We start from the raw sequence: 72,089 nt of genomic DNA, 5'->3' as shown, positions 1-72,089 counted from the left end.
TTAAGCTCTACATTTTCCAAAAAGCATCAGTATACATGTACATCAAGATGTTTCTAATTCAATAGATAAGAACATATTTGGTCTTCCTGAAACGTATCTAATAATCCCCTAAAATATCTATATGGCCAATTCACACCTGTTAATACGCTATCTATTTACACATTTTTTTTATTACTAAAATTTTTATACAGATATTGAAAAACAAAGTAAAACATTTTTCAAAGTTCTATAATAAGTCATATTATCAGTTAGCTAGCGGAAAGTGTCATGGGACACCAGAAATCAGAATAAGAAATGACATATGAATCCAGGTCCAGATATGCAATAATGTCAGTGGATCGTTAATCTCTTTACAGTCAAAGCGAGTTGCTCTACACAATGCTCTATACAAGTGTGTTAGGGATGCTGATTTTTAACCGATTTCATGAATCCGAGAGAAGTTACGAAGCAATGGTAGAAATTTTCAATAAACTGCTGACCTAGACTTATCAGCAAATAATATTGATCCAAACAATAATAATATGTGACATTTCACATACCTCTCCATGGCAACTTGATCATTCAAAATCAATCAGTCTTTTACATATTTGATCCAGGTCATATTAATGGAACTTCCTCTGCAATCACTAGTACTAGGTGCAACTCCAAATTGATGTAAGCATTCAGCTTTCATGTCCTCCTGACTAGTTATAGTTGTTTCTGTCATAGGAAGACCATTTATCGGCAGACCTAGGATTAGAGCCATATCTTCCAACGTAACAGCACACTCGCCTACTGAAAAATGGAATATGTGTGTATCTGGGTGCCATCTCTCCACTAAAACTGTTACTAAAGCCAACTAACTTTAGATCACTCCAAGTTAGAATACCTGATAAAATCCAGTTGCCCAAACAAGATGCTCGACAATCAGATTATATGATTTCGGTGAATTTCTTTAGACACACCTCAAATTTCTTACACCCTACAAAATATAAACAAATAATAACTCAAATTATCTTACTTAATTAATCATATATAAATTAAAATACGTAATAATTAATGTTAAATTTATTGAAACTTACACAAAATTATCAAGTAAATCAATTTTTACTTAATTATCATTATAACTAAGTATCTTTATCAACAACATCCACATGAACATATTCAATTTGTTTATAACAACAAATAAGCCTTTATCCTATACAGAACCATAAACAAAAAGGCCATAATTAATTATGGTTTAACACATAATCTAATTAATTATTATCTTTAATAACATAATTATTTTTTGCAATAATTAGTTCAAATTCTTATCTATTCTACTACAACTATAGTTTATACATTAAAACCAAAAATTCTAATTCATATGTGCATATAATTTAAAATAATTACTCAATTTATCGACAAACTAAGCTCTATTAATTTATTTGTTAACATTCTTTAATTAATTCATCACGAAACTAACATTAAAAAAGTACTACCAACAACCTCAAATTCAGGTAATATAACCAACAAACTAAATTTCAATTACACATTCTACTAACAAATACAATTAATAAATTTATAAAATAATTATAATTATAGCATAACAAATATAATACTAATTATTATTCTCAACCATCATATTATTATTAGATTTAATTACTCTATTAATTCTTATAGTTTCGCAAAATTTTCAATTAGGTCCCTATATTTTTTTCCTTTTAATTGGGTCTCTGCACCAATTTTTTTTTAATTGAGTCCCTACACTTTTTTTTCTCTTTTATTTGAGTTCCTGTACCAATTTTTTTAATTGGATCCATATACAATTAAGTCAATTACTACCAAGAGGGACTTAATTAAAAAAAATTAGTGCAGGAACCCAATTAAAAAAAAAATATAGAGACCTAATTAAAAATTTTGTAAAACTATAGAAATTAACAGAATAATTAAATCTTATTATTATTATTATTATTATTATTATTATTATTATTATTATTAACGTAAACTAGCTACGTTATTGTTATAAACATATATATGCATGTAAAACTAACAACGATCTAAATAATGTTAATATTATCATTTATTTACTATAACTAATATTAACTCACAAATATTATTATTATTATTATTATTATTATTATTATTATTATTATTTAAAAAAATACTTACATAATTAACTTGGCTAAAATAGTTAACAATGTAAAGTTTAGGGTAATCAACTTCTTTTATTTTTTTTTTTTGGCATTATGATTAATTTTTTGGATGGGTAGGAGATGAATGATGAGAGTAAATAGAAGTGTTGCAGAAAAGGAATCGAAGAAAGTAATGTTGATAGGTGGGGGTGGCCACAAATCTGACGCTCAGATTTGCGGTCCACTCCTCACCGTTAGATTAGTTTCATTTTTTTCTTGGTCGTTAGATTTTAAGAGTCTCAAATCTGAGGCTCAAATTTTATAATCTCTATGGCTGCATTTATTTATAGAGATAGGACATTGGGACATGGATACAGAGACACAAAATCATGTTTGACAAAAAAGACATAGATAGAGATAATGTGTTCAGAGACACTGAATTAGTGTATTTTGTGTCCACCCTGACAGGAAGGACACGGAGACATTAACAAGGGACACAACTTATTTTTTATTTTTTCTTTTATTATTCTTATTAATTTTTCATAATTATATTTTTTATCTCAAATTTTTTGAATGGAAAAAAATAAGAATAAATTAGATTTTTATAATTTGTTCTAATTTATCACCAAACAGAATACAAGAACACAAAATTTTGTGTCTCTGTCCATCAATGTCTTATCTTGTTCTGTTCTCAGTGTTTTGTCCTGTCCTGTTCTCAGAAACAAACGCAGCCTATCATAACTGTTGGATCTCTTCAATTTAAATCTGACCGTTTGATTTTTCTCCCAAAACTCAAATCTGAGCCTCCGATTTGTCTTCCACGCCGTCACGAACCGTCCACACCCGTGGATAACACACACCGGCAATAACGGTGAAAAACACCATTAAAGTCCCAATATTAAAATTAAAAAGCGTCCTAATTGTGAATCCCATTCGGGAGAATGTGTAAAATATTATATTTAGACATATTTCGCACCGAAACTAATTTGCTTTGTCACTCTTCCATTTTGTTGGGCTATTCCTTGTGATCAAAGATAACAGTTGAGTTATTCAAATTCAGACTCAAAAAAAGTTACTTATAAACCATCAATGTTTCAGGGATTTGGATTCTCTAAAGTTTGAATTTCACTTTAGAGAGTAAAGTGTGATCTCTCACCATTTATTTTATAGGTGGACTAAGAATAAATATGAGAAAGAAATCATTCAAGGGTAGAAGATCACACTTTACCCTCTAAAGTACAAATTTAAAATTTAGAAGATCCAAATTCATGTTTCAGACCCCAAAAAGATAATAAATAAAAATGGAAAACCCCTTCGATTTAACTAGCAAAAAATAAGACCATCGATTTTTTAGCTTTTTTCAACCATGGGTAACTCTGTAAAAGGTAGCGTGCATATCCATAAAAGAGAGATAAAAAAATCTGGACAACACATAACACTGACAATGAAAAAGTATCAGGAACTACTGTTAAACTTGATGAATGAAAGTATCAAACAACAATTATGAGGATAATATTCAATATCCTTCAGCATTACTTGCACATTTTGGACTTTTCAAAGTACATATTTATCATATACATTGCTGCATTATTTAGAACCTATAGCTGTAAGGAATAAAGAATGAACATTATTATCACACTAACTAGATCACTCACCTACTTTTGCTTGTTTGGAATAACAAACAGAGTTTAGGCTGTTGAAAAACAGTTATTTTGGTACAAATAGAATGAAAATCTTATTTTCAGATTGATGCCTCAGAGAGTAAGCTGCCACTAGATTTTTGAGATCTCCTAGGTTGCCTCTGAAAATAAGGGTGTACATCGCGAACTCCATCCAAGTACAATGGCGTTTGCATTTCTACAAGGCGCGAAACCTACCAAGCATTCCAAGAAAGAGCCAATGTTAATGATGTTCTTTCAAAAGGTTAAAAAACATAATCAGCAGTGTTCTTGCTTCCATTGAAACTAAAAGCTGGGAGGTCATACTTACAGCTCTATGAAAGGCAAACATCTCTTCTTGACCGGATAATATGGATGTGATACCAACAGGAGTACCTCCTGAGCCCACATTGCCTTCTGCTAAGACATCACGGCGAAGTTTAGCATTTTCGGTCTCTGTTTCAAACTGGAAACTGAAACCAAGACGAGATTGTGGAGGTTCAGTTAGCAATGCAACCTTGATCACTAGAATACCACCACCAACAGAGTTGATAAGCCTTATATAAGCACTAGTTTATACACTACTGAGAAAATTCTAATAATAGGATATACATAAATCAGTAGCTATTTATCAAATTTATGTGCCTTCTATCCCAAATTTGATAGAAACCTGAGAACTAAAAAATTCAGATTTCAGATACAGGGTATTTAGGGCCTCCAACTTTTTAACTAAATCAATAAAACATCACTTTTGGAATCTATCAGTACAAATATTGCATTTGCTAACAATAGAGATTGGTGAAATTATGACTAAAATTCCTTATTGCCTCGCCTCACATATTATGTATGCCACATTTTAGCAATTGTAACGCGGTTTGTAAATCAGTCAACATAGACTTGCAGCACACTTTCGGGATTTTGAAAACAATTTTACAGGGTCATTCTAGGAAATAAATACATATGATAAATGTTTCACAATTTCTTTATATACAAGGTCCTCCCCCCCCCCCAAGGACATTGCAATTCATGAAAATACCTAGATTTGGGAATTCAATGAAAAATGTTTATAATCTGAGCCATCTGTTCCCAGCTACATGGCATCAGAAGAAAATTTAAGACTACAAGCATAAGAATCAATTACCAGGTTAGAGCTCCTCTAAAGGATTCATACTTTTTAATCTGAAAGTTCTTTCTGCACAACATAAATAACAGAAATCAACAAGGTTACCTCTCCAAGTCAAAAAGTGTGCCATCCTCAGTTCCTTGAAATAATTCATCAATTGAGGAGGATGCCAAGCAACAAAGGCAACAATGATGATTGTACAACTCGTCAATTAGGGTTATAAATCTCCTTGCCTGAAAAGTAAAATATATACAACATAATAATCAAAACAAGACAGGACTATGCAGAAATAATTGTACAAATTCAATGCAATGGCTGTTATTTAGGAATATTCTATGAAACAATGCAGATACAGAGTGAGAGAATATGAGTTTCATAACCTAAAATTTCCCTTCATAGTAAAATAAGGCAATTATCAATACAGTTGAGGTCAACTCAACCTTTCAGTAACAATACCTTGTCACGGATGCGCATACTCATCACTGGAATATCAGATATGAAAACAGTGTGATAGTTTTCAGCAACAGCAATATAGTCAGCTGCACCCAACTGAAAGCTGAGAGAGAGAGAGAGAGAGAGAGAGAGAGAGAGAGAGAGAGAGAGAGAGAAAGCAAGTTGTCGTATATGCACAAACACTAGAAAAAAACTTGAAAGCAAGTTACATCGTAAGAATGGGGATTAAGGAACAACAACAAAGCATGATATTGTACTATTCCTACCCTTTTTCAATTTTCTAGAGTTTTTTAGTGTTTTCAAGGATTTTTCTAGGGTTTTCTATGATTTTCTAGGATTTTCTAGGGTTTTCAAGGGCTTTCAAGGGATTTTTAGTATTTTCTAGAGTTTTTTAAGGATTTTCTTGGGTTTTTTTTGTTTTCTAGGATATTCTAGTATTTTCTAGGATTTTTTAGGATTTTTTAAAGTTTTCTTAGATTTTCTAGGATTTTCTAGGATTTTTCTAGGACTTTCTAGGGTATTCTAGTGTTTTCTAGGGTTTTTTAGTGTTTTCTAGGATTTTCTAGGATTTTTTGGTGTTTTCTAGGGTTTTTTAGTGTTTTCTAGGGTTTTTTAAGGATTTCTAGGATTTTCTAGGTATTTTCTAGTATTTTTCTAGAATTTTCTAGGGTTTTCTACTATTTTCTATGATTTTTTGGCGTGTTCTAAAATTTTTTTAGTGTTTTCTAGGTTTTTCTAATGTTTTTATAGGGTTTTCTATATTTTATAGGGTTTTCTAAGGTTTTTTAGGGTTTTCTAAAGTTTTCGAGAATTTTTTAAGATTTTCTTGGGTTTTTTTGGTTTTCTAAGGTTTTCTAGGATTCTCTCAGATTTTTTAGGGTTTTTAAGGTTTTCTTGGATTTTCTAGGATTTTCTAGGATTTTTCTAGGACTTTCTAGGGTTTTCTAGTATTTTCTAGGATTTTTTGGTATTTACTAGGTTTTTCTAGGATTCTTTAGTGTTTTCTAGGGTTTTTTAAGATTTTTTAGGATTTTCTCGGGTTTTCTAAGATTTTTTGGTGTTTTCTAGGATTTTCTAGGATTTTTCTAGGGTTTTTTTTAGTGTTTTCTAGGGTTTTTCTAGGGTTTTCTAGGGTTTTCTACGTTTTTATTAGGTAAAATTTATCTTCATTTTATTTATTTAAGAAAATTACCCAAAAAAAATAAATCAAGACAATTTTTTCTTTGGTAAAAAAAGAGACAAATAGTGGTGATGATTATTAAGGAAAAAAAATAAATCACCGATTTGAAGGACCACTTGGAGAATCTACCATATCAGATGTTACCTGTGGTTTTTGATTGGAGTGTTGAAAATAAGACATGTAAAGAATCTTTGAGCAGAGGTACCAACGCTTGCAAGGGAAAAAGTATTTGAGTGGAGGAAGAGAACGGATATGGTTACCGGTGTCAATGCAACCAAGGTTTTAAAGAAAATCCATACCTTCATGCTTGCACAGGTAATTAACTAATTCTATTAAACATTCATCTATTTTTATATAGTTTGTTAACTTTTCTTTGACAACTTCAATTTGTTTTCTCTGTTACTGCAGACATTAATGAATGTGATAGGCAGATTCATACATGTCTAAGTAAGGATAACTGTCTCAATTCAATTCAATTGAATCCTATTCATGCTTTTGTCCTAACGGGCAATCAGAAAAATAAAAAACTAAAACAACGGCCCAGCCCACCTCCCTAAATCCAGTTGGGGATCTGTAACATTGGCTTCTTATTCCATTAGCAGGCTCCCCCTTCCACTACCAAGGCAAACAAGATTATAGAGCTCTGTCAAGCTTATTCCCTGCAACCATCATCTTGCCACATGTCAATACATCCTTGCATCTGTATACATAAACGTGTAGGTGGACACATCCTATGTTAATCCATGATAAACTCTGCTAACTCCTTTATCGTTACTCTAAACTCGTTCTATCTGTCGCTCTCTATCCCACGTTATATTTTCTTCTTTAACCCACCTTCTATCATTCAAGCAACGTATTTTTGGGGAAAATCCTAAAAACAGAATAGTTGATTTGCAGCCATTACACGCGGTAGAGTTTTCTTGGCAAAGCAAGACTGAAGTAGCTTTGATAAATAGTGAAAAATGATGTATTCCCCTTAGAAATGAAAAAACGAAGAACAAGAAAAAAGTTCATGTTTGCCAATAATAAATGAAATAAGAGAAATTTGAATTGAATCCTTATTACATAGAACTACCCATGGATGCAATGAATGTTTATAATTCCGAATATATATATATATATATATATATATATATATATATATATATATATATATACTCATATAAGGAGCATTTCACTTAAACTCTCTCTCTCGCTCACAACTCTCTCTTTCTCACACCTTTTGTCTACTTTTTCTTTGTTCTCACTTTCTCTCACGGAATGGACATGTTATTCTTTACTGTTATATTAGTTCTTGTACAAGCAGTAGTAGCTAGTAATCAAATATCTCTTAGTAGATGCCAAAGTAAGTGTTATAGTATTCAAATTCCATATCCATTTGGCATAGGAAATTCATCTACCGGTGCTACCTATTTTTTAGAAGAATCCTTTGGACTTACTTGCAACAGCGCTATTTCCAATTTAATATGGGACAATAAGCCAGTCATAGCCATAAACGTCTCCCAAGGTCAAGTAGATATATTGATTTTTGCCATCTAAGTTTGTTATGATAGTCGCCTTGATAATCCCGTTAGTCTTACCCCTCCCTCGGAATCACAAATAGTCTTTCTTTCATCATTTCAAACAAAGACAACAAGTACATAGTTGTTGGCTGCAGTACTTTCGGCTATCTTACTATCTACAGCAACACCAGCGGTTCTATAGTGGGGTGTGTAACACAATGTCATAATAACATGAGTATGGATGAGGGACATTGTTCCGGCGACGGGTGCTGTAAGGTGGATATTCCTACCAGAATAACAACGGCCACAATTCAAGTAGCAACCTATCTCTACTGTAGCTATTCCTTTGTCGTCAAGAATGGTTACTACTCGTTTTCGAAGGACCACTTGGAGAATCTACTATATCAGATGTTACCTGTGGTTTTTGATTGGAGTGTTGGAAACAAGACGTGTAAAGAATCTTTGAGCAGAGTTACCAACACTTGCAAGGGAAATAGTACTTGTGTGGAGGCAGGGAGCGGATATGGTTACCGGTGTCAATGCAACCAAGGTTTTGAAGAAAATCCATACATTCATGCTTGCACACGTAATTAACTAATTCTATTAAACATTCATCTATTTTTATATAGTTTGTTATCTTTTCTTTAACAACTTCAATTTGTTTTCTATGTTACTAAAGACATTAATGAATGAGATTGACAGATTTATACATGTCTAAGTAAGGATAACTGTTTCAATTCAATTGGATCCTATTCATGCTTTTGTCCTAACGGGCAATCAGGAAAACAAAAAACTAAAACAATGGCCCAGCTCACCTACCTAAATCCAGTTGGTAATATGTAACATTGGCTTCTTATTCCATTAGCAGGCTCTCCCTTCCACTACCAAGGCAAACAAGATTATAGAGCTCTGTCAAGCTTGTTCCCTGCAACCATCATCTTGCCACATGTCAATACATCCTTGCATCTGTATACATAAACGTGTAGGTGGGCACATCCTATGTTAATCCATGATAAACTCTGCTAACTCCTTTATCCTTACTCTAAACTCGTTCTATCTGTCGCTCTCTATCCCACGTTCTATTTTCTTCTTTAACCCACCTTCTATCATTCAAGCAACATATTTTTGGGAAAAATCCTAAAAACAGAATATTTGATTTGCAGCTATTACACGCGGTGGAGTTTTCTTGGCAATGCAAGACTGAAGTAGCTTGACAAATAGTGAAAAATGATGTATTCCCCTTAGAAATGGAAAAACGAAGAACAAGAAAAAAGTTCATGTTTGCCAATAATAAATGAAATAAGAGAAATTTGAATTGAATCCTTATTACATAGAACCACCCATGGATGCAATGAATGTTTACAATTCCGAATATATATATATCCTCCTATCAGGAGCATTTCACTCAAACTCTCTCAAACTGCATCTCACTCAAACTCTCTCTCGCTCACAACTCTCTCTTGCTCACACCTTTTGTATACTTTTTCTCTGTTCTCACTTTCTCTCACGGAATGGACATGTTATTTTTTACTGTTATATTAGTTCTAGTACAAGCAGTAGTAGCTAGTAATCAAATATCTCTTAGTGGATGCCAAAGTGAGTGTTATGATATTCAAATTCCATATCCATTTGGCATAGGAAATTCATCTACTAGTGCTACCTATTTCTTTGAAGAATCCTTTGAACTTACTTGCAACAGTACTATTTCCAGTTTAATATGGGATAATAAGCCAGTCATAGCCATAAGCGTCTCCTAAGGTCAAGTAGATATATTGATTTCTGCCATCTAAGTTTGTTATGATAGTCGCCTTGGTAATCCCGTTAGTCCTACCCCTCCCTTCGGAATCACAAATAGTCTTTCTTTCATCATTTCAAACAAAGACAACAAGTACATAGTTGTTGGCTGCAGTATTTTCGGCTATCTTACTATCTACAGCAACACCAGCGGTTCTATAGTGGGGTGCGTAACACAATGTCATAATAACATGAGTATGGATGAGGGACATTGTTCCGGCAACGGGTGCTGTAATGTGGATATTCCTACCGGAATAACAACGGCCACAATTCAAGTAGCAACCTATCTCTACTGTAGCTATTCTTTTGTCGTCAAGAATGGTTACTACTCGTTTTCGAAGGACCACTTGGAGAATCTACCATATCAGATGTTACATGTGGTTTTTGATTAGAGTGTTGGAAACAAGACGTGTAAAGAATCTTTGAGCAGAGGTACCAACGCTTGCAAGGGAAATAGTACTTGTGTGGAGACAGAGAGTGGATATGGTTACCGGTGTCAATGCAACCAAGGTTTTGAAAGAAATCCATACCTTCATGCTTGCACAGGTAATTAACTAATTCTATTAAACATTCATCTATTTTTATATAGTTTGTTAACTTTTCTTTGACAACTTTAATTTGTTTTCTTTGTTACTGCAAACATTAATGAATGTGATAGGCAGATTCATACATGTCTAAGTAAGGATAACTGTCTCAATTCAATTGGATCCTATTCATGCTTTTGTCCTAACGGGCAATCAGAAAAACTAAAAACTAAAACAACGGCCCAGCCCACCTCCCTAAATCCAGTTGGGGATCTGTAACATTGGCTTCTTATTCCATTAGCAGGCTCCTCCTTTCACTACCAAGGCAAACAAGATTATAGAGCTCTGCCAAGCTTGTTCCCTGCAACCATCATCTTGCCACATGTCAATACATCCTTGCATCTGTATACATAAATGTGTAGGTGGACACATCCTATGTTAATCCATGATAAACTCTGCTAACTCCTTTATCCTTACTCTAAACTCGTTCTATATGTCGCTCTCTATCCCACGTTCTATTTTCTTCTTTAACCCACCTTCTATCATTCAAGCAACGTATTTTTGGGAAAAATCCTAAAAACATAATATTTGATTTGCAGCCATTACACGGGGTAGAGTTTTCATGGCAATGCAAGACTGAAGTAGCTTTGACAACTAGTGAAAAATGATGTATTTCCCTTAGAAATGGAAAAACGAAGAACAAGAAAAAAGTTCATGTTTGCCAATAATAAATGAAATAAGAGAAATTTGAATTGAATCCTTATTACATAGAACCACGCATGGATGCAATGAACTTTTACAATTTCGAATATATATAAACTCCTATCAGGAGCATTTCGCTCAAACTCTCTCAAACTGCATTTCACTCAAACTCTCTCTCGCTCACAACTCTCTCTTGCTCACACCTTTTGTCTACTTTTTCTCTGTTCTCACTTTCTCTCACGGAATGGACATGTTATTTTTTATTGTTATATTAGTTCTTGTACAAGCAGTAGTAACTAGTAATCAAATATCTCTTAGTAGATTCCAAAGTGAGTGTTATGGTATTCAAATTCCATATCCATTTGGCATAGGAAATTCATTTACCGGTGCTACCTATTTCTTAGAAGAATCCTTTGAACTTACTTGCAACAGTACTATTTCCAATTTAATATGGGACAATAAGTCAGTCATAGCCATAAACGTCTCCCAAGGTCAAATAGATATATTGATTTCTGCCATCCAAGTTTGTTATGATAGTCGCCTCGGTAATCTCGTTGGTCTTACCCCTCCCTTCGGAATCACAAATAGTCTTTTTTTCATCATTTCAAACAAAGACAACAAGTACATAGTTGTTGGCTACAGTACTTTCAGCTATCTTACAATCTTCAGCAACACCAGCGGTTCTATAGTGGTGTGCGTAACACAATGTCATAATATCATGAGTATGGATGAGGGACATTGTTCCGGCAATGGGTGCTGTATGGTGGATATTCCTACCGGAATGACAACGGTCACAATTCAAGTAGCAACCTATCTCTACTGTAGCTATTCCTTTGTCGTCAAGAATGGTTACTACTCGTTTTCGAAGGACCACTTGGAGAATCTACCATATCAGATATTACCTGTGGTTTTTGATTGGAGTGTTGGAAACAAGACGTGTAAAGAATCTTTGAGCAGAGGTACCAACGCTTGCAAGGGAAATAGTACTTGTGTGGAGGCAGAGAGCGGATATGGTTACCGGTGTCAATGCAACCAAGGTTTTGAAGGAAATCCATACCTTCATGCTTGCTCAGGTAATTAACTAATTCTATTAAACATTCATCTATTTTTATATAGTTTGTTATCTTTTCTTTGACAACTTCAATTTATTTTTTCTGTTACTGCAGACATTAATGAATGTGATAGGCATATTCATATATGTCTAAGTAAGGATAACTGTCTCAATTCAATTGGATCATATTCATGCTTTTGTCCTAACGGACAATCAGGAAATGGATCCGTTATAGGAGGTTGCCATGAGAAAATTCACAGAAATATGCTTCCAAAAATTGTCATTGGTAAGCATTTCACCGGTTACATTTATTGTGCAAGCTAGAGATATTAATATAATACAAAAAAATTGTGTATACATCCAATTTTAGTTACAAGTTAGAAAGATTACGGGATCGATCAGTTGGTATCTAATTGGTAGATATTTAGTATACATGTAATATCATTGTAAGATAAGATAAAATATGATATGATAATATTAGACAACATAGTTAACTATTACATTTTGAAAAGGAAAATTATTGAAGAATTGTAATTGTATACAAAACATTACATGCAGGTGCAGTATTCATAGCTGTTTTCGTGGGAACTTGTTTGTTATACCTCAGATACCAAAAGGGAAAACTCACCAACTAAAAGAGAAGTTTTTTAAGCAAAACGGTGGTCTTATTTTGCTACATCAACTCTCTACAAGAGAAGAGTCCTCTCGTACAACTAAAATTTTTACTGCCGAACAGTTGAAGAAGGCCACCAACAACTACGATGACAACTTAGTTGTTGGCAGGAGAGGTTTTGGCACAGTATACAAAGGACTTCTAGAGAATGACAAAGATGTTGCCATCAAGAAGTCCAAAACAGTTAATCCTAAACAAGTTGAGCAATTCATCAATGAGGTTATTATTTTGTCTCAAATTAACCGTAGAAATATTGTGAAGCTTTTGGGTTGCTGTTTAGAAACAGAAGTCCCTCTTCTTGTCTATGAATTTGTAAGCAATGGCATAGTCTTCGATTTTATCCGTAATGAAAACAAGATAAATAATTTCACTTTAGAGAGTAAAGTGTGATCTCTCACCATTTATTTTATAGGTGGACTAAGAATAAATATGAGAAAGAAATCATTCAAGGGTAGAAGATCACACTTTACCCTCTAAAGTATAAATTTAAAATTTAGAAGATCCAAATTCATGTTTCAGACCCCAAAAAGATAATAAATAGAAATGGAAAACCCCTTCGATTTAACTAGCAAAAAATAAGACCATCGATTTTTTAGCTTTTTTCAACCATGGGTAACTCTGTTAAAGGTAGCGTGCATATCCATAAAAGAGAGAAAAAAAAAACTGCACAACACATAACACTGACAATGAAAAAGTATCAGGAACTACTGTTAAACTTGATGAATGAAAGTATCAAACAACAATTATGAGGATGATATTCAATATCCTTCAGCATTACTTGCACATTTTGGACTTTTCAAAGTACATATTTATCATATACATTGCTGCATTATTTAGAACCTATAGCTGTAAGGAATAAAGAATGAACATTATTATCACACTAACTAGATCACTCACCTACTTTTGCTTGTTTGGAATAACAAGCAGAGTTTAGGCCGTTGGAAAACAGTTATTTTGGTACAAATAGAATGAAAATCTTATTTTCAGATTGATGCCTCAGAGAGTAAGCTGCCACTAGATTTTTGAGATCTCCTAGGTTGCCTCTGAAAATAAGGGTGCACATCGCGAACTCCATCCAAGTACAATGGCGTTTGCATTTCTACAAGGCGCGAAACCTACCAAGCATTCCAAGAAAGAGCCAATGTTAATGATGTTCTTTCAAAAGGTTAAAAAACATAATCAGCAGTGTTCTTGCTTCCATTGAAACTAAAAGCTGGGAGGTCATACTTACAGCTCTATGAAAAGCAAATATCTCTTCTTGACCGGATAATATGGATGTGATACCAACAGGAGTACCTCCTGAGCCCACATTGCCTTCTGCTAAGACATCACGGCGAAGTTTAGCATTTTTGGTCTCTGTTTCAAGCTGGAAACTGAAACCAAGACGAGATTGTGGAGGTTCAGTTAGCAATGCAACCTTGATCACTAGAATACCACCACCAACAGAGTTGATAAGCCTTATATAAGCACTAGTTTATACACTACTGAGAAAATTCTAATAATAGGATATACATAAATCAGTAGCTATTTATCAAATTTATGTGCCTTCTATCCCAAGTTTGATAGAAACCTGAGAACTAAAAAATTCAGATTTCAGATACAGGGTATTTAGGGCCTCCAACTTTTTAACTAAATCAATAAAACATCACTTTTGGAACCTATCAGTACAAATACTGCATTTGCTAACAATAGAGATTGGTGAAATTATGACTAAAATTCCTTATTGCCTCGCCTCACATATTATGTATGCCACATTTTAGCAATTGTAACGCGGTTTGTAAATCAGTCAACATAGACTTGCAGCACACTTTCGGGATTTTGAAAACAATTTTACAGGATCATTCTAGGAAATAAATACATATGATAAATGTTTCACAATTTCTTTATATACAAGGTCCTCCCCCCCCCCCCAAGGACATAGCAATTCATGAAAATACCTAGATTTGGGAATTCAATGAAAAATGTTTATAATCTGAGCCATCTGTTCCCAGCTACATGGCATCAGAAGAAAATTTAAGACTACAAGCATAAGAATCAATTACCAGGTTAGAGCTCCTCTAAAGGATTCATACTTTTTAATCTGAAAGTTCTTTCTGCACAACATAAATAACAGAAATCAACAAGGTTACCTCTCCAAGTCAAAAAGTGTGCCATCCTCAGTTCCTTGAAATAATTCATCAATTGAGGAGGATGCCAAGCAACAAAGGCAGCAATGATGATTGTACAACTCGTCAATTAGGGTTATAAATCTCCTTGCCTGAAAAGTAAAATATATACAACATAATAATCAAAACAAGACAGGACTATGCAGAAACAATTGTACAAATTCAATGCAATGGCTGTTATTTAGGAATATTCTATGAAACAATGCAGATACAGAGTGAGAGAATATGAGTTTCATAACCTAAAATTTCCCTTCATAGTAAAATAAGGCAATTATCAATACAGTTGAGGTCAACTCAACCTTTCAGTAACAATACCTTGTCACGGATGCGCATACTCATCACTGGAATATCAGATATGAAAACAGTGTGATAGCTTTCAGCAACTGCAATATAGTCAGCTGCACCCAACTGAAAGCCGAGAGAGAGAGAGAGAGAGAGAGTAAGCAAGTTGTCGTATATGCACAAACACTAGAATAAAACTTGAAAGCAAGTTACATCGTAAGAATGGGGATTAAGGAACAACAACAAAGCATGATATTGTACTATTCTTACCCTTTTTCAATTTTCTAGAGTTTTTTAGTGTTTTCAAGGATTTTTCTAGGGTTTTCTATGATTTTCTAGGGTTTTCTAGGGTTTTCAAGGGCTTTCAAGGGATTTTTAGTATTTTCTAGAGTTTTTTAAGGATTTTCTTGTGTTTTTTTTGTTTCCTAGAATATTCTAGTATTTTCTAGGATTTTTTAAGATTTTTTAAAGTTTTCTTAGATTTTCTAGGATTTTCTAGGATTTTTCTAGGACTTTCTAGGGTTTTCTAGTGTTTTCTAGGGTTTTTTGGTATTTTCTAGGGTTTTCTATGATTTTTTGGTATTTTCTAGGGTTTTCTAGGATTTTTTAGTGTTTTCTAGGGTTTTTTAAGGGTTTCTAGGATTTTCTAGGTATTTTCTAGTATTTTTCTAGAATTTTCTAGGATTTTCTAGTATTTTCTATGGTTTTTTGGTGTGTTCTAAAATTTTTTTAGTGTTTTCTAGGTTTTTCTAATATTTTTATAGGGTTTTCTATGTTTTATAGGATTTTCTAAGGTTTTTTAGGGTTTCCAAGAGTTTTCTAGAGTTTTCGAGAATTTTTTAAGATTTTCTTGGGTTTTTTTTGTTTTCTAAGGTTTTCTAGGATTCTCTAAGATTTTTTAGAGTTTTTAAGGTTTTTTTTGGATTTTCTACGATTTTCTAGGTTTTTTCTAGGACTTTCTAGGGTTTTCTAGTATTTTCTAGGATTTTTTGGTGTTTACTAGGTTTTTCTAGGATTTTTTAGTGTTTTCTAGGGTTTTTTAAGGTTTTCTAGGGTTTTCTAAGATTTTTTTGTGTTTTCTAGGATTTTTTAGGATTTTTCTAGGGTTTTTTTAGTGTTTTCTAGGGTTTTTCTAGGATTTTCTAGGGTTTTCTATGTTTTTATCAGGTAAAATTTATTTTCATTTTATTTATTTAAGAAAATTACCCAAAAAAAATAAATCAAGACAATTTTTTCTTTGGTGAAAAAAGAGACAAATAGTGGTGATGATTATTAAGGAAAAAAAATAAATCACCGATTTGAAGGACCACTTGGAGAATCTACCATATCAGATGTTACCTGTGGTTTTTGATTGGAGTGTTGAAAACAAGACGTGTAAAGAATCTTTGAGCAGAGGTACCAACGCTTGCAAGGGAAAAAGTACTTGAGTGGAGGAAGAGAGCGAATATGGTTACCGGTGTCAATGCAACCAAGGTTTTAAAGAAAATCCATACCTTCATGCTTGCACAGGTAATTAACTAATTCTATTAAACATTCATCTATTTTTATATAGTTTGTTAACTTTTCTTTGACAACTTCAATTTGTTTTCTCTGTTACTGCAGACATTAATGAATGTGATAGGCAGATTCATACATGTCTAAGTAAGGATAACTGTCTCAATTCAATTGAATCATATTCATGCTTTTGTCCTAACGGGCAATCAGGAAAACAAAAAACTAAAACAACGGCCCAGCCCACCTCCCTAAATCCAGTTGGGGATCTGTAACATTGGCTTCTTATTCCATTAGCAGGCTCCCCCTTCCACTACCAAGGCAAACAAGATTATAGAGCTCTGTCAAGCTTGTTTCCTGCAACCATCATCTTGCCACATGTCAATACATCCTTGCATCTGTATACATAAACGTGTAGGTGGACACATCCTATGTTAATCCATGATAAACTCTGCTAATTCCTTTATCCTTACTCTAAACTCGTTCTATCTGTCGCTCTCTATCCCACGTTATATTTTCTTCTTTAACCCACCTTCTATCATTCAAGCAACGTATTTTTGGGGAAAATCCTAAAAACAGAATAGTTGATTTGCAGCCATTACACGCGGTAGAGTTTTCTTGGCAAAGCAAGACTGAAGTAGCTTTGATAAATAGTGAAAATGATGTATTCCCCTTAGAAATGAAAAAACGAAGAACAAGAAAAAAGTTCATGTTTGCCAATAATAAATGAAATAAGAGAAATTTGAATTGAATCCTTATTACATAGAACTACCCATGGATGCAATGAATGTTTATAATTCCGAATATATATATATATATATACTCATATCAGGAGCATTTCACTTAAGCTCTCTTAAACTGCATTTCACTCAAACTTTCTCTCGCTCACAACTCTCTCTTTCTCACACCTTTTGTCTACTTTTTCTCTGTTCTCACTTTCTCTCACGGAATGGACATGTTATTCTTTACTGTTATATTAGTTCTTGTACAAGCAGTAGTAGCTAGTAATCAAATATCTCTTAGTAGATGCCAAAGTAAGTGTTATGGTATTCAAATTCCATATCCATTTGGCATAGGAAATTCATCTACCGGTGCTACCTATTTCTTAGAAGAATCCTTTGGACTTACTTGCAACAGCGCTATTTCCAATTTAATATGGGACAATAAGCCAGTCATAGCCATAAACGTCTCCCAAGGTCAAGTAGATATATTGATTTTTGCCATCTAAGTTTGTTATGATAGTCGCCTTGATAATCCCGTTAGTCTTACCCCTCCCTTCGGAATCACAAATAGTCTTTCTTTCATCATTTCAAACAAAGACAACAAGTACATAGTTGTTGGCTGCAGTACTTTCGGCTATCTTACTATCTACAGCAACACCAGCGGTTCTATAGTGGAGTGTGTAACACAATGTCATAATAACATGAGTATGGATGAGGGACATTGTTTCGGCAACGGGTGCTGTAAGGTGGATATTCCTACCGGAAAAACAACGGCCACAATTCAAGTAGCAACCTATCTCTACTGTAGCTATTCTTTTGTCGTCAAGAATGGTTACTACTCGTTTTTGAAGGACCACTTGGAGAATCTACCATATCAGATGTTACCTGTGGTTTTTGATTGGAGTGTTGGAAACAAGACGTATAAAGAATCTGAGCAGAGGTACCAACGCTTGCAAGGGAAATAGTACTTGTGTGGAGGAAGAGAGCGGATATGGTTACTGGTGTCAACGCAACCAAGGTTTTGAAGGAAATCCATACCTTCATGCTTGCACAGGTAATTAACTAATTCTATTAAACATTCATCTATTTTTATATAGTTTGTTATCTTTTGTTTGACAACTTCAATTTGTTTTCTCTGTTACTGCAGACATTAATGAATGTGATAGGCAGATTCATACATGTCTAAGTAAGGATAACTGTCTCAATTCAATTGGATCCTATTCATGCTTTTGTCCTAACGGGCAATCAGGAAAACAAAAAACTAAAACAACCGCCCAACTCACCTACCTAAATCCAGTTAGTAATCTGTAACATTGGCTTCTTATTCCATTAGTAGGCTCCCCCTTCCACTACCAAGGCAAACAAGATTATAGAGCTCTGTCAAGCTTGTTCCCTACAACCATCATCTTGCCACATGTCAATACATCCTTGCATCTGTATACATAAACGTGTAGGTGGACACATCCTATGTTAATCCATGATAAACTCTGCTAACTCCTTTATCCTTACTCTAAACTCGTTCTATCTGTCGCTCTCTATCCCACGTTCTATTTTCTTCTTTAACCCACCTTCTATCATTCAAGCAATGTATTTTTGGAAAAAATCCTAAAAACAGAATATTTGATTTGCAGCCATTACACGCGATAGAGTTTTCTTGGTAATGCAAGACTGAAGTAGCTTGACAAATAGTAAAAAATGACGTATTCCCCTTAGAAATGGAAAAACGAAGAACAAGAAAAAAGTTCATGTTTTCCAATAATAAATAAAATAAGAGAAATTTGAATTGAATCCTTATTACATAGAACCACCCATGGATGTAATGAATGTTTGCAATTCTGAATATATATATATACTCCTATCAGGAGCATTTCACTCAAACTCTCTCAAACTTTATCTCACTCAAACTCTCTCTCGCTCACAATTCTCTCTTGCTCACACCTTTTATCTACTTTTTCTCTGTTCTCACTTTCTTTTATGGAATGGACATGTTATTTTTTACTGTTATATTAGTTCTAGTACAAGCAGTAGTAGCTAGTAATCAAATATTTCTTAGTGGATGCCAAAGTGAGTGTTATGGTATTCAAATTCCATATCCATTTGGCATAGAAAATTCATCTACCGGTGTTACCTATTTCTTTGAAGAATCCTTTGAACTTACTTGCAACAGTACTATTTCCAGTTTAATATGGGACAATAAGCCGGTCATAGCCATAAACGTCTCCCAAGGTCAAGTAGATATATTGATTTCCGCCATCTAAGTTTGTTATGATAGTCGCCTTGGTAATCCCGTTAGTCCTACCCCTCCCTTCGGAATCACAAATAGTCTTTCTTTCATCATATCAAACAAAGACAACAAGTACATAGTTGTTGGCTGCAGTATTTTTGGCTATCTTACTATCTACAGCAACACCAGCGATTTTATAGTGGGGTGCGTAACACAATGTCATAATAACATGAGTATGGATGAGGGACATTGTTCCGGCAACGGGTGCTGTAAGGTGGATATTCCTACCGGAATAACAACGACCACAATTCAAGTAGCAACCTATCTCTACTGTAGCTATTCCTTTGTCATCAAGAATGGTTACTACTCGTTTTCGAAGGACCACTTGGAGAATCTACCATATTAGATGTTACCTGTGGTTTTTTATTGGAGTGTTGGAAACAAGACGTGTAAAGAATCTTTGAGCAGAGGTACCAACGCTTGCAAGGGAAATAGTACTTGTGTGGAGACAGAGAGTGGATATGGTTACCGGTGTCAATGCAACCAAGGTTTTGAAGGAAATCCATACCTTCATGCTTGCACAGGTAATTAACTAATTCTATTAAACATTCATCTATTTTTATATAGTTTGTTAACTTTTCTTTGACAACTTCAATTTGTTTTCTCTGTTACTGCAGACATTAATGAATGTGATAGGCAGATTCATACATGTCTAAGTAAGGATAACTGGCTCAATTCAATTGGATTCTATTCATGCTTTTGTCCTAACGGGCAATCAGGAAAACAAAAAACTAAAACAACGGCCCAGCCCACCTCCCTAAATCCAGCTGGGAATCTGTAACATTGGCTTCTTATTCCATTAGTAGGCTCCTCCTTCCACTACCAAGGCAAACAAGATTATAGAGTTCTATCAAGCTTGTTCCCTGCAATCATCATCTTGCCACATGTCAATACATTCTTGCATCTGTATACATAAATGTGTAGGTGGACACATCCTATGTTAATCCATGATAAACTCTGCTAACTCCTTTATCCTTACTCTAAACTCGTTCTATCTGTCGCTCTCTATCCCACGTTCTATTTTCTTTTTTAACCCACCTTCTATCATTCAAGCAACGTATTTTTGGAAAAAATCCTAAAAACAGAATATTTGATTTGCAGCCATTACACGGGGTAGAGTTTTCATGGCAATGCAAGACTGAAATAGTTTTGACAACTAGTGAAAAATGATATATTCCCCTTAGAAATGGAAAAACGAAGAACAAGAAAAAAGTTCATGTTTGCCAATAATAAATGAAATAAGAGAAATTTGAATTGAATCCTTATTACATAGAACCACCCATGGATGCAATGAATGTTTACAATTCCGAATATATATATACTCCTTCAGGAGCATTTCGCTCAAACTCTCTCAAACTGCATTTCGCTCAAACTCTCTCAAACTACATTTCACTCAAACTCTCTCTCGCTCACAACTCTCTCTTGCTCACACCTTTTGTCTACTTTTTCTCTGTTCTCACTTTCTCTCACGGAATGGACATGTTATTTTTTTCTGTTATATTAGTTCTTGTACAAGCAGTAGTAGCTAGTAATCAAATATCTCTTAGTAGATTCCAAAGTGAGTGTTATGGTATTCAAATTCCATATCCATTTGGCATAGAAAATTCATCTACCGGTGCTACCTATTTCTTAGAAGAATCCTTTGAACTTACTTGCAACAGTACTATTTCCAATTTAATATGGGACAATAAGTCAGTCATAGCCATAAACGTCTCCCAAGGTCAAATAGATATATTGATTTCTGCCATCCAAATTTGTTATGATAGTCGCCTCGGTAATCCCGTTGGTCTTACCGCTCCCTTCGGAATCACAAATAGTCTTTTTTTCATCATTTCAAACAAAGACATCAAGTACATAGTTGTTGGCTACAGTACTTTCAGCTATCTTACTATCTACAGCAACACCAGCGGTTCTATAGTGGTGTGCGTAACTCAATGTCATAATATCATGAGTATGGATGAGGGACATTGTTCCGGCAATGGGTGCTGTATGGTGGATATTCCTACCGGAATGACAATGGTCACAATTCAAGTAGCAACCTATCTCTACTGTAGCTATTCCTTTGTCGTCAAGAATGGTTACTACTCGTTTTCGAAGGACCACTTGGAGAATCTACCATATCAGATATTACCTGTGGTTTTTGATTGGAGTGTTGGAAACAAGACGTGTAAAGAATCTTTGAGCAGAGGTACCAACGCTTGCAAGGGAAATAGTACTTGTGTGGAGGCAGAGAGCGGATATGGTTACCGGTGTCAATGCAACCAAGGTTTTGAAGGAAATCCATACCTTCATGCTTGCACAGGTAATTAACTAATTCTATTAAACATTCATCTATTTTTATATAGTTTGTTATCTTTTCTTTGACAACTTCAATTTATTTTTTCTGTTACTGCAGACATTAATGAATGTGATAGGCATATTCATATATGTCTAAGTAGGGATAACTGTCTCAATTCAATTGGATCATATTCATGCTTTTGTCCTAACGGACAATTAGGAAATGGATCAGTTATAGGAGGTTGCCATGAGAAAATTCACAGAAATATGCTTCCAAAAATTGTCACTGGTAAGCATTTTCACCGGTTACATTTATTGTGCAAGCTAGAGATATTAATATAATACAAAAAAATTGTGTATACATCCAATTTTAGTTACAAGTTAGAAAGATTACGGGATCGATCAGTTGGTATCTAATTGGTAGATATTTAGTATACATGTAATATCATTGTAAGATAAGATAAAATATGATATGATAATATAAGACAACGTAGTTAATTATTACATATTGAAAAGGAAAATTATTGAAGAATTGTAATTGTATACAAAACATTACATGCAGGTGCAAGATTCATAGCTGTTTTCGTGGGAACTTGTTTGTTATACCTCAGATACCAAAAGAGAAAACTCACCAAACTAAAAGAAGTTTTTTAAGCAAAACGGTGGTCTTATTTTGCTACATCAACTCTCTACAAGAGAAGAGTCCTCTCGTACAACTAAAATTTTTACTGCCGAACAGTTGAAGAAGGCCACCAACAACTACGATGACAACTTAGTTGTTGGCAGGGGAGGTTTTGGCACAGTATACAAAGAACTTCTAGAGAATGACAAAGATGTTGCCATCAAGAAGTCCAAAACAGTTAATCCTAAACAAGTTGAGCAATTCATCAATGAGGTTATTATTTTGTCTCAAATTAACCGTAGAAATATTGTGAAGCTTTTGGGTTGCTGTTTAGAAACAGAAGTCCCTCTTCTTGTCTATGAATTTGTAAGCAATGGCATAGTCTTCGATTTTATCCGTAATGAAAACAAGAGAAATAATTTCAATTGGAAAAATCGTCTCAAAGTTGCAGCAGAGGCAGCCGGAGCTTTATCGTATCTTCACTCAGCTGCTTCCATACCAATTGTCCACAGAGATGTTAAGAGTGCCAACATTTTCTTAGATGCCAAAGTCTCTGACTTTGGAACTTCAAGATTCATTCCACTGGATCAAGTTGCATTGGCTACAATGGTGCAAGGAACTTTTGGTTATTTGGATCCAGAATTCATGCAAACCAGCCAACTCACTGAGAAAAACGATGTGTATAGCTTTGGCGTTGTGCTGGCAGAGCTTCTTACAGGACAGAAAGCTCTTTCATTTGAGAGGCCGGAAGGGAAGGAAAATCTTGCTATCTACTTTCCTTGCCTGAAGGAGAATCGCTTGTTTGAAGCTCTTCAAGTTGGAATCTTGAATGAAGATAACAAGCAGCAGATTGTGGAAGTTGCTAATGTTACTGCAAAGTGTTTGAAACTCAAAGGGGAAGAGAGACCATACATGAAGGAAGTGGCAGGGGAATTGGAAGGAATAATAATGCATTAAAGTTTGACTAATATACTAAATTATTTTATTAAAAGTATTTCATATTACTCTATAAAACTATTATAAATTTAGCATCTTCAACCCACTCCTGCATAGTGCATTATTTAATGGGGTAAGTACGATTTTGGTCCCTAAAGTTTAGTGCCAGAATCGAATTCGTCCCTCTTCTAATTTTGGATTTATAATCGTCCTTAACGTTTTTTTTCGTATTAAAATCGTCTTTTTTTTTTTGGACAAAAATACCCTCACCATTACCAACACAATTACCTCCTCCACCAACACCAACACCACCGCCACAACCTCCACCAACAGCACCACCAACACCACCACCACCAGTACCACGACCACCACCAACACCACCACCAACGCCGCCGCCATCCCCCTCCCCCTTCCCCTTCCCCTTCCCCTTCTCCTTCCCCCACCCGCCCCGACGTCCCCTCCCCTTCCCCCCACCCCCACCCCCACCCCCACCCCCACCCCGACGTCCCCTCCCCGCCGCCCGTTCCCCCCACCCGCCCACCCCCACCACGCGTCCCCTCCGCCTCCCCTTCCCCCCACCCCGCGTCCCCTCCCCCTCCCCGTCTCCCCTTCCCCCCACCCCCACCCCCATCCCGCGCGTCTTCCCTTCCCCCCACCCCCACCCCCACCCCCTCCCCCTCCCCCTCCCCCTCCACCTCCACACAGAGAAGCAGAAACAGAAAATCAACAAATTTAACAAAGAAAATCAACAGAAAATCCACACAGAAAGCAACAAATCAACAAAGAAGCAGATGGTGGTTCCTCAGAAATTCAAAGCACAAAGAAGCAGATGCAGAAGGCAGAGACAGCGGCGGACGGTGGTTCTTCATGTGGCGGCGGCGAGGAGAGTAGAAGAAGAAGAAGAAGAAGAAGAAGAAGAAGGTGGTGGTGCAGTGCCAGAGGGCGACAAGGCGGCGGCGGGACGGCGAGACTGCAGCGACGACGGAGGCTCCCGGGCGCCGTCCCCCTCCCCTCTTCCCTTCCCCTCCCCTCTCCTCCCCCTTCGTATACCCTTTTCTTCTCCCACCCCCAACGCATTTTTACGCGTTTTCTTTTTTTTTTAATTTTATAATTTTTATTATTAAAATAGGAATAGGGGTAGTTTAGGAATAAAATAAAAAATTTTATTAAAAAAGACGATTTTAATACAGAAAAAAACATTAAGGACGATTTTAAATCCAAAATTACAAAAGGGACGAATTCGATTCTGGCACTAAACTTTAGGGACCAAAATCGTACTTACCCCTAATTCACGTGTAAAACACTTATAATTTAGCACCTTATTATTTTAAATTATCTTAAATTTAACCCTAGACAATCTTAATATACCAAAATTAACAAATTAATTTTTATTGTTTTTAAATAATAGACATCATATTTAAAAAATAAAACGATAATAAATCCTTTATATATTTTAAAAAAATAATAACTTGTTTTCTAATTTTATTTTTTTAATAAAAAATAAATAATGCATTAAAGTTTGACTAATATACTAAATTATTTTATTAATAGTATTTTCACATTATTAGCAATGTCCACATATACATCACCATTTTCATTTTGACCTTACAAGTTACAATGCATATTCCTTGGTTGTTTTGACCATAACATTCAAAGACACCAAGCAAATTATATTGCGAAGAAGTTTCATCAATTAAATTTACAATTTATCCACTCCATCACAAGATCCAAGATATGATAATACAAGTTTCTTGAATTCTCATTGCTTTTGTTGTTGGCCAATGATCACTAAGAGGCGTTCATAGTTAACATTCTCTCAGAGACAAGAGCGACATCATAAGTTCATAACACACCATTTTTCTTTTAATTTATTTTTCTTGAATATTTAAAAACGAAAAAGATTGTCTAACATCAAAGTTATAGATAATTCTTTTACCTTCTTAGAAAATCTTAAATTCATCTCATAAAAAAATATATTTTTTTTAAGATACAGCAATACCACGAAGTCTTTGCAAATTAAGCACCAACATGAAACTTGAATAACTAGTTAATTACTTACTGTTGTAATGTACCAATTGGAAGTTGAATAATTAGTTAATTACTTTTATTAAACTAACAATAGCAAATTTATTTATTTCATATTTCAAATAATATTTTATTAAGCTTGCTAATTGCGAGTTCATTATTTTATATTGAAAAGTTGGAATTTGAGTGAAACTGTAGATAGAAATTTTAGTGTTTGTTTATACGTCATTAAATCGATAAAACAAGAAGATTTTTTTTGCAAGTGTGTTTGATAAATTTCTAATAGTAAAAGTAAAAGTAAAAATACTAGTAAAATAAAAAAAAAAACATCTTTGTTGAGAAGTTACAATTTATATCTTTTTTTAAAAGATCTTTTTTCTTAAAAAAAATATATTTTTTATATAATAAATGAAAAAAGTACTTTTATCTTATTTTATCCAAATATAATTAATATATAAAAAGATATTTTTATATGAGATATCTGAACATAAAATCACTTTTATTTTTATAAAACATCTTTTAAAAAATATCATTTAAAAAAAAATCTTTTTAAAAAATGACGTCAAAACAAACCCTTAGTATATTCCATCTTAACATAATTTTCATTTAAAATTCATTTCTGGTATAATGTCACTGTCATTTTGATATAAAGATAAATTACTTTTATATTGTTTAAACCCACCCAACAATAGAATATAAAATAAAAAATATTTACAAAAATATATTTATACATGTTTTACGTATATATATTTTTATCTTTTATGATATCCACAATTCACATATTAAAAATTAATTTATTACATATTTGATATATTTCAAAAAAGACATTTTATCGAACATAGAGGGTCAAGGATATTCACTACATGATGTAGTTTATTTTTTTTTTTTTACAATATACCGTAATTTTTTTTTTGGTGACTACAATATACCGTAATTATTATTGAGTTATAGTAACTACATAAATCTATATAAATTCAGATTCAATCTTTTGCTAGGAAAACAATTATTTTAAGCAACAATAGTTAGCTAATAAAGTAATAATGTATAGCAAATGTGAGAGGGGAGGGGAGGGGGGGGGGGATTAGAAATGAAAAACAAATATTGACCGAGTATTATTGGCTTAAAAAAAACTCTCAATCTTGTTTCAAAATTCATATTCGAATTATTTACAAGAAAATAAAAAATGCATGGCAAAATACATGTCACATGAATGATTACCTACCTTATCATTATATTCACATGTTGATTTTTATTTTTAAAATATAAATATATAACGAGACCATTCTTGCAATTCTATATTTTACTGCTAGATCTATGTAAACACTATTTAAAGAATTACATTGATACTACTCAAATAGTTGAACGAGTTAAAAACACATCTAATTTTAGATAAGATTAATATAAAGTTTATAATTTTGTTGTTTCTTAGCTTATAATACTTGTAGTTGTTAGTTATGTTTTAAGATATATAATAATATTCATAACTAAAATTTTATAAATTAATTAAATATTATACATTTGATTTTATTATATTATCAAAGTAAAATCTTTATAAAAAAAATTAATTATTTGTTATTACATTAGTAACAATATTTTGATACTTACGCAGTCTTAAATATGCCTTATAAACTTCATATAAATAAATATCAGGATAATCTATCATCTATTAATAATGAATTAAAGTTTGACTAATATACTAAATTATTTTATTAAAAGTATTTCAATATTACTTTGTAAAATTATTATAAATTTAGGATATTGAACCCATTATGGCGTAGTGCATTATTTAATTAACATGTGTAAAAGTAAAACACCTCTAATTTAACACCAATCATTATTGCAAAGTATATTATTGTAGTAAGAAATCTTACGGCAGTAGAAGGAACAAGCTGGTCGAACCTATGTAGATACGGTGTTTAGTATGTGATGAATGAAGATTAACCTGCACCTGTTCATACAAATTATGTTGTTTCGCTTAGAGAGTTTACGTTCTTCTTGAGACTCACCGTATTGCTAGGTAGAAGTTCTTCATGTTCTTGAACATGGAGGCCTAATTCTTGCCACATGTCAATACATTTTTGCATTAGCTATGTCTATAGTGGGCCTATTCTATGTTAATCTATGATAAATTCTGCTAATTTTTTTATCCTTACTCTAAGCTTGTTTTATCTGTCGCTCTCTATTTCACGTTCTATTTTCTTCTTTAACCCACCTTCTATCATTTAAAGCAATTTATTTTTGGCAATGCAAGACTGAAGTAGTTTTGACAAATAATAAAAAATAATATATTCCTTGAATCTGTAATTAAATCAGAGTAAAATAGTCTTACTTTTTACTTGAACAGAAAATTATTCCCTTTGGAAATGAAAAAACGAAGAACAAGAAAAAAGTTCATGTTTGACCTTATGATATATCAAGTCTTTTTTTAGTCGGTGTTTTTGTTTGCAAGAAGAGAAGGTTAGTTGCAAGGCATGTGAATTTTGGGTTGCTAACTAAGTGATTAATCACTTGAAATTATAGGTGTATAAATGTTTTATAAAATCTAATTTAGATATTTGAATGAAGATTAATTCCAAAAAAATTATGTAATATATTAAATCGAATTGATTCCATACATAATTAGTGTAATTTAATTTCATAAATATTATATAATATTTATATTATAATAAATTATTTTAAAACAAAAATAATATCATATAATATTAAAAATATTAATTAAATTATAAAAATATATTTTATTGTTGATTTTAATGTAAAATATATATTTTAAATATATATTCGAAAGATAACTTAAATTTGATTTAAAAATTATATGAAAGAAAAATAATATATCCAAATATAAAACAATACACTGTGAATGTGAATAAGATTTTAGATTGAGTCGATGTTAAACACTTTTTTAGGTCGATCAAAAAATTGTATAAAAAACATGAGTAAATAATTATTTTTATAGCTAACAAAATTGATTTTGATAAAACAGACCTTAATTTTTGTTGACAAAATAAATTTTTAAATATCAACCCCATTTAACAAATAGTATGGGCTATTTTGTCAAAATTAAATATTTTTAATGCTAAAATGACTATATACTTAAAAAAAATGTATACGTTAGGCCATATTTTAATTTTTTATTTTTAAATCGATCCAGTCCGTCAATGAAAATATTGAGAAGAATCCAATCTGAACGGAAGGGTTTTATGGTAAAACCTCAAAGTCTTCCTGACGAGTTTTATTTTGGGTTTTTTATTTAAATAAATTATTTGCTCTCCTATTTTACGTGAATCCCCTAAATGGTTTTCTTGAACGTGAATCCCCTAAACCATATAATATATAAATCGTCCTAGGTTGGTGTGTTTTAGTTAATATATAAAACATTGTACCCTGGGACGATTTATGCATGAATTGTATAGGTGAATAAAGCATAAATCGTCCCACTCTAGTGTGTTTTAGAAGTCGTACATAAATCGTCTTAGGCTAGTATGAGTTATGTGTTTTCACCTAAAACATCCTATTCTGGCACGATTTACGTGCTTCTTCCTAATCCTCTACCCCTAACACGATTTACGTGCAAATTCCAAACCCACAAGTCCTAGGACGATTTTTATTTGTATTTAACAATGATTTTTTTTAATTTAAAAATTAATTTCTAATCAACATTTAACACTTGATTATTAGTAAAAATTATATATTAATTTTATAAAAAATATAAAATAATATATATCATTTTTAAAAATTAATCATTTAATCTTTGATTTTTCATAAAAAATAATTAATTAATACAAATAATATTTTAAAAACTTAAATTTTGGAAACAAAATAAAATTATTTTAAATATTTTAACATTTTAAAATAATTTTTTTTAGTTACAAAAATTCTTATATTTTGTAACAAACAAATAACTTGTTACAAACAATATTGAATTTTGTGACAAATTAATTTTTTTATTACAAAATAATTGGAGTTTTTAAAACAAATGAATATTTTGTTACAAAATATTTTGAACGTTTGCAACAACACACCGATTCGTTACAAAAGCCAAAATAATTTGTAACAAAAAAAATCAAATTATTACAAAATATCAAAACGTTTTGTAACAAATTGTATTGTTGTTACAAAATATTATTATTATGTAACAATCACTAATTTTTATTACAAAAATTAATTTTTTGTAATAATTTTAAATTTGTTACAAATATTTCATTTTCTTATAGTATATGTATAATCAAGCCCATAATGTGATTTACATAAATATTTGTGTAGTAGAATATTCTAGAACAAATAAATAAGTCAACACAATATAAATTTGATGAATAAATATATGAAAATTAACTTTAATTAATATTAGTTTATTTTTATTGTAAATTAATTTTTTTTAATTTAAAATTTAAAACTTAAAACTTAAAATTTAAAATTTAAAATAAAAATAAATTAAAAAAATTATAACTTAAAAAATTAACTTCTTAATTGAACTCAAATTTGATATAGTAGTAAATATGGTGTGATTGCATAAAAAAATGGTTGTCATATATTAAAGAAACACATGTCTTTTTACTCTAGATGAGTTAGAATTCGAATTACACATAAAAGTTTTCACATAAATCGTCCTAGGGGCTTGTGGGTTTGGGATTTGCACGTAAATCGTGTTAGGGGGTAGAAAATTAGGAAGAAGCACGTAAATCGTACCAGGGTAGAGTGTTTTAGGTTAAAATGCATAAATCATCCTAGACTAGGACGATTTACGTGTTATTCATAACACACAGTGGGCTGGGACGATTTATGCCTTATTCCCCTATGCAATTTATGCATAAATCGTCCCAGGGTACAATAATTTATATATTCATTAAAACACACAACTCTAGGACGATTTATATATTATATGGTTTAGGGAATTCACGTTCAAAAAAAACATTTAAGGGAATCAGATAATTTAGGAGCCCAAAAATTTTATTTAAATAAAAAACCCTTTTATTTTGGTAACTAAAAAAAATTAATCAAATTTTTGCATAATTAAATAATCGTATATAAGAATAGCAGAACGAGTGAAACCATAATTAAAAGCGGACGATTAAAATTTAAAATTTTTGAAAAAAAAAATGTCAAATTTGCACGGTCAAATCATATATTTCGGTAGAGGAGGACAGACTAACCTATAAAACTATTCTTTTTTTAATAAAAGAGTTATTAGTGATATAAAAATTAATAATTATATAATTTTTAAATATATTATTTTTATTTTTATTTTTTTTTGTTATCCCATAGTATTTTTAAGTTTGTCAAGGATTAATCCATGCAAATTTAAATTTTATTGCAAATGAATTGCTGCATAAATAATAAGACATGTTTTAAATTTTGCTGATAACGTGTTATAAAATAACTAAATAAATAAATAAATAAGAGGTAACAAATATAAAATAAAAAATATAAAAAAAGAGAAAGAAGTATTGTAACATAAAAAAAGAGAATTATTTATTATTTTTGTGTGTATTCAAAGTCTCAATCCATACTCCTATTTATATATGTATAAGACTTTATTTTTTCAAATTATATTAAATACAATCATCTTTAAAAATAGATATCCATGTAAAATATGAGAAAATATTCTTATCACAACAAATGACAAATTTTTGATGGAGCAAGGACCCTACTTGAAGGGCATGGAGAGGGTAGCAGATGATTATTCTTACTATTAATTAATGTTGTTGACGAATGAAGGAGGATATTGTTTTCTTTAGTTGTGACATTATTGTCAGTCAAGTTAGATTTCAATGCTTCATTTATTGCCGATCTACTTTGCTTCAACAATATAGTAGAATTTTTTTTTTTTGGATAAAAAGTAAAAACAGTATAGTAGATTTAACCAGTTGTCCTATGTAAAAGAAAATCAAACTTATAATATTTTTGTTTATATATATATATATATATGAGTAATTTTATATTTTTTATGAATTAATAGTCAAATTCGTCCCTAAAAAATTATTCGTTCTTCAAATTAGTCATCAAAAGATTTTTTTAGTCATATTAGTTCTTAAAAGATAAAACATAAGTCAAATTGGTCCTTTCGTTAGTTAGATGATAATGGTTGATGACGTGTCACGTTAAGTGTTATGTGGCATGATAGCGTGACAAGTTAATGTCACGTGTCACAATATGATTGGTTAACGTGTCAGATCAGTAACACCTAGCATACCACGTGTCACTTGACGTGTAAAAAAATTATTTTAAATTAAAATAGTCCCTGAAAGTTTATATGTAAGTTATTTTCATCTTTAAAATTTTAAAAAAATTGATCAAATTAGTCCTTATATAAATTTCTTTTTTTTTCTTCATAATATTAAATTTAAAATATTTTTTATAGTACTAATTTTAATATTATTCTTTAATAAATAATTTTTTTACATAAAATAATAAAAATAATTTAAATTATTATAAAATTATCTTATCATTTGTATTTTAAATTTTATATTTTTAAATTGTAATCTTTTTATAGCAAATTTTTTTATTCAAATGAATTTATGAAATTATTGTTGATTATATATTTAAAAATTTAATATTTTAAATTTTACTATATAATATAATATTTATTTTAAAATTTAAATTTTTTAAATTTTTTAAAATTATAATTTTTATTATTATTTAATATATATAGTAGAACTTAATAATTGAAAAATCGATTTGTAGAATCACTTGTTGAATTTTAATATTTTAATATATAAAATAACTACTATATTTATAGAGTAAGATATAAAAGATTAAAATATTTAAAATAACTACGGTATTTATTTAGTGAAATCCAAAATATTAGTTTAATATTTTAGATTTTACTAAATAAATATAATAGTTATTTTAAATATTCTAATATTTTATATCTCATTAAATAAATATAGTAATTATTTTAAAATATTAAAAAATTAGAATTTTAATATTTTGAAGATATAGTAGTTATTTTAATATTTTAATTTTTTATATTTCACTAAATAAATATAGTAGTTATTTTAAAATATTAAAAAACTAGAATTTTAATATTTTAAATTTTACTAAATAAATATAGTAGTTATTTTAAATATTTTAACTTTTTATATCTCACTAAATAAATACAGTAGTTATTTTAAAAAATTATAAACTTAAAATATTAAATTTTTAAATATATACTCAACAATAATTTGATAAACTCGTTTAAATAAAAAAATGTGACTATAAAAAATTACAATTTGAAAATATAGAATTTAAAAATATAAATGACAAAATAATTTTATAATAATTAATTATTTTTATTATTTTATGTAAAAAGAAATTATTTATTAAGGAATAATATTAAAATTAGTACTATCAAAAAATAATTTAAATATAATATTATGAAGAAAAAATAAAAAAAATTTATATAAGGAATAATTTGATTAATTTTTAAACATTCATCTATTTTTATTTTATTATCTTTTCTTTGACAACTTCAATTTTTTTTCTCTATTACTGCAGACATTAATGAATGTGATGTGGGAAATCATACATGTCTAACTAACAATAATTGTCTTAATACAATTGGATCCTATCGGTGCTTTTGTCCCAAGAAACAATCAGGAAATGATACCAAAGAAGACGGTTGCCACAAGAAAAATTTCCTTCCACGTATTATCATTGGTAAGAAATTTAATTACGTTTACATTTATAAATAATTAGTCAGATATTTTTATTTAAATGCGTAAAATATTTCATATTTTTATTTTATATTAATAAAATTGTAGATATCAGTTTGTATTTCAATAATAAATAGTTGTTATTCTATTCTAATGTATATATAGCATCAGAAAAGACAAGATATACTCCATTTTGTAAAAAAAAAAAATTAAAGAATTGTGTCCAACACATTACATGCAAGTGCAAGTGGAGCAGGATTCATAGCTATTTTGGTGAGGATTGATTTTCTATACTTAACGTACCAAAAGAGAAAACTCACCAAACTAAAAGAGAAATTCTTTAAGCAAAACGGTGGTCTTATTTTGCCACAACAACTCTCTACAAAAGAAGAGTCCTCTCATACTACTAAAATTTTTACTACCGAACAGTTGAAGAAGGCCACCAACAACTACGACGACAACCTAGTCGTTGGCAGGGGAGGTTTTGGCGCAGTGTACAAAGGACTTCTAGAGAATGACAAAGTTGTTGCCATCAAGAAGTCCAAAACAGTTAATCCTACACAAGTTGAGCAATTCATCAATGAGGTTATTGTTTTGTCCCAAATTAACCACAGAAATGTGGTGAAGCTTTTGGGTTACTGTTTAGAAACAGAAGTCCCTCTTCTTGTCTATGAGTTTGTAAGCAATGGCACACTCTTCGATTTTATCCATAATGAAAACAAGAGAAATAATTTCAATTGGGAAAATCGTCTGAGAGTTGCAGCAGAGGCAGCCGGAGCTTTATCATATCATCACTCAGCTGCTTCCATACCAATTGTCCACGGAGATGTTAAGAGTGTCAACATTCTCTTAGACGAAGATTTCACTGCCAAAGTCTCTGACTTTGGAACTTCTAGATTCATTCCACGGGATCAAGTTGCATTGGCTACAATGGTCCAAGGAACTTTTGGTTATTTGGATCCAGAATACATGCAAACCAGCCAACTCACCGAGAAAAGCGATGTGTATAGCTTTGGCGTTGTGCTGGCAGAGCTTCTTACAGGACAGAAAGCTCTTTCATTTGAGAGGCCGGAAGGGAAGGAAAATCTTGCTATCTACTTTCTATCTTGCCTGAAGGAGAATCGCTTGTTTGAAGCTCTTCAAGTTGGAATCTTGAATGAAGATAACAAGCAGCAGATTGTGGAAGTTGCTGATGTTACTGCAAAGTGTTTGAGACTCAAAGGGGAAGAGAGACCATACATGAAGGAAGTGGCAGTGAAATTGGAAGGAATAAGGGAAATGTCACAGCAACAATGGGTCAATAATGCGGACAACAATTTTGAAGAGACCCAATCTCCAAAAAGACATGATAGTATTACCAATGATGAAGAAGTCTTATTGTCTTTATCATATGAAAGGTGATAGGTGAAAATGTTATTTATATTAATTATTTTTAAGTTTGTTATTAGGATGACAAAAAAATAGGTTAAAAAAAAAGTTATAATTGTAAAAAAGTTAGAATATTATAAACGGTGAAATGTGTAAAAAAAAAATTATAGTTAGAACAATAAATATTACAAATTATAATATTCATTGAATATTTGAATATATTTTTTTAGAAAAAAATTCAATTAAAAAACTTAAAAGCGTTCCACGTTGTGATCCTCCATGTTGTGTAATTGTCTTCATGAAGTTTATCTTGGATTGGGACGAAAGCGTTCTTGGATGCAGGTGTTGAATTTGATAGACGAAGTGCCATGATTATTGCTGCAAAACAGAAGGTTGATTTGGAGAAATAAAAACAAGAAAAATTGAGCATGATCTTGATCAAGTTATGGCTCTGGATACCATATTGGAGTTTTGGAGATGAAGCAATGCGTGAGTAATCGAGAAAGAGAATTAGAATTAGAATTAGAATTAATTGAAAGATGTGTACATTCTGATTCTAGAGTCTAAGCTTATATATAGCAAGATAATGCAACAACCTTGCTTCTCACTCTATAACAAACTGAACCAAGCCTCACTTTTCTAAGCTTATATATAGAAGCACATGCTTTAGGCCTCACAAGAAAAAGTACAATTCTGAGACGACGCCAAGAAGAAAGTATAGGAATAAATTGCCAAGACAGTTATCCAAACTTCAAAATCTTAAAATGTAAATAGCATTACAAACACAGTGAAATGGAATTATGTTGTACTTGTACATGGCCCAAAAAAGAGAGTTCAGCAGAGTCAGAGGTAGATACTGTACGAGTCTAAGATAGAAAACAAAAATACCTTTTTACACTCAAATTAGCATTACTGCTAAAGAACATACTTAACACCAAGTCACTGATAATTTGACTTATAACCATGTATTATCTTCATCCAACAAGAGATTATGACTGCTCATAACCAGTAATAAGCCCTTCCTTTGGAATTCATTGCCCCTTCCTTTGGAATCCATTGCTAGAAAGAAATGTCCACCAATAAGAAAATAGCAACAGACATGCAGTTTTTAATCTAACCTTGGACATCTCAACACCAATGATATCTGGTCTTGTAGAAAGGGACTGACCAACTGTATCACCAATCAAATGAATGTAACAAGGATATTGGTATCCTTATGAATGTATGACATAAATGAAGAAACCCATTTTTTTTATGCAATACGCACTAAAGGAATCATATAAAGCATTATAATGAAATTATGATGGAAACTCAACTAAAAAATTATAGTAAGATGTTAAACAGATCAAATTCCACAGCTTTTATAAAGGTTGGGCCGAGATTAAGCATTATTTCCTTTAAATATTGATCAAATCCCCGAAGTTTGAATATTGATCACAGCAACGGCAAAGGAGGAAAATACCTTCCAGTATAAAATATAAGTCAATATGGGCTCACTTCAACAAAGAGCCAAAAAACCATTGAAGGAAACAACTAATGACAAATCCACCTAATATAATATAACGCGTAGCACACCTAACCAAATGATATGGATTTATGTTTATTTATACAAACCGTCAATAGAACCACCTCAATGAAAAGTGAACTCAATTCCCATGATTGAGCTCATATCACTGGAAATTAAGGTGCAGCTCAAGCTCAAGAACTAATTCAAGTTTAATTAAACCTTTTGATAATAATAACCATAATAATGAAGGAATCCAATTGAAAACAGCCAACAGTAGAGTTAACTAAGTTGCAGCTTGCCCCCTAACATTTCAAGCAATTTCAAACAATACCCAATTCATAAAGCTGAATTCCAAATCGAATTAGGCACATATTAGCACACCCCAAATGAAAAACAATAAAAATTTATCATGTTTGTGTACCTGGGTACCGAGGTTGAGGCCAAGAAGGAGAAGAGTAAGGAGGAGCAAGAGGATCCTCGAGATGGCGAAGCCATACTAAGTCTTCGATTTTCTTGGCAACCTGGGGAATGCGGAAGGTCTCAGGCCCAAGTAAGTCCGATATCGATCCCTCGCTTGAGGAAATCCAATAAAAGATACACCATAAACTAACCTCATAAAGTCCAATATCATCATCAGGAATCTATATAGCTGCAGCAGATTTGAACCACGCAGGAGTATGAGGAGATGGCGAGCAAATCTGGCAGACGAGACGAAACAGAGAGCCCAGTGTCATCGTCTTCCTCTGAATGAGCAGAAATAGCACCGATGGTACCTTGGGGAAGAAGGTTTAGCAGTCCAGCCACTACAAAGATACAAAAAGAAAACATAGAGAAAATTAAAATACACTCCTAAACCACCTCATAATGAATCCAAATTAAAGACAACTGATTCTGCCCCAAGTTTATGTGCTGTACTGGGTTTCATAGTAAAGATATTTTGTTTAACAGAACACTACAAGTGATGACAGTGAAATATAGCTGTATTATTGCATTTCCACATGATTAATGCCTATGTTTCATGAATTCAGAATGCAGTGCACTACTTCCATTCCAAATATAAGAACTATTAGCATAGGTTATGTAACAAAACATGTTTAGATTTTATGACTGATTCTGCTTTTTCACAAATATATACCGAGTTTTTAGGAGTTTCCGTGGGTATTCATTACAGATAATTTCCTTTCAAGATCTGGTAGAACTTTACATTTGAACATCACAGACAAATTTCAGACTTTAAAAAAAGTACAGTGAAATACTCCACATTTGATCAAACTATCTTTTATTGATGTTTTTCTTAAGACTACATTACTCTGATCTTATTTAATTATTTTTACATTATTATTAACTAAACTCATGCAATTAAAAGTTATTTGCTCTTTACATATAGAATGTGTCAAGTCATTTTTTTATAACTATAAAAAAATGGTGCTTTTTAATTTTGTTGCCTTATGATATGTAGTTATTAGTACAAGTTAAACACGCAAATTATGTGTGGGCAAGAAAAAGAAAGAGAAATAAGAACGCCAGCACAATTTTACATATCTAATATAATTCTTAACTACGCTTATCATAAAACATAAATGGAAAAGTATAGGTAACCAACAAGATTTTTGAACAATGTGTAAACAATGTGAATTAATAAGGTTAAAAGAGTAAATTTGATTAGTAGTATTAAATTAGGGCGTAGTGTATTTTCATTTGATTGGTGGTTATTCATGTTATTCAAAATTTTCATTGTTCCCCTAACACTCCCCAACATAAATATTTGCTCATTATTTTTTGAAAAAAAATTCAAAAAAATGCATAGGTGCAATGTAGTTGTTGTTGGCCACATATGTTCATAATATCCAATGTTCAATACTATTATATTTAATTGCACAATGAGAGCAATTTACCCTTTACTTTCTGAAGAGTAGTTTTTTCTTTTGTTTTGAAAAAGAAAATCTTTTTCAGGTGTAAAGTCTCAATAGACTTGAATTCTTCTACCTTTTTAATTGTTGGTTTGAATTTTTTTCAGTAGGACCCATTCTTTCTATCTACTGCCTATTACATTCTAATTTCTAAATACCATGAAATAGGTGCTAATTCTCATTATCTAAAAGGTATTTAATTGTTTCAAAATATTTTGTAAGATAATTAGTTAGTTGGAATTGTTGTAGTTTACTTACTGCATCCATTGCTTTCATTTTTTTTAAATTTGTGATTGTGTTATTTCTCTCAGTTGCTATACAAATTAGTGAAATTACTACTTATTGTCAAACATAAAAATCAAAGGAGATGTGCTATTGATGCCAATTTTTTGGATTAAGTTTTTCTTTTAAGTTATTGCAGAATCTTTTTCTTCCTCTTATTATTATAACATTCAGATTTTCTTCTTATTATTATTTGATTTATTGGCTAAAACATTTGAGATTGGTTAGCACCCGAATTTTCAGAGATTTGAACTATAGATATAATTGAGTTTGAGAAAAAAATGTTTCCTGAAAGTGATGCTTAGTTAAGATGATTGAATATATCTTTTCTCTTTTATTCTTATAGTCTTTATGGTAGTTTCAGAGTTATGATGGATGATATTTTATTTTGGGTTTCATTAGATTATATGGAAAATTTTAAACTTTATTTTCCAGGCTAAGTCTATGTAGATATGTGGATGTCGTCTGTTTTATGGATAAATATTTTTGTCACTATTTATTTTGTTTATAATTTTGACTACCACCAAAACAAATCCTTAGTTATCAAAATATTTTTATTGGTGAGGATCATGCTTATGATTTCTCTTTAATATCCTGTTTCTACCCTCTGATTAATCAATTTTCATTGCCTTATGATTTGCTTGAATAGCAATAGAGGTAATTTTTTATGGTCATCCTCTTTTTTCACGTTATATCCTGAGACCTGAATTGAACTCAAAAAAATAGAAAAATAGGATTGATTAAGAGTAATTCACCTTTATCTTATAATAATGATATAAGGGAACTCATATTTTTTTACAAAATTTTTTAGTGCATTTATAAACGAAAATCATCTTATGTATAATGCTCTTTGTATTTTTTGTTCTTATTTGATTAATTGCACTTTTTCTACTTTCTTTGGTGAAATTATTGCACTATCAGTAGATCTCAATTCTTTGAGGCATTGAAAAATTATGATTTTAGGTGTTGATATTAATTTTGATTACAGGAAAGACAAAATGTCAAACTTGATGGTTTTAAATTCCAGTTGGTTTGGAGAGTTTATACTCATTGATGATGAACACAAGTTAACATACCTTCAATAACAGCTTTAGGATTCATACTGTGTCAAATCGTAATGATAATGTATTGTAGAAGCTGTGTTTTGGGGTTTTTTATGATCTCTGTGAAAAATGTGTTTTATCACTTAAAAACTTTTTTTTTTATGCTTTTTGGTTTTACTGTCTTGAAAATAAAATGGTTGAAGATAATATATTACAGTTCATTCATGCTTGATATATTTATATCATTATTATTTTATCTTTAAATTTATTTGTTTCTCGCATTATTTTTTTAGTTATAATTGTCCCTCTAAAATTAATTATAAATTATATAAGATTTTGAATGTTATATATAATGATAAAATAAAATACTTTAGGCAACAACAAAAAAAAATGGTAAATTATAATAATAGTTAAAGTTTTTAAACAGTTTCACTATTTTAAGTGTTTTACATGTTTATTATGGTATTTTATTTTCTAATTTTAAGTTACTAACTAATATAGTACAAAAATTTATGTGTATAATTAATAAAATTTTTTAATATTCCATTATTATATTTTGTTAAGCCTAGTTAGATTTTGGGTTACACTATGATGACAAACATTCAATTGGGTTGAAAGCCCAATAGTGTTTAATGTGTGCTTTATTATGGCAGGCCCAAGCATACTAGCTTATATTGCAGCAGCCCATCAAAGCAAATAGAAATGAAGCTCACATTGTTCCTTAATGCAGTAACCGAGTCCAACAATTTCTCATAGCACATTCAGCAACATTAAATGATTATGTAAATATTTGCTAAAAGCAATATGAGGACAGCTGTATCATGCAAGGACAAGTGTGGCTCTGAGAAAGCAAGCAAGGACATCACCAAAAGCACTGCTATGGATCGTGGTTATGCAAAACACAAACTTGCATAGAGTAGCAGCAAGGAAATGGAGCAGAATGGAAAAGAGGAACATGCCAAGGAAGAAAGAAACACCAAGGACAGCAGAGGTAGTGGGAGAGCTCCTCGGACAGCAGAGGAGGTGGAGCAAAATGAAGAAAGGACTGCATGCCATCAAGGACCACTCCAACGGGCAGCAAGAAAAAGCAAAGAGGATGAAGCTACAATGAAGCCTAGCTGAAGTTATATAAGAAGACTCATTCCATCATTTCAAGTCAAGAAAGAGAGCACACACATTCAGAGCACCTTCTCTAACATAGAGCTGAAATCTCTTTCTTCTACTCAAGCTTAATTCTGATTTATTGTTATGGCTGTCTTGCGTTATTCTTTGTTTTGAAAAAGGCAATCATGTGAGGATCAAAAGCCAAGAGAGAAAAGGCAAGAGTGATGCAGAAATAGCCACTATTTGTTTTTCTGATGTAATTTGGGTTTATGAACTAGGATTAGTTCCCCTTGCCAAGTTGGGTTAGCACTTGGTGAGAATTGAATCTGTGTAGATTCCCCTTCCAAGTTGGGATAGCACTTTGGGGTTGCTAAGCTTTGGTGAAGAAAGCTTAGGGGTAGATACTAGTTGAATTAGGGAGTAATTCAATAGTATTGGTGTATGTAACCTGAGAATTATAGTGAAAATTCCACCATGGTTTGTGGTGGAGACTGGATGTAGGATTCATGGCACAAAGAATCCGAACCAGGATACATACTGGCCTCTTTCTCCTCTTCTCTGCACTTTTAACTTTCTGCGTATGAGACTATTTCAAATAATCTCCTGCAACTCGAGCAACAGCAAAAACAGAGTTTGAAACTTAAAGTTTTAAGCTAACTTGATTCAACCCCCCCTTCTCAAGTTCAACTAGAACCATCAATTGGTATCAAGAGCCAGGTCTCAAGAAGACAAGCTTCACAGCTTGGAGTAAAGATCCATGGCCAACAACATGAATCCCAACATCGTGGCTTTCACTCTCACTGAAGGGCAGTCCAACAACAGACCTCCCTACTTCAATGGCAGCAACTACTCTTACTGGAAAGAGAGAATGAGAATCTTCGTGCAGTCGATCGACTACAACATCTGGAAGATCATTCTCAATGGTCCAGACGTTCCCACCAAACAGAATGCTGATGGAGAAGTTGTGGCAAAGGAGGACAGCGAATGGACAGAAGAAGAAAAGAAGAAGGTTGAACTCAATGCCAAGGCAATCAACCTGATGCACTGTGCAATTAGTTTTGAAGAGTTCAGAAAAGTGTCAAGGTGCAAAACGGCTAAAGAAATCTGGGATAAGCTCAGACTCACTCATGAAGGCACTAAGCAAGTGAGGGAGACCAGAATTGACATGCTGATGAAGGAGTATGAAATGTTCAGTATGAAGGAAGATGAGAGCATCGATCAAATGTTCGAAAGGTTCTCAATAATCATCAACAATCTGGACGCCATGGGAAGAAACTACTCTGAAGAAACCTTGGTAAGGAAGATTCTGAGGAGTCTTACCAAGAAATGGGAAGTGAAAAGCACAGCCATCTCTGAAAGGAATGATTTGATCAAAATCACCTATGATGAGCTGAGAGGCAAGCTGCTGGCTTATGAAACCACTCACATGTCTCAAGACAAAGATGACAAAAAGAAAAGTATAGCACTAAAATCAAGAATGACAGCCCAAGGAGAAGAATCTGATGACAGTTTCTCAGATGAAGAAATGGTGCTCTTTGCAAGGAAAATGAGAAGACTACTAAGATACAAAAACAAAGGCAAAGGAAGCTCTTCATCCAAGGAGGTCAAGAAAGATCAAGTCAAGTTCACATGCCATCACTGCAAGGAACCTGGTCACTTCAAATCAGATTGCCCTCAACTTAAGAAAGGCGAAAATTTCAAGAAAAACAAAAAGAAGGTGATGATGGCAACATGGGAGGACTTGGAGAACGACACCAGCTCAGAAAGCTTAGATCAGGAAGCTCAACTATGCCTGATGGCAGATCATGATGATGAAGATGAGGTAGATCTCTCTGACTTATCTATTGATGAACTGCACTACATTATCAAAGACATTTCTGTGAGCTCTAAGAAACTCTTGGATAAGTATGCTAAATGTAAGAAAGAAAATGAGACTTTGAGGACAGAAAATGATCTTCTTTTGAAAAAGGTTAAGGCAAATGAAACTGACAATGAAAAGTTTTTAAAAGAAGAAAACATTGTCTTGCGAACTGAATTAGAAAAATTCAAACTCAAGCATGAAGTTTCTGCCTCCACTGATTTGATTTCTGAAAACAAAAGGCTGAATGAACAAATAAAAAGTTTGAATGAAGACTTAGCAAAGTTTGTTCAAGGTTCTCAAAATCTGAACAAACTACTTGCTTGTCAAAGGTTTGGATCTGAAAAATCTGGACTTGGATTCATAGAGGAAAACAAGGCTGTTTTCAAACAAAACTTTAAAAAATCTGAAGCCTCCTCTTCCAAGCTTTTTAAACCTAAAGGATTCAGCAAACCTAAAAAATCAGTAAGCAAGAATCATTGCTACAAGTGCAACATAAATGGTCATGATCCTCCTCAATGTTTCATCTTTCTTAAGTCTTTTGGTAATGATAGTAAGCTATATAAAGTTGTTCATGATTTTAATGCTCTTGGGCAACCAAGAAGATTTCACATCAAAGGATCCAAATGGATTTGGATACCTAAGGTTAGTTGAAGAACATGCAGGTTTGCCTTGCATCCAAGAAGAAAATGGACATGTGGTATCTTGATAGTGGATGTTCAAGGCATATGACCGGAAGGGATACTTTCTTCATTAAACTCAACAAGTATAATGGAGGATTTGTCACCTTTGGAGATAATAGTAAAGGTAAAATAATTGCCATTGGTAAGGTTGGCAAAGATTTTTCAACTTGCATTGATAGTGTCTTTTTAGTTGATGGGTTAAAGCATAATCTATTGAGCATAAGTCAACTGTGTGATCTTGGATATGCTGTAACCTTTAGAAAATCTGATTGTAGAGTCATAAATGAGAAAACAGGGGCTGTTTTATTTGTTGCCAAAAGAAGTGACAATGTTTATGGTATCACTCTAGATGATCTAAAAGTTCAAAATGTAACTTGTTTCTCTTCAATGGAATCTGAAAAATGGATGTGGCATAAGAGGTTAGGACATGCTAGCATGTTCCAAATCTCTAAGCTTGTAAAGAGAGGCTTAGTTAGAGGTCTTCCTAATATAAAATTTGATAAGGACATCATTTGTGATGCTTGTCAAATGGGTAAACAAATTAAAACCTCTTTCAAACCCAAGGAAGATGTCTCTACTAAGAAACCATTGGAGTTGTTGCATCTTGATCTGTTTGGACCTACTAGAACTCAAAGTCTTGGAGAAAAGAGTTATGGCATGGTAATTGTGGATGACTATACTAGATTTGGCTGGGTGTTCTTTCTTGCTCATAAACATGAGGCCTTTTCAGTTTTTGAGAAATTCAGCAAAAAGGTTCAAAATGAAAAAGGTTTAAAAATTGTTTCAATTAGAAGTGACCATAGTAAAGAATTTGAAAATCAATTTTTTGAATCTTTTTGTGATGAACAAGGCATATCACATAACTTCTCTTGTCCAAGAACTCCTCAACAAAATGGTGTTGTTGAGAAAAGAAATAGAAGTTTACAAGAAATGGCTAGAGCTATGTTATGTGAATATGAAATCCCTAAGTTCTTATGGGCTGAAGCTGTGAACACAGCTTGCTATGTTTTAAATAGAACCATCATTAGGAAGTTTTTGAAGAAAACACCATATGAACTTTGGAAAGGGCATCCTCCTAATCTTAGTTATTTTCATGTGTTTGGCTGCAAGTGTTTCATTTTGAACATCAAAGAAAATTTAGGAAAATTTGATCCCAAAACACATGAAGGAATTTTTCTTGGTTATTCCACTAATAGCAAGGCCTATAGAGTTTATAACAAGAACTCCAAAACTGTTGAGGAAACCATGCATGTCACATTCTGTGAATCTAACTCTGTTCCTAGTGTTTTCATTGATGATAGTCCAAGTTTTGAAGTTGAAGTACCTAAGAACAGTGAACCAGTTCCACAAAATCCAAGTTCTCATGAAGCTGCACCTGCTAGCAACGAAAATCCCAATTCTGCAGGAGACAATTTGGAATTATTTCCTGTCTCTGCAGAAAATACTGATGCAGAGGCCATTGTTGACCAAGAGGAATCTGAATCCTCAAACCAGTCAAGAAGACCAAGAGAATGGAGGTTTCTGAAAAACTACCCTGAAGAGTTCATAATTGGAAATCCCTCCACTGGTAGGACCACTCGTTCATCTTTGAAAAGAGCCGAATCCAACAACATTGCTCTTCTATCAAAGATTGAACCTCAAAACATCCAAGAAGCTCTTGCTGATCCATCTTGGGTGTTAGCCATGAAGGAAGAATTGCAGCAATTTGAGAAGAATCAGGTCTGGTCATTAGTGCCTTATCCAAATGGAAAGAAAGTCACTGGCACTAAATGGATTTTCAGAAACAAGCTGGGTGAAGATGGATCCATAGTCCGAAACAAAGCCAGATTGGTTGCTCAAGAATATGATCAAGAGGAAGGGATTGATTTTGATGAATCATTTGCACCTGTAGCTCGAATGGAAGCCATCAGATTGCTCCTTGCATATGCAGCTCATTGTGGTTTCAAATTGTTCCAAATGGACGTAAAGTGTGCTTTCCTCAATGGCATAATAGATAGAGAGGTTTATGTGGCTCAACCACCTGGGTTTGAAAACAAAACTTTTCCTAACCATGTTTTCAAACTAGCTAAAGCCTTATATGGTTTAAGACAAGCTCCTAGAGCTTGGTATGAGAGGCTTAGCTCATTTTTATTAAAAAATAACTTTCAAAGAGGAGCCACTGACACCACTTTATTTATTAGAAATTATCATGATCATTTTATTCTTGTGCAAGTTTATGTTGATGATATTATATTTGGTTCGGCTAATGAGGATTTGTGTGCAGATTTTGCTAAGCTTATGACCAATGAATTTGATATGAGCATGATGGGAGAACTTAATTTCTTCCTAGGCCTGCAAATCAAGCAAACTGCAGAAGGCATATTCATCCATCAAGAAAAATATGCAAAGGAACTTGTCAAGAAGTTTGGGCTGAAATGTGCTAAACCTATGGGAACCCCCATGCATCCTAACATCAAGCTTGATAAGGATGAACATGGTAGAGATGTTGATGAGACTCGTTACAGAGGGATGATTGGATCCCTAATGTATCTAACCTCCTCAAGGCCTGATATCATCCAAAGTGTTGGAGTTTGCTCAAGGTTTCAATCAAAGCCTAAGGAGTCACATCTCTCTGCTGTCAAGAGGATCATCCGATATGTACTTGGTACCACTAATTATGGGTTATGGTTTCCTAAGACTGATTCTTTTCAATTAGTGGGTTTCTGTGATGCAGATTTTGCTGGGGATAGGATCGATAGAAGAAGCACAAGTGGCATGTGTTGTTTTCTTGGGAAATCCCTCATTGTTTGGTCTAGCAAGAAGCAAGCTACGGTAGCTCTTTCAACAGCCGAAGCTGAGTACATTGCAGCCTCCTCTTGTTGTTCTCAATTATTATGGCTGAAAACTCAACTAGCTGACTATAAATTGAATGTCTCAAATATTCCATTATTTTGTGACAACATGAGTGCTATCAATATTTCCAAAAACCCTGTTTTGCACTCAAGAACAAAACACATTGAAGTTCGTTTTCATTCTATAAGAGAACATGTGCAAAATGGAAATTTAGATATTCAGTTTGTTAATTCTGAGGGTCAGCTAGCTGATATATTCACCAAACCACTGATAGAGGAGAGGTTCTGCAAGTTAAGAACAAAACTGGGCATTCTAACTTCATCTCTGTTTTCTTAATGTTTCTGATAATGAGATCTTTTGTATTTTGTCTCATAAATCGTGGTGAGATTTTCTTTGGCAGATGATGAGTAACCTTCATTGGGTCACTATGAAGCCTACTGGATTCAAGCCTGAATGATGAACATCACGTGCTGGAGCAGTCTCGACATATGGGCTTTCTTTACTGAATCCAATTGAGCCCATTTCATAGCTGCTTTTTCATTTTTTTGAAAATAAGTTTTTGGGCCTCATTTAACATTTGTTTTCAAATCCAAATTTTATTTTGCTTTTGTTCCCATCTGCAACGTACAACAATTACAGCTGTTACTTCCTATACGTTTTCAAAGTTGGGATTTTTATTTTTTCAAGGTGCAACCTTTACACTTCTCTAAGTTTATAATAACTTCCCACTGCATGCATCCATTCACACCACACTCTCCACTCTCCACTCTTTCATCTTCTCCGAACCAGTGCTTCTATATATATGGCTCGAAAGAAGAGAGTTGCTCACAGAGGCTCCCACAGCGGCACCCTCCGTTCTGATCACACACACTCTTCTCCCTCTCATTCCCCCACTCATTCCTCTCCATCTCCACCACCAAACCCTTCTCCTGACATGGCCCGCACGAAGACCACTGCTCGCCGCCCTGGCGTTGCCCCTCGCCCTACACCTCCTCCTCCTCCACCAAACATGTCTCAGCCTAGTTCTTCCAAACCTAGCTCTTCCAAAGGAAAGAGGCCTCTTCACGAAGACGAAGAGACTCGCCCCACTCAGAATCGCCATACTCGCGGTACAGTCATTGGCTTTGACCTCCGTCCTGTTGCTGAACCTAGACTCTCAAATCCTATTGCTTACAAGTCATTTTATGCTGATTTTCCTGATGAGTCCTTTGATCGTCGTCGTTTTCAATCTCTCATGAACTATCTGTTTTTCTGCAAAGATGTTTACAAGCGTAAACTCTGTCCCTCGAAGCTTGTCAATCTTGACAAACTCCGTAGGAAAGGCCTGAACTTTATCCCATTGTTTGCATATCAAGGTTGGACATCCATACTGTCCATCAAAGAGAAAATTTACCCTGATTTGGTAAAACAGTTCTATAGCAACATGTCCTACAAAGGAGGTGGAGCAAAATGAAGAAAGGACTGCATGCCATCAAGGACCACTCCAACGGGCAGCAAGAAAAAGCAAAGAGGATGAAGCTACAATGAAGCCTAGCTGAAGTTATATAAGAAGACTCATTCCATCATTTCAAGTCAAGAAAGAGAGCACACACATTCAGAGCACCTTCTCTAACATAGAGCTGAAATCTCTTTCTTCTACTCAAGCTTAATTCTGATTTATTGTTATGGCTGTCTTGCGTTATTCTTTGTTTTGAAAAAGGCAATCATGTGAGGATCAAAAGCCAAGAGAGAAAAGGCAAGAGTGATGCAGAAATAGCCACTATTTGTTTTTCTGATGTAATTTGGGTTTATGAACTAGGATTAGTTCCCCTTGCCAAGTTGGGTTAGCACTTGGTGAGAATTGAATCTGTGTAGATTCCCCTTCCAAGTTGGGATAGCACTTTGGGGTTGCTAAGCTTTGGTGAAGAAAGCTTAGGGGTAGATACTAGTTGAATTAGGGAGTAATTCAATAGTATTGGTGTATGTAACCTGAGAATTATAGTGAAAATTCCACCATGGTTTGTGGTGGAGACTGGATGTAGGATTCATGGCACAAAGAATCCGAACCAGGATACATACTGGCCTCTTTCTCCTCTTCTCTGCACTTTTAACTTTCTGCGTATGAGACTATTTCAAATAATCTCCTGCAACTCGAGCAACAGCAAAAACAGAGTTTGAAACTTAAAGTTTTAAGCTAACTTGATTCAACCCCCCATTCTCAAGTTCAACTAGAACCATCATATTTCAACTTTAAACTATAGTAATTAGATAAGTTTTATTGTTGCATTAGTTTTAGTGATTAAAAATGATTAAAATTTGACTTATAAATAAAATATTAACATATAATAAAAAATTAAATTTAAAATAAAAATAATTTTTTCTCTTATAATTTTTTATATATGATTATTTTTATCAAAATAACTTTTTAATTGTATTTATAATTATTATTTTATTATTATTTTTATTTATAAAAAATAATTTTTTATAATTATTTTACTAAAATGATTTTTTATAATTATTTTATTATTATTATTTTTAATAATTTTTAAAAACAACACCAAAATTATTTTTTCAATTATTTTTATTTTAAAAAATAATTTTTTATAATAATAATAATAATAATAATTATTATTATTATTATTATTATTACCAAAATAATTTTTTTATAATTTATTTTTGTAATTTTGAAAAACTAACACTAAAATGATATTCTCTCTCATAATTTTTTATGATTATTTTTAAATTAACACCAAAAGAGAGAATATCATTTTGGTGTTAGTTTTTCAAAATTACAAAAAAAAATAATTATAAAAAACTTATTTTAGTAAAAATAATAATAAAAATTATTATAAAAATTATTTTTTAAAGTTAAAAATAATTAAAAAATATATTTGGTATTATTTTTAGAAATTATTAAAAATAATAATAAAAAATAATTGAAAAATAAAATTAATTATAAAAAATTATTTTAGTAAAAATAATAATAAAATAATAATTATAAATATAATTAAAAAAATTATTTCGTTGTTATTTTTTATAATTATAAAAATAATTATAAAAATTATTTTGATAAAAATAATCATAAGAAATTATAAAAGAGAAAAGGAATCATTTTGGTTTTAGATTTAATTTTCTTGTCATACCATGTATTAGTATTTTATTTGTAAGTCAAATTTATGTCATCCTTAGCCACTAAAACTAATGCTACCATAGAACTTTCTATTTTATACACATGAGCACTACCAATGCACTTACTTCAGCTCTAACAAAATTTTCTCAACCGTAACTACCTGCATAATTATAGAGACTTATATAGAGAAAAAAAATTATAGTTAATAAATATTACAAATTACAATATTCATTGAATATTTGAATATATTTTTAGAGAAAATTCAATTAAAAAATAATAAAATATAAAATAATACTAAATTCAATAGATAAAAGGTTATCTAATTTATTAAAGACTTGCAAATTCTCTATTAGTTTATATGAATACAATTAAACTAATATTTATTCATTTATTTTTATATTTTGTCTAATGTAAAAAAAAATTAAAAAACCAATAATCTAAAATAGCACAAACTTACATTAAAAAAAACTTGTAGTTATATTCAATTAGTTTTTCTTTTCATCAAAATAGCGGGTAATAATGAGATTGTGTTAATATTAAATATGGGTTTATTAAGTTGTTAGATAATTGTGGCTGGAAGAACATGATACTAACTAATTGAGCTAATTAGTCACAAAAAAAAAAATTAATTGAGCTAATTTTATTTTTTATCTACATGCTACTTGTTCATACTTGGCCCAACATCAAGCCCAAAGTCCAAATAGAATAAAAAGGCACAATTCATAGATTGGTCTCTCCACGCAACCGACCTCCTCTAAAGAAGTCGGATTCGGCACAAGCTCCACTCTAAGGAAGTTGGGATCAAAGATTAGATGGTAGATAACACTTATTCAATTAAGTAACTGTCCCTAAAATCTCTCAACCCACTTTCAGGAGCCATATCTCAACTTTTCTAAGATAAAGGGACAGTTATCCTCCTTAAAAGGTAGAACTACTCCGACGGTGGTTATTGGTTCACCACTATAAATACACTGACATCTCTCATGTATCTCTAAGTTCCAATATTCTCCAAACCTGCCTAGACTCTTGCTGACTTAGGCATCAGAGTGTCTTTGCAGGTACCACCCCATTCACTCGCGCGCACACAAGTTGGACGGAGGCTCCCAGACACAAACCTAGTCAGAGAGCTCCCTCCTTCAAGCGATTGGGTCAACCCAACGAGTCCAGTCCACTAATCTCCAGTTACCCATCGTAACACTACTAATGTTTTTATAAAATATTTGGGGCAATATAAAATAATACTAAATTTGATAGATAAAGGTTATCCAATTTATTAAAGACTTACGAGTTTCCTATTAGTTTATTCGAATACAATTAAACTAATATTTATTCATTTATTTTTATATTTTGTCTAATGTAAAAAAAAAAATTAAAAAACCAATAAAGTCTAAAATAGCACAAACATACATTAAAAAAAAACTTGTAGTTATATTGAATTAGTTTTTCTTTTCATCAAAATAGCGGATAATAATGAGATTGTGTTAATATTAAATATGGATTTATTAAGTTGTTAGATAATTGTGGCTCAAAGAACATGATACTAACAAATTGAGCTATTTTCATTTTTTATCTACATGCTACTAATGCTTTTATAAAATTTTTATAAACTATTTGGGACAAAAAGTTGAAAAAAGTGTAGCAATAGCTTTTCGCCCCGCTTTTGAACTAACAGACTTTTGAAAAGGTCACATTTGTAAGGATGCCTGTTATTCTATCGCCACACTTTTATCTATTACCACACTTAAAAATATGACAGTATGTGAAATACAACTACACTTTTAAGGCGTGCCAATAGCGACAGATATAGCTACGCTTTATAGCCACTCTTTTAAAGAATGGCTATAAGTTTGTCCAGTAACCTATTGTTCTTTTTTAATCTCCATAATAAAACCTTACAAAATTCATTGATAATTTTAAAATTTCGATAATAATCAGTAATTTTAAATAAACTAATCCAACCTTCATAAAGTTATCACAAAAAAAAGTGTATTTAATCACATAATATGCTCTAACCAAATACTAAAAATCAAAGTCATAACAACTACCCATAAATTTCTAATACATGAATTACAATTCTAACAATTATTACATTATCTACTTCCATTACATATACTTCATTACAAATATGAAACTTCATGACTACTAATAATTCATTATGAGCAAAATTATTTTCACCACTACCTGCATAATTTCAAATATTGTTGTGTTAGTGCATCTTACATTTTATCAAAAAATGAGAGGGCATATACTGAAAACCACGTATTCACGATATTTATCATTTTGCCATGAATCAACAGTACCCAATCAGAAAATTCAATAGGACACAACCAGGAAAAAAAAAAAAAAAAAAACATTATTAATCAGTCATAAGATAATAAAAAAAATTCTCATCATTGATTGGAATCTCAGTACCATGGGAACTTGTAAAAAGCATCAGACTACCAACAGAAGGAAAAAAATTAATAACGATAGTAAAAAAATGTTCACTCATTGATTGAAAGAGTTGACTTGTAGTTTGTAGGGATGGCCAAACCTTTCCTTGCTCCTTTTCTTCTACGTTACATATTTTTTTAGGTTCAGAATAATTGTTAAGATGAAGAAGCGACTGTTTCAGCCTTAGGAGGGTATATATCTTCAATGGGCAAACGCCTTGGACCATGCCTTTACTATACACGATATTCAATTGAATTGTGGGTCATAAAATTAGACCTTTTCTTTGTAAAATAAGCATATTTTTTGATACCTAAACAAATATCTTAAATAGTGTATGTAGATATTGAAAGAGTCAAGCTAAGGCTTCAAACATGTTTATATCAATGAAATCACTTAAACACACTAATGCAGGAACGCCAAAGATAGTCAAATGGAACCTCAAATAATACCCATAGTCACTTGATCAATAAGCTACCAGCAAGCAATACTTATTATTTGAGTAAGATATTTAACAAGCAAAAATAGAATAAAATAACAATTATTATATAAAGGTAGCGGTAGCAACTAGCAAGAGATACTAAACCCCAGAAAAGGTCCCCACAGAAAAGAGCTCAAAGAGCAAGTAATTTAATAAGGCAGTGGAATAACAAAGCAAAAAACAATGATGGGATAAAAAATAAAAAATAAAAATTGAAACTTTTATGAGTAAGAGACAGCAAGAGTAATAATAAGGTTATGGTTTAGTTGGTGAAAGAAGATTATTATGATATCAAAGTTTGAGACTTTGAGACAAAACAAAACGATGTACACAATGAATTGCAGCAGAACAAGGCCTGCAATGTTGGAATCTCCAAAAACAAACACACCCCAGAAAAATAGAACATTCTAGAAAGCACAGTAGAAGAACCAAAGAAGCTTCTTTTTACAACAATCAGATCTCCCACTTCAGTTTCTGGTTTCAAAGAGTGAAGATTCAGAAGATACAAAGTTCAATGGCAGGAAGAAAGAGAGTATGAAAATGGTGAGAGTATGGAAAATGAAAATGGAAGCATAGAAATTTTTTCCAGGAAGCTCAAAGAGTAAGAAATGGGGAAGGTTTAGTCAATGGTGATGACTCAAGTCTCTCTATTTTCTCATTATCCAATAAACACTAAACATTAACAACACTAATCAACAAAAGAAAAACATGAACAAATTTTCAAATAATAATAACGATAATAATAATAATGTGGTCTAATCAGGACTACTGTAAACCAAACAGTAAAAACAGGTCACAAAGTGAGAAAAATAAAATAGTTCTGTTTGATCTCGCACTACCTGAACCTATTGAGCTACATTCCATCTAAAAATATATAGCATAAATCTGAAAATTTGAGTAAGATAGCCTAAAATAATAGCCTATTGAGCTACATTCCATCTAAAAATATATAGCATAAATCCTTCTTAATGCTAACATGAAAATTACTTATACTAGTGGTAGAGCAGGCACAGAGCTTTAGCTTTTTGGAAATTACTTTTTGAAAGAAAAAACTGCATAATTACTTGGTATGGGACAAGAATCCAATTGGTATGGGACAACAATTGGTGCACTGATAAACTAAATTACTTCAAGGCATACGTCAATCTTCATCAATTGAAATATGTGTGAATCCAATACAACTACTATAAATGAAAAACCAGACTAGTCTCTACCATGAAATACCGAACTTTAAAATCTGAATTCCACAAGTTGCTGCATTTCAGGTATGAGGTTTATACAATGTATGCACAGAGAAAATGGGTAACATAAATGGCTAATATTAAATGGTGCCCCAAAAGGATACACTAATATCTAGCCAAAGAGGAAAGCTATACCTGAGATTGAATAAATTCAATCATCTCTAGCAGCCTTGCTGATTGCTGAGAGTTAATCCCACCAGAATTTCTTTCTATTGTTGGTAGTCTTTCTAAAACGATAATTCAATCATCTCTAGCAGCCTTGCTGATTGCTGAGAGTTAATCCCACCAGAATTTCTTTCTATTGTTGGTAGTCTTTCTAAAACGATTTCAAGATAACTCTACCAAAATAATGAACAAGAATAATAGTAAGTTGACCGCCATCCAGATATATTCAGCCCCAGCATTATGCACAAAAGGGGAAAAGGAACTAAAATAAAACAAGTTGAACCTTAGTTGTATATGAGCCATCCAATTCAAGCATTGAACCCGCTGCTGCCACTCCGTCTTTATTAACACCCTAGATCTGAATATATATGGGCCAGGGACATCTCGTAGATGATCAACCTCAATTAGAATCTATGGGACAAAATGAGACAAGAATTTTAACAGCAAGTTAAACTAATTAACAGATGTAAGCCAGGAGATGATCTTGACAAGTGAACATCCTTCTGTGCATTAATATAATGATATATCTTACTGCACAGAAGTACTCCAATCAGGAGAGTTTTACATTCATGGAAGAAGGAAGTCAAGAACAAACTCCTTTCAGCCTTGTAACTCATATAAACAAATTAGAAGTTATTATTTTGGGTCAAATTTAAACCCTAGAAAACCCTAAAAAATCCTAGAATATCCTAGAAAAACCTTAGAATATCCTGGAAAACCCTAGAAAACCCTAAAAATCCGTCCAAAACCCTAGAAAATTCTAAAAAACACTAGAAAACCCAAAGAAAACTCTAGAAAACCCTACAAAAACATAGAAAACCCAAGAAAACCCTAGAAAAAGGTGGATTTTGCGTACACGCGCACCATTCTGCACGAGAATTTGTACAAAATGCTAATTATTAGTTAGCACTACTCTGAGAAATTCAGAAGGAATTATCGGCATCTTCTTTTTCTTATCTTCAATTGGCTATCATAATCATAGTGTTTTATCATAAGGAAATCAAACTAGATATTTATGCTCTAGTTAAAGTCCAAAACCACTTATTTGACAAATATAAATTCAATCTTTAATCACTAAATTCCCTCCATACCTACCGATGGTTATCAGTGGCTAAGAGAATGGGGGTTGAATCTTAGCCCCCTTTTTGCTTGATAATATTTACTGACCTTTGAAACCAACTTTGAAAACTTTTTGCCTTTTTATCTCGTCACTAGCCACGAGACTTTTTCTTTTGTCTCATCCCTAACCATGAGACTTTTCTTTTTATCTCGTCACTTGGCACGAGATATTTTTGGTTTTTGCTCCTGTGCAGTAGAAACAGAAATGGAGTAGAGAAGAGAGAAAATTACACCCAGATATATCCTGGTTCGGCTGCTAAGCGCAGTGCAGCCTACATCCAGTCTCCATCACAAACATGATGGAATTTCACTATAATCTTCCTGATTACAATCTGTAAAGTGCTAACCCAACTTACAAGGGGATTCCCACAGAATCATGAAACACAACATAGATGAACAAAGGAACTCTAAGGACATCTATGGCTTTTTCTTTTAATTTTGCACTCTCTGCCTTTTTCCTCTCTATGGCTTTTTCATACAAACCTCATTGTTTGCCTTTTTTCATGAGACTCAAAACATGACAAAATTAAACAGAAAAATACAAAACAGAATACATTGAAGGAGAAGAAAATCTGTAAGCTTAGGTAGCTCTAAGAATCCTGTGCCTTGCACTCTCACTGCTTACTTCTAACTCCTTGCTCCAAACCATGGCTGTTCTCTCTTTTTTTAGAAGAGGGAAGCCTCCACCTTTGAAACCAAAAACCAAGCCAACTTCTTCTTCTCCAAGAACAAAACCGATTCGGCTAGAGAGAGAGAAGAGATAATCCATGCAATAACCAACATGCAATTACCTCTAATCCTTCCTTGGTCATCACTCTTCATCAATCCGAGCACTCCATCCTTGGCTTGCTCTCCAAGATGGATTTCTGGCCCTTGATGCTTCATGATGATGATGGCTTCTTCTGCTTCAATCTCTGCCTCCTCCATCACTTCGCCACTCTAACTACTTCCTGTGGTGGTTGAGCAGAATCAGAGACAAGCCATCCTCTCCAAGATCTTCTTTCCTGCTGGCCGAATCTCCTTCTCCATTTTTGGTATGGAGGAGCTAAGATCTCATCACAAAATCTTACTACAAGTGATAAAAATCTCAGCCACTACATTTTTTATGTTTTCTTGCCATTATTGAGATGGTCTTGTAACGTGCTCTTCCTTCAATTCGGTAGCTAAGTTTTGCTTCCATTGTTTCCTAGGTATTGCCGAAAAGAGGAGAGAGATGAGAGAATAAAAAATGTAGAAAGAGAAGCAATCAAGTGTTTTTGAACAAATAAATTAAAGTGAATTAATTTACTTCCCTTTCTTTGCTATTGGTAGCGTGCAGCACTATGACAATCAATCAACTCAGCTGCAAATTTCTCTCTCATATTTTCCATGCAATAAATGACAATTTAATGAAATTTGGAATCCATCACATGGTAAAATGCTTGGATCCGTTGGAAGCAATTTTTGCTTTCTTCTTCACTTGATTTCGGATCAAGCTTGAGAAACATTCATCAAAATTAAAATTGGACTTAGTAGCAACAACATTTAGTCTGGCCCAATAAAATTTTGATTCATCCAAACTGATTGGGCTTATGGCAATGTTTGACTTCTTGCCCAATTAATCACAAATTGCTTCAGCCACATATTATAGGAAACATACACCTAGGCTGAATGTTGGTTTTGATTTGGACTTGCAATATTTCTTTTATATTTTGGCTCAAATAAAACCTGCATTGCAAAAATTAATTTAATCAACATATTAATATTTTTGCAATTAATCAAATTAATAATATTAATAATGTTTGGTCATCACATTTTTAATTTAGAGTTTTTCAAACTCATCAATCTCCCCCTTGATGACAAACATTATTAAAATTGAAATGGAAAGAAATTAAAAAATTTGAGTATAGAATACTCCCTTTGAATATTTAAATCTCTCCCCCTTTTCAATTGTCACAAGGCTCCCCCTTAATATATGTCATTTTTACGAAGGGAAGCACTAATCTGTAACATTTTAATCAAGCTTCAAGTAACAATGTTATTTAGCATATTCATTACATGATGCTAAATGCTTGATTTATGAGCAGAATTTGATGATAATCAAAACTCTTTTGTTATCAATAAATTGATTTTCTGCTCAAACATTACACACATCAATTGAGTACAAAACAATATTGTTCAAAAATTTTCCAGTCAAGATATCAGAGCAATATTATTCAAGTAAAGAAAATATTTTTGAATCACACATGATCACATCAAAACATGGCAGCTGAGTTTAAAGAAACTGCCAAAAATAAATTATCAAGCCAGCGTGTTTACCAAGATGAATCAGAATATTTTTATTTTAATAAAGGCATGTTCATCAAGATAAATCAACAACCAGGCAATTTATAAAATCAAAACAAATGTATTGTCAAACATCATCATAAACCAAATGCCAAATGCATTTCCAGCAGCAGTAATCATAGTGAAACAAATGCAATAACAACATGCATCCTTTTAATAAGGGTGATCATGAATTTTCAAACGAAAATTTCATCCCCTGTTTTCCACCTCTGTTTTTCATATTTCAATTTTCAGCTTTTCTCCCCTTTTGTCATTAAAGGGGCACCTGCAAGAAATGTTTAACATAAAAAACAAAGTATGCAAAAGATAACTCAAAACATAATCAAAAAGTGTTAACAGAGTATCACATAGTTATACTACTATCAGTCTCCAACCTAACAAAATAAAGTAACAAATTGATCCAAAGTGTGCCAATATCAAACACTAAACAGAAATTTAATCATCAGAAAGATTAAAGTCCGAGTCCTCTGCCACTGCCTCACTACCCACTTCATCATCAAGGCTCTCCAGCATTAGGCTAACCCTCTCCTTGCATTTGCCGACTCATTTTCATATGACAGTTTGCGAGCAGATTTATGAAATTGAACCATGAGGTCGGACATGTTGGAGAATTCTGTGAGAATATCTCTGAGGAATTCGGCAGCCTTGGAGGATTCTGGCCTACTTTTGAAATCATCATCAGAAGCCATAGACTTCTTTCCCTTTTTAGTAGCGCCGCCTCCTTTAATCATAGAGACCTTGTTTTCTACATCCTCATTTGTTAAATCTACCTTAAAGTACTCAAAAATGCACGTGAGAAACATTCCATAAGGTAAATTAGCCTTTTTTGTATTTTTTACAGATTTTCACATATGTCTAATCATGAGGTAACTAAATGAAATAGACGATGAAGTAACGAGAGCAAAGATTATGAGACAATCAGATACTGTTACCCTGTTATGAGAGTCACTCTGTGGGGTGAGAATGTGAGTTGTAATGCGGTGCAGTAGTGAGTTGGTTGGTCCCAAAGCCTTGTGAGTAGGAACGGTTCCGTCCAGTCCAGACAGATTTTCACAAATTTGATGAAGAACTTGCTTGTATGCAATCCAACGTGTGAATCCCATTTATCACTCATGTAAACCTTCGGCCCTTCATCAGTGTAACCAAGGGCAGAAGCAATGGTCTCAGCATTCAGAGTGATATGCACACATTTCACGTAGGAGTGAAGACTGCCATCAATAAATCTCAGATTCGCATAAAACTCTCTCACCAACCCTGGGTAAACCATTTTGTGAATAAGGAGCAATGGTGACCATTTGAGACTATCAAACAGGGGTTGTAGATTGATTCCTTTGGAGGCTAGAAACTCGAGATTCACAAGTAGGAGGGACACAGATGCTGCTTTTCCAAAACCTCTTTGTGGAATTCATAGAAAGCACATGTAGAAAACCTTGAAGGATCAAAATGGGAGTGTGGTTTGTGAAATTTATTCTTGAACTCCATTTACCTAAGTTCGTGGGTTCTCTGGTCTCATGAAGCACAAAATCCTTGGTCTCTTGAGAGCTTTTTCCAGATGCATGGGAGTGGATTTCTTCGGTGGTGAAGCAGGAGGTGATGTATGAGATTCCTCTTCCTCTTCTTCCCTGCTTCACCACCGAAGAAATCCACACCCCATGCATCCGGAAAAAGCTCTCAAAAGACCAAGAATTTCGTGCTTCATGAGACCAGAGAACCCACGAACCTTGGTTCAATGGAGTTCAAGAATAAATTTCAGAAACCACACTCCCATTTTGATCCTTCAAGGTTTTCTACATGTGCTTTCTATGAATTCCACAAAGAGGTTTTGGAAAAGCGACATCTGTGCCCCCTCCTACTTGGTGAATCTCAAGTCTCTGACCTCCAAAGGAATCAATCTACAACCCCTGTTTAATAGTCTCAAATGGTCATCATTGCTCCTTATTCACAAAATGGTTTACCCAGGGGTTGGTGAGACAGTTTTATGCGAATCTAAGATTTATTGATGGCAGTCTTCACTCCCTACGTGAAACGTGTGCATATCACTCTGAATGCTGAGACCATTGCTTCTGCCCTTGGTTACACTGAAGGGCCGAAGGTTTACATGAGTGATAAATGGGATTCACACGTTGGGATTGCATACAAGCAAGTTCTTCATCAAATTTGTGAAAATCTGTCTGGACTGGACGTAACCGTTCCTACTCACAAAGCTTTGGGACCAACCAACTCACTACTGCACGGCATTACAACTCACATTCTCACCCCACAGAGTGGCTCTCATAACAGGATAACAGTATCTGATTGTCTCATAATCTTTGCTCTCGTTACTTCATCGTCTATTTCATTTAGTTACCTCATGATTAGACATATATGGAAATCTGTAAAAAGTACAAAAAAAAAAAAAAGGCTAATTTACCTTATGGAATGTTTCTCACGTGCATTTTTGAGTACTTTAAGGTAGATTTAACAAATGAGGATGTAGAAAACAAGGTCTCTATGATTAAAGGAGGCGGCGCTACTAAAAAGGGAAAGAAGTCTATAGCTTCTGATGATGATTTTGAAAGTAGGCCAGAATCCTCCAAGGCTGCCGAATCACTCAGAGATATTCTCACAGAATTCTCCAACATGTCCGACCTCATGGTTCAATTTCATAAATCTGTTCGCAAACTATCATATGAAAATGAGTCGGCCTGGAAGAAATGCAAGGATAAGGTTAGCCTAATGCTGGAGAGCCTTGATGATGAAGTGGGTAGTGAGACAGAGGACTCGGACTTTAATCTCTCTGATGATTAAATTTTTGTTTACTGTTTGATATTGGCACACTTTGGCTCAATTTGTTACTTTATTTTGTTAAGTTGGAGACTGATAGTAGTATAACCATGTGATACTCTGTTAACACTTTTGGATTATGTTTTGAGTTATCTTTTGCATACTCTGTTTTCTATGTTAAACATTTCTTGCAGGTGCCCCTTTGATAGACAAAAAGGGGAGAAAAGCTGAAAATTGAAATATGAAAAACAGAGGTGGAAAAGAAAACTGGGGATGAAATTTTCGTTTGAGAATTCATGATTACCCTTGTTAAAAGGATGCATGTTATTGCATTTGTTTCACTATGATTACTGCGGCTGGAAATGCATTTGGCATTTGGTTTATGATGATGTTTGACAATACATTTGTTTTGATTTTATGAATGCCTGATTGTTGATTTATCTTGATGAACATGCCTTTATTAAAATAAGAATATTCTGATTCATCTTGGTAAACATGCTGGCTTGATAATTCTGCCATGTTTTGATGTGATCATGTGTGATTCAAAAATATTTTCCTTACTTGAATAATATTGCTCTGATATCTTCACTGGGAAATATTTGAAAATTTTTGAACAACATTGTTTTGTACTCAATTGATGTGTGTAATGTTTGAGCAGAAAATCAATTTATTGATAACAAAAGATTTTTGATTATCATCCAATTCTACTCATAAATCAAGCATTTAGCATCATGTAATGAATATGCTAAATAACATTGTTACTTGAAGCTTGATTAAAATGTTACAGGTTAGTGCTTCCCTTGGTAAAAATGACATATATTAAGGGGAGCCTTGTGACAATTGGAAAGGGAGAGAAATTCAAATATTCAAAGGGAGTATTCTATACTCAAATTTTTTAATTTTTTTCCATTTCAATTTTAATAATGTTTGTCATCAAGGGGGAGATTGATGAGTTTGGAAAACTCTAAATTAAAAATGTGATGACCAAACATTATTAATATTATTAATTTGATTAATTGCAAAAATATTAATATGTTGATTAAATTAATTTTTGCAATGCAGGTTTTATTTGGGCCGAAACATAAAAGAAATATTGTAAGCCCAAATCAAAACCAACATTCTGTATGTTTCCTATAATATGTGGCTGAAGCAATTTGTGATTAGTTGGGCCAGAACTCAAACATTGCCATTATTGGGCCAGACTAAATGTTGTTGCTACTAAGCCCAATTTTAATTTTGATGAATGTTCCTCATGCTTGATCCGAAATCAAGTGAAGAAGAAAGCAAAAATTGCTTCCAACGGATCCAAGCATTTTACCATGTGATGGATCCCAAATTTCATTAAATTATCATTTATTGCATGGGAAATATGAGAGAAAAATTTGCAGCTAAGTTGATTGATTGTCATAGTGCTGCACGCTACCAATAGCCACTTTAGTTTATTTGTTCAAAAACACTTGATTGCTTCTCTTTCTACATTTTTAATTTAGAGTTTTCCAAACTCATCACCTACTGTGGAGTAAAAACCACTCCTTTCTCATAGAATAAATCATAATTTCCAATCTCGACCTGTCCATGCCATTAATCATGTTCAGTAAAAAAAAAAATCTCAGAAGGCCTATTTTATTATAGTTAATGGCTAGGATAACTTTCAAGAAGTATTCGACAACCAAAGGATCAAGTTAGAACTAAAATTGAAGATAAAACTTAGGCAAGTAAGTCGAACCATTAGTGCTCCTGCTTCAACTGCAGCAAATGTCCATATTCACATATTCACACCCTATTAATATAATTAGATCTAAAGTATGGCCTATATCCATGTAATATAATTAGATCTAACACAGAAAATGTCCATATTCACACCCTATTAAGGATAAGTAGCAAGAACACATCAATGAATTAGATAATAATATACCACTACTTTTAACCAAAGAACTTGCAGCAACCATAATCCCAATGAAAATTGTCAATTGAATGCATAATGACTAACCATGATCAGTACAATATGTTTTGCAGTGAACTCGAACATGTTGCTGCGCAGCAGCGGAAGGCGCCACTTAGAAACATCGATTCGACTAGCCTTGGCCAACTTGCTCTTCTTACCCTGGCATATCACTCTTCTGCATGATCTCTATAAAGCTCAGTAGAATTGATATAGATATAGATAGAGTTACAAAATAATGTCTTGCAGAAGAAGTTGAAGGTTGAACTGTTAGGCTCTTACTATCTTAAGTTCTTAATTAATGTTTTCAATTGTTTGCAGTTATATATATTCATGTAAACAAGAAGATGGAACAATTATTCGGAAGAAAGGATCAGAGGAAGAACCTTTTGCTTCCTTGCCGCAAAGCCAAAGAAACTAATCGCCAATCCAAAAACACAGGATAGCCCAACAGCAGCAAGAGCACTGGGATCAAACAAGCTCCCGGAACCGGATTTCAGAGCATCGAAAACCTCAAGATTCTCACCGGTAAGAAACCAGAACAAGGGCGCAATCATGAGAGACAACAAATTGTTGTACAAAACAAAACCCCAAGTGTTCAACCCTAGATTCATGACCATGTGCTTGATGTAAACCATCTCAGTGGTGATTGTGACAAGATAAGCAAAAGCCCAAGAATAAGCAGTGAGGGTAAAAGCGGAATCAGTGGAGACATACCCGACGGCGCCGGCAAGGATAACGACCAGGGAGAAAAATGTGAGCTTGGAGGGGCAAGGCTGGTGGCGGAAGACGGTGTCGGCAAGGGCGACGAGGAGAGGGGTGAGAGATCGGAAGACGATGAAGGTGTCGACATTGGCGTGGCGGAGGAGGTTGGTGTTGGTGAAGATGGCGAGGAAGAAGACTAGTGCGGCGGGGAAGAAGCGCTTGGCGGTGTCAAGAGTAAAGGGGTCGTGGTGGAGGAACCCTAATTTGCCGAGAAGATAGACGCCAAGGGCAGAAGTGAGGTACTGGAGTGCGGTTAAGAGGCCGGGATAGTTGAATTGAGTGATGGCCTATTTGTTGATGATGGCGAGGAGACTGGAGCAGAACGCGTAACCGACTACGAGGAAGGTGGTGGTGTAGTGCTGCTTTGATGCGTCGATTCGAATAGAAGACATTGGCGGTGGAGTGAGAAAGAGGGCTGGGATTGGGAGATCACCGACACATTGAGGAGCGGAGGGGTATCTTGAAGACCAACAAAGAAATCGAGGGTTATCATAATTCTTAATATGGGCCTTATAGTGTACAGATGTGGGTGTAAAGATTTTTGTCTTTTTGTGGCTGAAAAGCGTGTTATTAAAAACGTTGCTTAAAAAAAAAGTGTTACCCTTAATCGTTAACTTGGTTCTGATACCAATTTTTACTCTTCATATTTTACTTCGAATAAGTTTATAATTTGTATAGAATTGAAAATGTTACTTTTATAATTCTAATTTTTATAGTTTTTCAATCTTGTTTTAGTTTATAATAGTCTTTTTTGCATGGATTATTGTTTATAAAATTTTTTATCTGTTTGTCTTTTTCTTGAATATATTTTCTCAAATCTTCAACAACTTCTTTTATTTCTACACTTTCTGTTGTTTCTAAATATCTTTTTAATTTTTCAACCTCATTCTCCATTTTTTCTTTCAACAGCTTTAATTCTTTTAAGTCATAATATGGTTTTCCAGGCATTTAATTTTTTAAGTTTAACTCCGACTTGTTTATATTTATTCTTATTTCTATCCTTTTTATTATGAGGTCATCAATTTCGATCTGAAGATTATTTAATTCCCTTTTATACTCCTTTATTTTACTTTTTAAATTTTTCGCTCTTTTTCTTTTTATTTTATTTTCTGGTCTTTCAATCTTTGCATGCTTCATTATTTATTTTAGAATTTTTGCAAATTCTATCATCGCTTCATCACTATTTTCTAGAGATTCTATTAATTTTTCTAACTCTTCAACTTCTCTTTTTAACTTCTCATAGATGGTTTTTAGAGCTTCAAATGCTCTTTGATTTATTTCAGAAAATTGCAAATAATTCAAACGATTTTCTCTTTCAAAGAGCTCTTGTTTCTTATCTTGATAAGTTACATATATTTCTTCTTTATTTATTGTCATAATTTAGTATTTAGGGTTTCATTTAATTTTTCGACCTTTTTTGTTAGTTCTTTTATTTCAGAATTTTCTTCTTTAATCTTTAACTTAGATAAACTTAAAGGGCTATTAATTTTAGATTCTCTTATTTGAAAATTTGATGAAACCAATTTTTCTGATGGTTCTTTTAATAAAAGAACTGAGTTTTCAGTAGCTTTATATTTTGGTATTTCTGTTTTTACAATTTTCTGAAATAATTCATCGACATAAATTCTTTCTCTGTTTTTAAATATTATATTATGATGGCTATTTGTTAAAGCATAATTTATTGCATATGTAATTGAAAATGGTTCATCATCTTGTTCCATTAGATTCTTTCTATGAAATTTATAAGCCAAACTTATAGATCTCCCAAGATTTTCAGTTGATAAAGGTATAGCATATCCAAGATGGGCATTAAATTTAACATTTACGTTTGCCAAATTTTCGTGAACAATTCTGATTATTTGATCTATTGGGTCATCAGTAATTCTTTTGTCACAGATTGCTAAACTTATTGGTGAATTAATTCCTTTCATATATGTAGATTTGATTAAGACTTGTATAGTACTAATATGAATCCATCCAATTTTAGATCTTTTTTGTTGATCCTTAATTTTCTTAATCTGTTTACTCAATTTTTCATTATTTATCAAAGTTATTTCAAGTTCTCCATTGGCAGATTTTATTTTTATAGGAGCTTCAAGTTGAATTTTTCCATAGTATATTATATTTTTTCTATTAAAAACTTCTTTTAAAAGATTTTGTTTATTGAAATTTTCATTTGATTTGAGGTTTAATTCTGTTTTTAGAACAGCCTGCTTTTCATTATCTAATAAAGCAGTTAATCTATAATAATTAGATTCTTCTGTTAATTCTAAACTTTCTAAATAATTCATAATTGAAAGACTAGAATGAAGATGTACCTTTCTGGAGAAAAACTTCCTTTATTTAGTATATTTTACATAAGGGGTTTTTATCTCCAGAGGGGAGATTGTAGATACTAACTCCAGAGGGGAGTTTAGAACTATTTTTCCCTTAAGGGAATTCTTCTTCAGACTATAGAATCGCCTCGGCTGCTTCCTCCTTGCTCTCCTAGCATATGAGTACTCTTAGCCTCCTGCTTTCTATTTTCTGATGCCTTCTACAATTGCCTAAGCAACCTATTTATAATGGTTGGGTCTGATGGACAATTCCCATCCTTACCCTTCTTATGACGTCATTGCTTACGTCATTGTTTATTATCTTGCACCAGCTACATTGTTGGTGCTCTATGATCTAAGCGCTTACGTCACTATGCAATAATGTTGAGAGATGCTTCAGATGTGCTGTCTTCCTCTTTCATTATGTGACCTTCAGATGCGTTGTCTTCTTCCTTTATCATGCGGGTTGATTCCGTTTTATTATTGCTTTCTTCAGATAACTCTGAGACGCATAGCTGGCACTTGTGGTCTTCTCTGTCTTTTATCAAATAGCAGAGATTCCTCTTTATCCCTTCAGGGAGCTTTTCTAAGAGTCCAGATAAGTTGTAGAATGTTGATTCAAATTCCACTAAGAGTCTCATCTCTCTTTCTTCAATTTCATTCCTTTTACTAGACACAAGCAAAGTATTTCTGCTTTTATAATTAATTCTTGTGTGAGATTCCCTTGTTATCTTTTGAGTTCTTTCGAAGACCCTTGCTAGTGTGCTGGCTAGCCTTCCTTCATGACTGTAGATTGTTAAATCTTGAACTTGATCAATTGGTTGAAAATTTCCTGGAAAGACGGACATGAATATTACTTGGTGTGCTGGAACCAAGCATTCTTCTTCTTCATTAAAAATAGGTTGACTGTTCATAAATTTTAGGAATATATCCCTCGGATTTACGTTGTCAATCATATTTTAAATCTCTTCACTGCATCAACGAATCCTGCAGGAAACTCACTAATAATTTTTAGATCATTAAAAATTAAAATTGTATCAATTAATCCATACTGAAAAAACTGATAGGTGTCCGATGGGGATGCATCTGGAAATATAACCAGCTTTGTTAGCTGTTCTTTGGCAATTGGATAATATCCCAAAATTGCTCTTTTTTCTTCAGTCCAGTTCAGGACTATATTAAGGGTTTCTCTGAGATTTGATCTACAGACCCTTTTCTTTTCTTTGATTTCAACCCTTGTAGGAATGTTTCTTATTATCCCTGTTCTCTAGGTTTGAATTGGAGCTTTATCTGCTCTTTTTAGGGTTTGCTCTGGATGAAGAGCTTCATATTCCCTGAAAGATTCCTTTGCTTCTTTCAGTGTTAAAAACCCTCATTTATGAATTATCCTTGATTGATGTGTAAATGGTGCTGCTTTTTCCCAGGCATCATATACTCCTTTCATGGGGTCATTATAAATTACATAATATTTTTTATCTTGGGTGGATTTTTTGATAATTTCAGCAATTGTTTTATTTTCTGGAATTTTTTCTTCACCTGATTTGTCCACCACGCTTAGCTGGCTGAGCTCTAATGGTTTTGGTTGTTGTGTTGATTTCATTGCTTCGATGGCCTTCTTGAGGGATTGGATCTGTGTCCTTATTTGCTGACAATGCTTGCATTTTTCGAGTTCTTGTTCGTATTTCCGAATTTCTTGATCTAATGCGTTGTAGACGAACTCCATTCTCTTGTTAATGTATCTGCAATAACATTTTTGTCACCCTTAATATATTCAATTTTTATTGGATATTGTAATAAAAATAATTGCCATCTTACCAATCGTCCATGATTATAATCAACTTTTATCGTATAAAACCTGTTAGGTAGCTTGAATCTGTCCTTAATGTAAATTCTCTGGGTAGTAAATCAATTTTTCATTTCTTAAGAGATTTAATTGCTGCTAGAGTTTCCTTTTCATGAGTGGTATATCTCTGTTCTGTTGGAGTAAAAGTCCCTGAAATATACCTGCAAAGTAATTCCTTTGGGAAATTTTTAGAATCTAGTGATTCTTTTCCTTGCTCCAAACTTTTTATAGCTTTCTTAGCTTTTAGACATCCTGACCAGGTTATGTCTGAAGCATCTGTTTCTACTATTAAGTAGTCATTTTCTTCTGGAATATAAAGTTCTGGAAGTTTTTCACATAATTCTTTAATCTTTTGAATTTGCATACTATCTTTTTCATCCCATTTCCATTCTTTTTTAGTACTTATTTTTGGAAATAAGCTTTTAGTGTATTCTGTTATATTCTTTAAGAATCCTTGATCAGAAATATAATTTATACACCCTAAAAATCTTTGTAATTGTTTTCTATCTTCTATTTTATTAGGAAATAAATTTACCTTTTCTAGGACATTTGGCTGAAGTTTTAGCTTTCCTTGAGTGGATAGAATTAATCCAAGAAACTCTATTTCTTGTTTTGCTATTCTTGCTTTCTTTTTGCTAAGAACTAATCCTTTTTCTTTACATCTTTCTAAAACTATTAATAATTTTTGAAGATGATCTTCTCTATCCTGTTTTGTAAAAATTAGTATATCATCAATGTACACTAAAACAAATTCATTTAACTCTTTTAGATTTTCTTCCATAAATTTTTGATAAATACCTGGAGCTTGTTTTAATCCGAATGGCAATACATTCCATTCATAGAGCAACACACTTGTTGATTCTTTTGTTGGACAAGTAAAAGCAGTTAATTTCTTTGTTTCTTCGTCTAAACGAAGTTGCCAATATCCTGATTTTGCATCAAGAGATGAAAACCAAGTTGCTCCTTTGATTTTTTCTAAAATAGAATCTTTTCTTGGAAGTTTATGAGTATCACCAATAGTTGCTTCATTCATCTTCTTATAGTTAATAACCATTCTTCGTTTTCCCCTTTTAATTTCATTATTGTTTTCGACATAAAAGGCTGGAGCCGCATGAGGACTTTTACTTAATCTTATAATTCCTTTTTCCAAAAGATCTCTACATTCTAATGAAAACTCTTCTCTATCTCTTGCGGAATAAGGGATTTTATTTGGAACATTTATCTCTTTTGTCGGATCTTTTAATTTAATGCTTACTAATTCGTTATTTGTATTTTTAATATCTAAAGGATTTTCAGCACAAATTTCATCCAAAAGTTCTTCTATCTTTATTTCAAGATTATTTTTTGGGATATTTATTTGAAAGTATAAATTTAAATAACATGTCTCTAATATAGAAAATATTTTAAATTTTAAGATCTTATCTATAGTAGTAGTCGGTATTTTTATACGTTTTGATTTTTGATTTATTGAAGAATCGTGTGGAGCTTTTAAAACTATATATGTTAGTTCTTGAATGAATGGATGATATAGTTTTAAAAAGTTATTTCCTATGATAAAATCCATTCCAGAATCTAACATGTATATAGATGGAACAATGAACCTATAATTTTGAATAAAATTTCAACCATCTCTGCTTTTTGGTCAATTTTATGTATTGATTTGTCAGCTATTCTAACTCTTAATGGTTTCTTTAATTTTTTCCAATCAAGTTTTATATTTGAACTAGCAAAGCATTGTGTTGCTCCAGAATCTATGAAAGCATTTATAAATTTTTCTGTTATTTTTATAGTAATAAATGTAGCATTATTACTCAGTCTCTGAGTCTGTTTCCGAGACATATTCAAAAATATAGTCTAAGTTATCATCAGATTCTTCTAAAGGTTCCATGAAACAAGACTTAGCAATTTCTATTTGTTTAGTAAGATCCTTTTTATCCTTCTTTTTCGGACATTCATTTGCATAGTGTCCTTCTTCTTGGCAATACCAACACTTACAATTTTCTTTTTTATTTGGGCAATAATCACTTTTTTGTCTCTTATTTTTATTGTTATTTCTTTTTCTAAAATACCTCTTTTTTCTCCAGTTTGGATAGTATTTTCTTTTTCTAAATTGATATTTTCTTTTTCTTTGAAAATTTTTATTAAGACCATATTTTTGAGGTATCTCTTCATTATCCTGACAGCAAATTCTAATTATATTTGCAAATCTTTTTTGAGTTGCTTCTTGCATACAACGTTCTTTTATTTCCTCTCTTATTGCAGAGGTTGCTCCACCAAAATTATTTTCAATTGTTCCTCTATTTATTTCTCTTATAAATCTTCCCATAATAAATTCGTTAGCAGGATATGGAAGTTTTGTTATATACATACTAAGATAATGATTTTTATCTTCTTCTTTTAATTTGTAATAATGTATTCTATATTCACATATATAAGACTCCACATTACATAGATCATATATGTGAATGTTAGCTAAATGGTTTTTTGCTTCTTGATATTCTTTATTATAGACTTCTTGTTTATGATCTATAATATTTTTTCCAAAAAATTCTTTATATAGAATCATCATTATATATAATATCTTATCATAAGCTGTTATTTTTGTTGCTAATTCTTCTATTATTTGGTTTTCTATTGATGTCATATAATCTCTTATAGCTCCTTTAGTATGAAACCCTATGTAATTCCAAATGTCTCTTCCAGATAATTCATTAAGTTTTGGATTAGTAAAGGCTTCTAATAAGAAGGAATTCAACCAGTTTTCGAAAATTTCTTTTTCATTCGTTTTACAGTCTAAATCGAGCATTCTTTCTCCTTCCATTTTCTGGATTTTAGGAACGTATTTTGATGGTATTTTTGTATATTTTGAATCTTTATTTATAAACCCTTTTTTAAAAGCATAATTATCAAAACCTGTTTCCCATTTAAATTGAGATTGATTATCCCTAGATGTTCCAGCTTCATCTTTTACTTGTATTGGAATTGCTGGTTCTTCGTCACTTGAATAATCTAGGATGTGTTCTTCATTTTCTATATTTTCAGAATTTACTGTTTCTTCTTCTATCTGAAATCCTTGTTCCATAATATTATTTTCTTGAGCCATTTTTAATTGTTTAAAAAGCATTGTAACTTCTTCTAATTTTTCTTCAATATTCATAATTTTAGTGGTGGTTTTACTTTTAAATCTGTTATGTTGATTATATTTTGAAATTTTTCTTCTTTTGGATTTTCTTTTTCCTTATTTCTTTGAAATTTTATGGATACTAGTATTTCTTCAAGCATATCTACTATAGAATTTAATTGTGGGTTAAAGGTATGATAAAGATGTGGGGAATCATTTCCATGATAACATTTCTTAGAAATTCCGTGTGAAAAATAAGTTTTTTCAGGTTTTTGAAGTCCTTCAATAAAGCTTATAGTAAAATAAAGATTTTGAGAAAAATCATTTTGTATTGATTTTAAGAATTCGGTGTCATTACAGTTAACATTAGTTAAAATCATTAATTTTTTATCTATTAATTTTGATAACTTAATTATTTCTTCTCTTAAATCTTCTAATTTACTTTTTTCCATTAGGTGACGCTTTTCTTTGTGAAGAACTACGGTTTTAAGTGAAAAGTGTGGTTTTAAAAAGTGTGGTTTAAATAAGCAAATCTTTAAATCTGTACAGATTTAGATCTGTACCATATAATTTTCTTTCTTAATATCTATAAGACCATAACTAAAATTTCATAAAATAATTTGATAATTTGATTTTATTATATTATCAATGTAAAATCTTTATAAAAAACGAATTAAGTGTTCATCTTTATAAAATCTTTATCAATGTAATAGCTTAGATGGTATAAATTCTCCATACTCATCTAAGAAGTTGTGGGTTCGAGTCTTCATATTTTTGATAAAAAAAAATAAAAAAAAAAGTGTTATTACATTAGTAACAATATTTTGAAGTTTACACAGCCTCAAATATGCCATACAAACTTTACATAAATAAATAAATATGAAAGTAATCTGTTAACGAGTTATAATTAAAACGACATAATTTTTCCATACTTAATTAAGAGGTTGCGAATTCCAAAATTAACAAATTAATTTTTATTGTTTTTAAATAATAGACATCATATTTAAAAAATAAAACGATAATAAATCCTTTATATATTTTAAAAAAATAATAACTTGTTTTCTAATTTTATTTTTTTAATAAAAAATAAATAATGCATTAAAGTTTGACTAATATACTAAATTATTTTATTAATAGTATTTTCACATTATTAGCAATGTCCACATATACATCACCATTTTCATTTTGACCTTACAAGTTACAATGCATATTCCTTGGTTGTTTTGACCATAACATTCAAAGACACCAAGCAAATTATATTGCGAAGAAGTTTCATCAATTAAATTTACAATTTATCCACTCCATCACAAGATCCAAGATATGATAATACAAGTTTCTTGAATTCTCATTGCTTTTGTTGTTGGCCAATGATCACTAAGAGGCGTTCATAGTTAACATTCTCTCAGAGACAAGAGCGACATCATAAGTTCATAACACACCATTTTTCTTTTAATTTATTTTTCTTGAATATTTAAAAACGAAAAAGATTGTCTAACATCAAAGTTATAGATAATTCTTTTACCTTCTTAGAAAATCTTAAATTCATCTCATAAAAAAAATATATTTTTTTTAAGATACAGCAATACCACGAAGTCTTTGCAAATTAAGCACCAACATGAAACTTGAATAACTAGTTAATTACTTACTGTTGTAATGTACCAATTGGAAGTTGAATAATTAGTTAATTACTTTTATTAAACTAACAATAGCAAATTTATTTATTTCATATTTCAAATAATATTTTATTAAGCTTGCTAATTGCGAGTTCATTATTTTATATTGAAAAGTTGGAATTTGAGTGAAACTGTAGATAGAAATTTTAGTGTTTGTTTATACGTCATTAAATCGATAAAACAAGAAGATTTTTTTTGCAAGTGTGTTTGATAAATTTCTAATAGTAAAAGTAAAAGTAAAAATACTAGTAAAATAAAAAAAAAACATCTTTGTTGAGAAGTTACAATTTATATCTTTTTTTAAAAGATCTTTTTTCTTAAAAAAAATATATTTTTTATATAATAAATGAAAAAAGTACTTTTATCTTATTTTATCCAAATATAATTAATATATAAAAAGATATTTTTATATGAGATATCTGAACATAAAATCACTTTTATTTTTATAAAACATCTTTTAAAAAATATCATTTAAAAAAAAATCTTTTTAAAAAATGACGTCAAAACAAACCCTTAGTATATTCCATCTTAACATAATTTTCATTTAAAATTCATTTCTGGTATAATGTCACTGTCATTTTGATATAAAGATAAATTACTTTTATATTGTTTAAACCCACCCAACAATAGAATATAAAATAAAAAATATTTACAAAAATATATTTATACATGTTTTACGTATATATATTTTTATCTTTTATGATATCCACAATTCACATATTAAAAATTAATTTATTACATATTTGATATATTTCAAAAAAGACATTTTATCGAACATAGAGGGTCAAGGATATTCACTACATGATGTAGTTTATTTTTTTTTTTTTACAATATACCGTAATTTTTTTTTTTGGTGACTACAATATACCGTAATTATTATTGAGTTATAGTAACTACATAAATCTATATAAATTCAGATTCAATCTTTTGCTAGGAAAACAATTATTTTAAGCAACAATAGTTAGCTAATAAAGTAATAATGTATAGCAAATGTGAGAGGGGAGGGGAGGGGGGGGGATTAG

At 32.2% G+C, this 72,089-nt stretch overlaps 2 protein-coding genes, 1 long non-coding RNA gene and 2 pseudogenes across 3 annotated transcripts; 2 read left to right on the top strand and 3 right to left on the bottom strand.

Moving 5' to 3' along the window:
* Positions 1 to 3,532: 3,532 nt before the first annotated feature.
* On the bottom strand, positions 3,533 to 5,417 carry LOC112757815 (uncharacterized). Its single transcript, XM_025806369.2, has 4 exons — positions 5,331 to 5,417; positions 4,980 to 5,107; positions 4,083 to 4,224; positions 3,533 to 3,966 (listed from the first exon to the last, which is right to left on the bottom strand). The coding sequence occupies exons 1-4, from the start codon at positions 5,352 to 5,354 to the stop codon at positions 3,835 to 3,837; spliced, it is 426 nt and encodes a 141-aa protein (XP_025662154.1). The 5' UTR covers positions 5,355 to 5,417; the 3' UTR covers positions 3,533 to 3,834.
* Positions 5,418 to 20,043: 14,626 nt separating this feature from the next.
* LOC112757814 (wall-associated receptor kinase 2-like) lies at positions 20,044 to 23,553 on the top strand (annotated as a pseudogene).
* Positions 23,554 to 24,323: 770 nt separating this feature from the next.
* LOC112757813 (wall-associated receptor kinase 5-like) lies at positions 24,324 to 34,589 on the top strand. Its single transcript, XM_072198348.1, has 2 exons — positions 24,324 to 24,496; positions 33,404 to 34,589. Exons 1-2 carry the CDS (start codon positions 24,324 to 24,326, stop codon positions 34,587 to 34,589), a joined length of 1,359 nt encoding a protein of 452 aa, XP_072054449.1.
* Positions 34,590 to 35,299: 710 nt separating this feature from the next.
* On the bottom strand, positions 35,300 to 36,962 carry LOC140173386 (uncharacterized). Its single transcript, XR_011862013.1, has 3 exons — positions 36,675 to 36,962; positions 36,485 to 36,584; positions 35,300 to 35,727 (listed from the first exon to the last, which is right to left on the bottom strand). It is a non-coding gene; the product is annotated as an uncharacterized lncRNA (long non-coding RNA).
* Positions 36,963 to 54,560: 17,598 nt separating this feature from the next.
* On the bottom strand, positions 54,561 to 62,575 carry LOC112755709 (GDP-fucose transporter 1-like; annotated as a pseudogene).
* Positions 62,576 to 72,089: the final 9,514 nt, after the last annotated feature.

The sequence above is a fragment of the Arachis hypogaea genome, chromosome 6 (assembly GCF_003086295.3).
Source record: "Arachis hypogaea cultivar Tifrunner chromosome 6, arahy.Tifrunner.gnm2.J5K5, whole genome shotgun sequence".
Taxonomy (NCBI): domain Eukaryota; kingdom Viridiplantae; phylum Streptophyta; class Magnoliopsida; order Fabales; family Fabaceae; genus Arachis; species Arachis hypogaea.
This window is presented reverse-complemented; position numbering and strand designations above follow the sequence as displayed.

Excerpts from the sequence above, each read along its gene's own strand:
- LOC112757815 (XM_025806369.2), bottom strand. The coding sequence starts at position 5,354 with ATGAGTATGCGCATCCGTGACAAG. Across the intron at positions 5,108-5,330 it reads GTATGCGCATCCGTGACAAG|GCAAGGAGATTTATAACCCT; the intron begins GTATTGTTACTG and ends TTTACTTTTCAG. Across the intron at positions 3,967-4,082 it reads TGTTTGCCTTTCATAGAGCT|GTTTCGCGCCTTGTAGAAAT; the intron begins GTAAGTATGACC and ends AATGCTTGGTAG.
- LOC112757813 (XM_072198348.1), top strand. The coding sequence starts at position 24,324 with ATGGTGGTTCCTCAGAAATTCAAAGCACAAAGAAGCAGATGCAGAAGG. Across the intron at positions 24,497-33,403 it reads GACAAGGCGGCGGCGGGACG|AATTGTGTCCAACACATTAC; the intron begins GCGAGACTGCAG and ends AAAAAATTAAAG.